At 38.5% G+C, this 72,089-nt stretch overlaps 1 protein-coding gene and 1 long non-coding RNA gene across 8 annotated transcripts; one reads left to right on the forward strand and one right to left on the reverse strand.

The window, feature by feature from the left end:
* Positions 1-9,430: 9,430 nt before the first annotated feature.
* Positions 9,431-38,807, reverse strand: LOC115692375 (uncharacterized). 7 transcript variants are annotated; one of them, XM_056307158.1, is made up of 26 exons: positions 38,432-38,807; positions 36,029-36,109; positions 33,520-33,657; positions 31,719-31,829; positions 31,583-31,633; positions 31,402-31,502; positions 28,414-28,507; positions 27,019-27,144; positions 26,673-26,922; positions 26,470-26,548; positions 25,360-25,426; positions 25,195-25,278; positions 25,007-25,081; positions 24,882-24,929; positions 22,227-22,322; positions 21,771-22,000; positions 17,880-21,370; positions 17,585-17,664; positions 16,937-17,017; positions 14,473-14,544; positions 14,277-14,382; positions 14,152-14,206; positions 13,326-13,454; positions 13,103-13,220; positions 10,504-10,586; positions 9,431-9,965 (listed from the first exon to the last, which is right to left on the reverse strand). In XM_056307158.1, the coding sequence occupies exons 1-26, from the start codon at positions 38,594-38,596 to the stop codon at positions 9,545-9,547; spliced, it is 6,432 nt and encodes a 2,143-aa protein (XP_056163133.1). In that variant the 5' UTR covers positions 38,597-38,807; the 3' UTR covers positions 9,431-9,544. The 7 variants fall into 7 exon arrangements, with proteins under 7 accessions (XP_056163133.1, XP_056163132.1, XP_056163135.1 ...); XM_056307157.1 differs by having other exon boundaries at positions 25,360-25,448; positions 26,662-26,922; positions 38,432-38,806; XM_056307160.1 differs by lacking the exons at positions 36,029-36,109; positions 38,432-38,807 and adding an exon at positions 32,937-33,043 and having other exon boundaries at positions 25,360-25,448; positions 26,662-26,922; positions 31,583-31,610; positions 33,520-33,659.
* Positions 38,808-70,455: 31,648 nt separating this feature from the next.
* LOC115692363 (uncharacterized) lies at positions 70,456-71,551 on the forward strand. Its single transcript, XR_004007108.2, has 2 exons — positions 70,456-70,647; positions 71,394-71,551. It is a non-coding gene; the product is annotated as an uncharacterized LOC115692363 (long non-coding RNA).
* Positions 71,552-72,089: the final 538 nt, after the last annotated feature.

Here is a 72,089-nt window from a genome sequence, read left to right on the forward strand (position 1 = left end):
TCCTATGTGAGACAGGGAAAATACCTCATTTACTTGTTTTACAAACAAACACCAATATTTTCTACATGACAACTCAGCCTTGGCAGCCCAAGGAAATCATAATGGTGGTCGAGGTCGTAGTGGTGGCCATGGTTTTGGTAGAGGCCAATCACCCTCATCTAGTAACAATTCTAGTGACACAGGGAGTAATACCAAATTTGTCTGGACTTGTCATTACTACGGTTTACTTGGACACATTCAGAGGTTCTGTTATAAGCTTCATGGAAGGCCCCCTCAATAGACTGCACCTAATGTAGCCATTGCAGTAGAGTCTGGTACCTCTTCGCAGTCATATGAAGGAGGAAAGGTGATAATTTGCTAGGTAAGATCATTTCTAGATTTCATAGCTGGTTTCACAATCCTCCTCCACAACGGCTTTTGCCATGATAGGTAATGCAACGTGTCTTTCTTTTACATCTCGCCCCTAGGTCATTGATTCAGGTGCTACTGACCATATGACTAGAGTTTCAGGTTTCTTTTTTGACTTTCACGAGTCTATTTCCAGTGTCACATTATTTGACGATTCTCTATCCATAGTAAAGAGGATAGGCACAGTTCTCCTTACATCTTTCATATCTTTATCTTCAGTCATATATCTCCCAAGCTTTCAGTTTAACCTTATGTCTGTCAATCATCTTACCAAAACATATAATTGTTCTGTAACTTTCTATCCTGATTTGTGTGTTTTTCAGGCTTGAAGACGACAAAGATGATTGGTAAAGGACAAGTGTTAGGGGGGCTATACTTGTTTGATGAGACTACTAGTGTTGCTTGTTTTGCGGCTTCCCCAAATCAGATCCATTGTCGTTTGGGCCACCCCTCCTTGGAAAGTTTAAAGAAGTTAATCCCCGGTTTCATTCTTTATCTAGTTTTGAGTGTGAGTCGAGTGAAATTGCACTGTATTATTTATCATCCAAGAGTCAATAAACAAGTTTCCGAACCGTTTGTGTTAGTTCATTTTGATGTATGGGGTCCGTGTCCTACTTTTTCTAAGTTGGGTTTCAAGTAGTTCATTACTTTTATAGATGATTATTCAAGCGCCACTTGGCTATATCTAATGAAAAGTTGTTCCGAGTTATTTTTTGTGTTTTGTGCATTTGTTAACGAAGTACATACTCAATTTTCAATTCCCATTCGTATTCTTCGAAGTGATAATGCCAAAGAATATCTTTCTAATCCTTTTACTGAATTTATGGTCCAATAGGTCATCAATCTTCCTATTCGGATATACCACAACAAGATGGTGTTATTGAAAGGAAGAACCGCCACTTGTTAGAAGTTGCTCGATTATTAATGTTTGAAAATAAAGGTAGACAAATCCTTTTGGGCTAATGCTATTATGACTGCATGTTAACTTATCAACCGCATGCCGTCCTCTGTTCTTAAGGGTGCAACTCCACACTCTTTTCTTTTTCCTTCTGAATCCTTGTTTCATTTACCACCTCATATATTTGGTTGTGTCTGCTAAATTTGTGACCATTGTCTAGGGATTTTCAAACTAGACCCTCGGTCTCTTAAATGCATTTTTGTGGGGTATCTCGTACTTAGAAGGGTTACAATTGTTACCATCCTTCTTTGCATAAGTATTTTACCACTATAGATGTTTCCTTCTTTGAGTCTACTGTTTATTATGATGAACCAATGGAGCCTCCTATGGTAGATGATGATTCCTTTACATATGTTATTGTAAAATCCACTTTGGATTCTCCACCAGTTCCTTTACCATTCCATCATGTATATAGTAGACGTCCTTCTCAGCACGTGGAGCCCCCTGCACATGTACCTCCGCCTACTTCATCTTCTTCATCCTCTGAGTCTGAGGTAAGCCTGTTACATACGGACCTTGATATCCCTATTGCATATCGCAAAGGAGTTCATAATTGTACCCAGATCCTATTGCACAGTTTGTCTCCTATTTTGGTATATTTGCCTCTTTCCGGGCTAGTCTGGTCAGCATTTATACACATCTAATTCCTAAAAATGTTGCTGAAGCAATTATCTAGTCTAGGTTGGAGGACAGCTATGGAGGAGGAACTGTTGGCACTAGATCAAAACTAGATTTGGGATCTTGTTCCTCTACCTGTATGGTGCTTACTGTCAAGGTTAATCCTGATGGTTCTCTTGCTCGCCTCAAGGTCAGATTGGTTGCTAAAGGTTCTGCACAGGTGTCGCGACCTCCCCGAACAGTGCACCACCTAGGGATTGGCTAATGGATTACTAAGTTTACCCAAGCTTGGGCTCTCCCAATCCCATAGCAATTTGCAACTTAAGTTCAAATTTTTAACATGTAAATCATTTCTTTTTTGGAGTAACCACAAATTTATTTTTTGGTGGGTTAATTAGAAACCCAAGAAAAGTATCGGGAGAATTACTTTACTTCTACAAACCAGAGATTGTGGATTTGGGGACTTGGTTACGCTAGATTACTCTAATACCCTTTCGGTACCTTTTCTCTTTTATTTCAAAAAAATGTTTGACAGGCAGCTTGGATTGATTTCAACTTATCTACTAACATATGGGGTGATCATGCGGGTGCACAACCATTAATGTAACTCCTAATAATCCAAAGCGGTAACAAGGAAAATGGGAAATTACTTACCTCAAAGCAATGTAAGCATCGCGACGTTTACTAGAAAAACATATATTCGGCCTAATTGCACGCAATTCCAATCAAATCTTTTTAGGGTTTTCTCTTATTTAAATAAGGACTAATCTATATGCAATCCATGTAAATGCACTTACTTTAATGCAATGATGTACAAAGCATGCGTATTCTAACATGACACGCAGTTTTTATTTAAATGACCTAACATGCAATTTTTAAGGACAGGCAAAAATTGACATACAACTATTCTAAGATGACATGCAATTCTAGATTAAATTACCCTATACATATAGTCCCTAAATAACACGCGAGCAATGACGTGACAGGCATGATGACGTGACATGATGACATGCGCATGATATTTTTGGTATTTTTCATGAAATTTGAGATAAGTTATTAATGAAAATTAACTACCCAACTTGAAAAGTTATCCTATACAAACTAGGAGATAATTTGGATTAAATCCTATTTTAATCCGAAAACTTATCTTAATTAAATTGATATTAGCCTAACATGCAGTCTAATCTAGAAGATAAGTCTAACTATATAAATTCTAAACATGCAATTCTAATATAGTTAGGAAACTATCCTATCTATCATGCAATTTGATCTTTTTTGTATTTTCAAAACATAACACTTATTTAAATTAAAAATAAAGACTTACCAGATCCACGCACAATCCACAAAGATTTCAAATTAAAGATTACGATAATCTAAAAAATAACCTACCGTCTAGTGGATTAAATTACAGATTATCGCAATCTTTAGTCACAACAATTATCCAATATTAAATTGAAATAATTTAAAAAAATAATCCGATATCTTTATTGATCAAATTAACAATTAAATCAACCACTATCTTTAACACCCTAATTGGATAATGCCTAAATCTCAATCAGACCAATTAGATAATATAATCTATCCATAAATAACAATTGAATGATTCAAATCAATCAGATAGAATTATTACCTAATTTGAATACGTGTAATCTTATCGGAATCGAACTGGATCATGCCTTGCGGATGAGGCTTGGCGGATGGCAGCGTTGAACGGTGGACTCGGCTGGGCTCTTTGCAGACGTGGCCAACGGTGGTGCTCAACTGAGAACTCTCGGCTCGGCTGGCTCGGGGGACTCACGGCTAAAGCAGCGACGGTGGGGTCGCTCACGGTCGTGGTTGGCGTGGTGGAAGGCTCGATTGTTTCGCCAAAAGAAACCTGTGAAGAGGCCAAAGTGGACACAATGACTCGTTGACTTCGTTAGTTCCACTGAGCAAAGAAACGGGGACTCATGTTGCCACAGTGGAGACGTTGAAGGCAAAGAGCTCGACTTGACACGTCAAGGCCACGGATAAATTGAAGATGCTGCGATGTTGGTATTGCAATGGGATTGATCTGGTCTTTGAAGGGAAAGTGCCATCACCAGGAAATCTTAATGCCCGCCGGAGTGTCTCACTGAAGACGGCTGGATCGATGGGAATACTGGGAAGCCAACAAGGAACTCGGCAAGGACTATTCTGGCATGGCGATGTTGCTAGAGACAACGAGACAGCCGCCGGAAATGACTGAGATCACCCGAAGAACTGTGATGTGCGCCAGAAGCTCGCTAGTCCGAGCGGGAGCGGATGTGAATCTCGATCGAGAACGTCTGGACTTCGTTGGACGAAACGCTTCGCTGGGCAGGAGCAATCGCACGCAGGGGGCAGCGTCGTCACGAGCTCTGGGACAACAGCACCACCGCTGATCGGTGCAGCAAGCAGCCAGCAGAGGGTCGTCATCATTGCGGAGGATCGGAACAGAAGCTCGACGCCGGAACAGGGACGGCGAAGCAGCAGTGGCGCTGGAAACGGCTTGCTGGACGTTCGCTTGGAGCTTGCAAGGAATGGTGCCGTTATTGGAGAGTTTACTGGGGACTAGTTCTCTCGCCAAGCACCAGAAAACCTACAATAAAATTCGAGTAAAGCGTCCAAAGAGAAGCTGAAGTTGCTGGAATTCACCACACTCCCTTGGGCTCGCTTGACGCCACAGGTGGTTCGATGCTGAACCTGCAAGTGAGCAAAGGTGAAGTACAGCGTTGAGAAGGCGCAAGGCTCACCGGAAATCGTCTGGGCGGCGAAGCTCCGGATCTGAGCAGCGGTGTCCGTAAGAAACTGCAGCGACGGATCAAGCGCCAGGAAAAGCTTGGCAGCAGCACAAGTAGTGGCCCAGGAAGCACATGCCCAAGGAAGAAGACGAAGCCTCCTGTTTTGTCTTTCCTTTCTCTTGCTTTTTCATGAAAACCGTTCAGTTGTGGCCGAAAGAGAGAGATTCTTCTCCTTTTGTCTCTAATCTGAATGTGTCAGAAAAACCGCCAGGCAGAAGGCAGAAAAACTCCCTTCTTAAATGTACGGTGGCCGAATTATGCTAATTCCGAAAATAAGCATCAGTTTTCTGATCCGATCTTTTCTTTTTCCCAATAAAAAATACAAAATTTTACTTTAATTTCAAATTCGGCCCCCATAATTTAAAATTTTCAAATTGTTTAAGCCAGATTTGGAATTTTAATCGAAAGTTGATAATTTTTTATGAGATAACAAAAGTTCGTGTCAAAATTGTCACTCAAAATAAAATTGGTATTTTTTTTAGGAATTAGGTCCCGAACTCTCACAATTTCTCTCTAATGGATGCACAACTCGTCTATTTTTCTCTCTCACATTGTGGCAGTGTATTTCTTGCTTGTGCGGCCTCCCCCTCAAAGAGAACTTCAACCCCTTATATAGTGAATGATCCCCTTGATTCTAGGGGTAAGATGGTCCGAGTTGGGCCGGTCCAGCACCTAACCAAAAGACTAACCCGCACAATGTTGATCCCCAATTTTTGGGACCGACGACCGACCCTGTTGAGCTTGGGGTCGAGGATCGAACCGGACTCATAGGGTCAGTCAGGTTCAAGGGTCAACTCGGGACCAACCAATTATTTTTTTGTTTCATTTTTTGTATTCTTTGAAAGGATAAACATGCTATTTCAAATTGCATATTCATCAACAATACAATATTGAGCAACTAAACTATGAACACTAGTATATATCAAATATAAATATAAGATAAGGTAATAACATAAATTTCACACTTGATAAACGCAACAAATCATGAAAATGAACACTTGAAAGACAATTAAACCATAAGTTCAAAATACATAATACAAACCATGAATTATACAACTTCATATCTTGTTCATTCTTAAATGATCGCATCAACTTCCGAACACTTGAAAACACAAACAACATACATATTAATACTTAACAAAGTATGTTTTTTTTTGGTCGAATTAGAGCTGAGTTCCTTTCTAGTTTCTAATTTACACGGCAAACTGAACTGCATAAGAAAAAAGAGAACAGAGGAGAAGGCGCTAGAGTTTAGAGTAGACAAAAGTATATAATAAATAATGCATTATATATAATTATATATAATAGGGTTGGTCCGGGTTGGACCAATCCTAAACTCCTAGGATCAAGGACCAACCCCTACAATGTAGGGTCTCGGGGTCCGAGGACCAAGGACCAACCCAATCTCACTGGGAACTGGACTAGGACCGGTAGGGTTGGGCCGGTACAGGGTCGGTCCAAGGTCAACCCTAGACCGATGCTCGCTCCTACTTGATTCTCTTCAATCTTCCAGTACACCAACTTTCCGTTTCTCAGTTTTCTTCCCAAGAATTTTTTATTTATTTTCAATAGGAGTCTTTTCCATTCAACCCTTTAGGCCGATTTCCTATTGAATATAGCACAGGATCTCCTCCTGCTTCTTTCGGCTTCTCTAACTTGCCAAGTGTGCACGTGTGAATGCCCAAATATTTGGCAAAATGAGTGTTCTTGGTGGATGCGAAATATTCTTTTTATATTATTGAATAATGGAAAATCACATGGATTTTCTTTCCTTCTCCACACATATGGACCGCCCTTGCATTTATCGAGCAAGTCATGAATAAAAAACAGGAGTAACCGAACTATATAGAGAAGCCGGGCTCGCATGGGCTCAGTCTTGAATTCAAAATATCAAAGCCATCCCTCTTTCAGTCCGTTAAGTGATAGTGCAATTTATGTGGGCCAAATTAAAACACTCATAATATCTATATGCAATTTAACTAATTTTTTGTTTAGGGATCGATTTCGATCCCTGATTTTCTATCTAATAGATAACTAAATAGATCGCCAAAATTGAGGTATCAACGGCAGGTTTATGGGGTCGATTATGGCGATACTTTCTCTACAGTGGCAAAGATGACCTCTATTCGCCTTTTACTTTCTTTAGCTGCTTTTGCTTGTTGGCCTCTTTTTCAGCTTGATGTTGAAAATGCCTTTCTTCATGGTGATTTACATGAAGAGATGTATATGGAGCAACCACCTGGGTTTGTTGCTCAAGGGGAGTCTGGTCATGTTTGTCATTTGAAGAAATCTATATATGATTTGAAAAAGTCTCTCAAAGCCTGGTTTAGGAGGTTTACTGAGGTGGTGCTCCATTTTGGACTATTTAGATATTGTGGAGATCATTCTATGCTTTACTGTGTTTTTGGAGCTGGTCGGATATTTCTTGTAGTTTATGTGGATGATATTGTCATAACTAGAGATTATTCTATAGGATTGATGAGTTGAAACTGTATTTGTGAGAGCAATTTCAAACAAAGGGTTTGGGACGACTTAGATATTTTTTGGGTATCAAAGTGGCACAGACAAACAAAGTTATTCATATCTCACAACGCAAGTATGTTTTGGATTTGCTTACAAAGACGGGTATGTAGGGTTAAACCATAGTAAATGGAGTTGGCCAAGATTGATGACAAGCGTTGAGGTAATGCTAGCGAGTTAAACCACTAGATACACCAATGATGCTTCAAATCGAGCATTTCATGAATATACCAAGCATATTGAAATTGATTGTCACTTTGTTTGTGAGAAGCTTCAGGCTGGAGTTATTTCTACTAGTCATGTTAGGATCAGTGAAAAGCTACTTGATATTTTCAACAAGTCTTTAGGGAGTAGTAGGATTGAGTATATTTGTAACAAGTTGGGCATGCTTGATATCTATGCTCCAGCTTGAGAGGGAGTTTTAAAGTGTGAGAAAGTTATTATGGTCATTAAGTGTTATTTAATTAATATAAAAGTGTGAGGAGTGGAAAACCCTTAAAGGTTTTTTTGCTCTCCTCTTTTGTTTTATATCAATTTCTACACATTGAAAGCTCGCAACAGACATTTCGAAAATGGGGTTTGATTTCAAAAATAGCATCAAGATCGCATATTTTAGAGAACCGGACTGAACATATGACAAATGTGATAAATTGTGGTGTTGTCCTTCTTAAAACTCTAATTGACACAGTTCTGATGGCGGCGGAAAGCTTGTGGCTAGATCTATGTGAATTCATCACTTGACATAAAATATTCACAATCTTCCTGACACCCTTAAGATTGAGCGATCACAATTAAAAATTGCATTTGCTGTGATTCGGCCATCCGATTTGGGCAAATTGAGTGTTGTTGGATAGCTCTTGTAGAGAGAGCCCAATTGTACTCTTCGCTCTTAATTTAAACAAAGTTTATTTTTGATCAAAATTTGTTCAAACCTTAGTAAAGAATTAGGTGTCCACAAATGCTGCTTGCTTGTAAAGTAATGGATGTAGGAACAATTCAAATCAAGATGCATGATGGTATAGTAAGGACAATGAGCGAGGTGAGACATGCGCAAAAACTGACATTAAACCTTATAGCTATGACTAGTCTTGATGGAATTGGGTATCAATTCTCTAAGGTGTAAGTAATGAAAGAAGGGATGCTCGTATGGTGATGAGACGGAAGAAAGACAGTGGTTTGTACTTCGTCCTGGAATCGGTAGTGATAGGCTAAGATGCAATGTACTGGAACAACACTTGCGGCACCTTCTCCAATTCCATTATCCAAGAGTGACGCGGCGTATACCACCTTTTCATGATGGGTTTTTTCGGAGGATCTAGGTCTATTTCATGATACACAGAGCGAGTTACTTGATCAGCTCAAATTACGACAATCAATGATCCGAAATTAGATAAGTAGGAAGGTTAATTGCACTTTTCAGTTAGATCCAACTTAGTTTCGACTCTAGTTAGATGACTTCCACTATTATTCCATATTGAAAATCTCAAATGGAAATCTCTCCTATTCTTACTGTTTTTGGCAAATAACTTGGCGTATGTTCATAGATGTCAGATCACAATTTGCCATATCTCGAACGTTACAATTTGTCGGCCTTCACTCTACTATATTGATCCATGGGGACCTTTCTCCTTATTCTAAGGACGAAATTACATTGCTTTTCATATCGAGGACAACTGGTGAAGGGAGCAACTTCCTTCACCAGTCAAGCGACGATAATTTACTTGCAAAAGTTGGAAGCATTATAGTAGAATGCAACAGTACGCAATGGGAGCCTCAAGCAAGTCTGAACTACAAAGGAGATGCATTGTCGACTCACTAGCTAAACATAAATGTAAACCCCGTTTTGCTTTTAAGATTACCAACCAAGAGAGTTTTCAAATGGATCGATCATAATAAATAAGAGAATGAATCAAGTCAAGACCACAAATTTACCTCTCAGGAGGCCTAAAGATCAACCCCGGTCCGGAGAGGTTACAAATGGGAACTGACTTAACCTTTCACTGCTCTAGAAAAAGCCTTCGATAAAGATGTTTCTTCTTGCAAACCTGGTCTGTCCACCGACCCCGACCCGCGCCCCCTCCCCCCCTCCCCCCACCCCCTCACCCCCCAACCCACACACACACACACACACACACACAGAGTGAACATATTTCCCCACAGGGAACATATTTTATCTATGACACATAACCCAAAGCTTTCACTATGCTACCCTAATAAAGAAAAACCAGAATAGAAATAATCAATGTTTTCTTTCCCATTTTCCTTCGCGTTTGCCATCGCGTTCTCTTCTTTCCACCGTCTGCCTCGATTTACTCCCCCTGGAGCCATGCCTTTGGGCAGATCCATATAAACCAGGTTGCCCGTCAAATGCCGACACCAACTCCCCATCCCCAATGCTACCCGTGTCACCCGAGTCCTTGCTTCCATCGAAATTTTCTTCATAACTACTGCCAGTGTCATCTGCTCGGTCACGTGACTGCAAAATTGTGGGTGGCTGCCCAGCAAATGGACGAGATCCGGACAACACAACCGTCTGCATTGTTCCCATGGATGAGCTACTGCCAGCATTTTCAGGCTGCAAACTCCCACCACCCGCTCTAGTGCTTCCTTCATTAACCGGCCTTCCATTATCCCTCTCACGATATCTATCCCGCGAGCGACTGCAGATTTCATCAAGGGGAATACTTAAATCACAAAACTATCAAAAGGCAGATATCATTTCAAGAACAGCAATTTAGGGGATGAAAGAATTGAAAGGCATCTTAGGAAAGGGATCAAGAAAGAGAAAACGGAGTTACCAAACATGACCAGTAAATGCTTAAATAAACACTTGGCCCGAAAGAAGGGCTATGATAAACACAAAATGACAACTCTAACTATGCTCTCATTTTGCCAAACATACTGCAAAGCTCGCAAAACGGATAGTGCTCGGTGGCCTAAGAGGATCCATTGAACTGACTCCACTTAAGTGAGATAAGGACTGGTGGTTGTTGTTTGTTGTTATAAATCTGAGTAATTAAAATAAATATCCATAGTCCCATCTGATTGAATGAATATGTGTACAAGCAGCAAGCGAAAAAACTTGCAATATTATACTACCTTTAAATTTGATCAAGGACTGGTATTTAGAATCTTCAACAGCTGGATAGAAAATGAGAATCCTCTTTAAGGTTCACATGTGAAGCACCAAAGTGATACCTGGACTGAGCGGAGGATGGAAATTCGCGCCTTGAAGATCGTACTCCTGATTCAATCTGCTCCAATTCTTGTTGAAGTTCTCTCTACAAGCAGTGCCATAATTATTACTGAAGAAGACTCATAAAACCAAGAAAAAATATGATCTTTTGTTTTTATTTGACATGGCAGCACTAAAGCAAATCATATCAGTTTAGAAATACAATAAGCTAACATAATTGAGAAAATGGTATGATCTTTTGGTGTGAGACTCACCACTACGTTAGTATAATTTGATGATAACATCTCACTAAGAAGAAAAAATGACTTCCTAGTTTAGTGTTTCGCAAGCAGCACTAACTCACGGTCTTCCTCTGCCCCCACAAAATATGAATAAGTAGAAGGTACATGCCCTAGTGGCACTAAAAAGAAATCTGACAAACTTAACATTAAAGAGACAAACCATCTAGCACCTCCAAACAAGGATGATGCCAGAAGACTACAAACTTTGCCAGGACGTTACTCAAGGTTGGGAAAGAAAAGTAACAGGTTTCTCATGTCTTATAAAATTATGAAGACTAGTCTCTACTACAGCATAATTTGAAAGAATACAAAATTTACCACTTACTATTTGTCTAACTTTTAATTTCAGTTATTGTTGTTACCTACAAAAGCCTGCACACCGTTAATTTCAGTTTCTTCTTTTTTTTATTCTTTTTTTCAAGGTAAAGAAATCTCCATGTACTTTTTTAAAAAGAACTAGAAAGGTTTCCAAGTATGAGGAGTCAATTAACAAGCATCTCAAAGATATAAAATACAGTCTTACATGATAACTAAATTACGTGGAGTCAGTTGATGGATCGGAACCTAATTATTGATGGAAGGAGTCAATTTACATTACAAATAACCCAAACTATAAGGGGTCTCTAGACAGTTCTTGCATAATTTTTTCAGCACATTGTCGAGAGCTTGTCATCACTCCTAATGATTCTCTCTAAGCAATTTTTTTGTTAGATGAACAATCTTCCATAGATATATTTCTCTGTATATACAAAAAGAAAAGGGAAGACAAAAAGCTTCAGAATTCAAAAACTGAACGATAATTTTCTAGTCATTCATGACTATAGCGTGTCCAACTGCACACCCCCAATAGGAATCGATAAAGAAACTATCTGCCCAAGGATTGCCCTTATTCAATCAAACAACATAGTTAGTCGTCAAATCAGGAGAGAATTGAAAATAATTTGAGACTTTGCAGAACCGCAGCTGCCGTAAGATTTATGAAGTACCTAAACTTTTTTAGGTAGACAAACAAGTGAGAATTGAAAGTTGTCAAAACTATTTTTTATGCAACTAAGAAATCTCATAATTAATGATTAAGGGCACTAGACACTAACAAAAGCTGACAGGCTTCTCAATGAAAGATACCACTACATGTTTTCTCTCCATATATAACATATTTATGTGTTATTATCTGCACAATACATATCAATTTTCCAGAATTTCTCATACAATGCCCTTCATTTGTGAATTGAGAATCAACAATAGAAAACAGTAGAAGAATTAGTCAGTACCGTAATAAAACCACTGGAGTTTGATTGGTTTATTGCGAATCAGCAGAAAAATCAGCCAGTACCATACTAAAACTACTAGAGTTTGGTTGACTTAGTGGTTAAGGACCAAACTTGTGTGTAAATTAAGCAGAAAAGAATTATTGCCACCAAGTGCAAATAATTCCGCGTTTGGGCCATCCACCCGAGCTTTAAACTGCATCTTACCTGGTTCATGATGTTAGTGGGGTATTTCACAGAGCATATTAACCATTTGACTACAAAACAATCATAAGTTTGCTATTCAAATGGATTTTCATCTTTCACTAATGGAAAATCTTGGATATGAAGCGGATGATTCACATTAGCTAAGTGAATGCACTGGTAGGTTTGCATGCCATTTAGGTTGAGTTTGCAGTTTCAAAAGTACTTTACAATTGGCATGTGTAAGGAGCTTGAATTTATTCAACTTGAGATAATTTCCACCCACGCACGCCTCTCCCCTCTTGGGTATGTTACATTGTCTATCTCGTAATTATTCCATTCATCCATATAATAAGATGTCGATGAAATTCAACAAAAGACTTTGAACGATGAACAAATAAACTTAATGTGCAATTCAAAGTTTTTCGCAGCTTAAAATTCTCTCAACACGAGGGAAAATTAACATATTTAAGGTGTCATTCACCAGCCTCCCTTAATACAGGTCACTCTTGAGACTTGAGACCCCAAAAGTTTTTAAAGAGAACTCAGAACTTTGTAGTACCAGGAAAAATAATTAAAATTAAGAGAAATGCTAGTTGTACAGATTAGTAGAAGGATTTGTTTATTGAAGGATGTGACGAGCGTACATTGGATGTTTTCTATACATTGAACAAACTTTCCTGAAAATCCCTGGTTGGGGAACAGGAACTCTTTCTCTAAACAACAGTTTATGCATAGACTTGTCATTTACCACACCATACCAAATTTGCATGGGCTCTCTAAATTAATTGATCTTCATTACTGCTTAATTGCCTAGAACTATAGAAAGACATACGGTATGCTTGAGCTGCAGTGAAAGATTTTCTTGCCTGTGCCTGCTTCTCCTTTTCCAGATCAAGGTTGTAACGCAACTCCCTGGTTCTTGCACGCTCAATTTCAAGCAGCCGTTGTCTCTCGATCTCTTTTTCTACCTCAGTCGTCTTTTCCCTAAGAGAGGCCATCAGTTATTTACACAAACATGATATCATTCATAATTTAGAATTGAGCATAGTTGAAATCACTAAATGCATCAATACAAGGGGGAAAGAGAACCTATCAAGCTCCTGCAGTAACTCTGCTTCTCGTACAGCAGCCTCTTCCAGGAACTTCTTGCGAGTGTGTCTCATAAGGAGTTTCTTTTGCCGGCGAGCTATTATTTCTTCTTGCAGCCTTGACTTCTCACTGCCAATTGAATTAAAGCTGGTGATTAATCAAGAATTGCTACCAAGCTTGCCTCAAGAGAGCATGTTGTATACATGCTTAAGGAGCCTTCCTTCCAATTTATCGGTCCAATTGCAATAGTTGGGTTCATTGATATATCTTGTATAAAAAATGGCTGTCACATAGAAAATCAATTTCGATTCTTTCTTTTTCAAATGATTCATTTCCGATCAATATATATGGATCGACGGAGTTATGTGTCATATAAATCCTCTGTTCATAGATTAATGAAAATGGGCAAAATCTCCATTTGCATGTGCCATTCTACGAGTCTTTTCCATTTTGCATATGGCTTTATCACTCCCTTTGACACATCCACTAGTTCGGAACTTAACTTGAAAGCCATATTCTGAATCAGCTGTTTTCAGGATGCTCCCAAGAACTAACGAATGGCAAGTGCTGTTGCTTCTGGGGCATTATATTGACACAATTAAACTATGAATATCTAAGAATCAGTTACATAATTGATGAAGAGTAGCTTCAAACCTCATTACATTTTTCTGAATGGTTGACTATCATTAACCAGTTACTAAGAGATAATTCTCCGTTGACTTCACATCATTTTCCTCCAGCTATTCTAAAATCGTGACTGACCATGTGCATCCTCAATGTGACGTAGGAGTTGAATTGATTGGCTAAGCATGAAAGTGAAACTTACATTGAATGAATAGAGTTCTTGATTTGCTGAAGACGATTCTCATCCTTTATCAAATCTGAAAAAGGAAGCATAAATACTGGAAAAACAAATTCCACGAGATAAAGATGACAAGGTCATAAGATCACCAGCTGAAGAATTAAATCGAGTGGTCTCTTTGGTATCTCTAAATTGATCTTCTGCACGATTCTCATTTTGAAGAACTTCCAACTCCATTTCAGCTTCTTCTTGCTCCTGCAATACATTTTATTTCAAAAAGGGAAAAGAGAGAGAACAACAAAGTCCTAAATGTGAGCCATGGATCACATTGAATCCTAGACTCACCACAACTTCTTCAAGTAGTTTTCGAGAGAATGCTTCTACATATGACTGAGCAGAAGTCAGCTTTGTGAGTACCTGAAATAAGTCGGTGCATAAAGAGTTTCTCAAGGGAGAAGCATGATGAAGCAATAATATTAAATGTTAAGATTCAACATGTAACACTTCTTCCTATGTTTAAACGAAAGAAAAAAAAAATTGCAAAATGAAGGCCAAACAAAAATACAAATGCATCAGGGTGAACAACAGAAGAATAGGGAAATATGAACATTCAAGGCTTGGTTTGTTTTGTGGAAAATGAATGTTTTGAAAAGCATTTTCCTAAAATTAATAGTTTATATTGCTTACAAATTGAATGAATGAAAAATATTTTCATCGTCCATGAAAATCTTTAGACATATTGTTGTCAATAATTAAAACATTCTTCATTGGCTAATTAATTGAAGTGATACAAGTGTTCATTTTTAGGAATATTTTCCAAATCATTCATTCTCTGCAAAACAAACGGAGCCTTCTGCTTACCCTTTCATGATCACTCACGAACTTTCTTTTAGCAAAAGAACTAGAGCTACTTTGTAATTGGGGGTCATTTTTAGTGGAAAACTAACTCAAACATCATATGCAGAAAGTGCTAGATTCAACTGGCATATCCTTTTGACTCACAATCCTGTCTGTCGAGATGGTAAGAATATAACCTCTTTATCAGTTTCAAATTCCTATCAATTACATGTCATCATTATGAAGATAATTGTTCACAATCAGCAAAGTCATAAAAATTCACCTAATTTTATGAGCTAAAAGTTAATAGACATGCTCAGTATCTTCCTTGAATGCATAAGAATTTCTTGGTTGAAATACAAATAAAACCTAAAACCCACTGGCACTAAGCTAATCTGTAAAGTTACGCAAACAACTAAGGATGGTTCAAAAGATTAAAGTAAATGCCCAGATATAGATAAATCCTGTTATCATAACAAATTATCCACGAACTGACAATTTAAACCAAATAAAAAACAAACTGGACATAAATTCTACTGTCTCACTGGAGACCAAAGTAGCAATAGTGTGCTACATGATTGCTAATGGCAACATACAAAGAAGCATCATCAGCTTACAGCATCATATGTTTTCAAGACTGTTCCTATCTCCTCTATCCATCCACAACATCGCTTTTCCAGAAATCCTTTACTCACAAAATGCGTACAAGTTAATAACTCGAATTTCAACAAAAGTTGAGAAAACACAGGTTCTAGCAACAATTACCATACATGAGATCTATGTTAGCTGACGCTACAATCCAAGAAAAACTAAAGGTCCCAACTTGAGTTCAAAACTTGATGATCTGACAAATACTATAAAATACAATGTCCACAGCTATTTATCCAGACTTAGTCACAGATGTCCAGTTGCAAAAATTGGCCTTCAAAGCAGGTTAAATCTCCAAAACAAAAACACGACACTGGCGTTTGGAGGTGCACTAGAGAGGACTGGAGTGATTTTTCTCTTCAAGCCGCACTAAAGTGGCAATGGGAATTGGATACACTTTTTGGCTCGACACTGTGTAGCAAAATGACTGTTGAAGAATTATCCCACATCGATTGACAACGGGTTCTAAATGCTCTTTATATTCATGTGGTCTCTCTCCACCTAATAGCTTAAGCTTTTGGGTTGGACTTTCTAACATGGTATCATAGCCAATGCTATCCTTTTCACGAATGTGCGTGGTAAAATTCCATGTGAATGTGCGATGTCAAAATTTCACGTGCTCCTCGTAATCCGACTTGCACGTGAGTGGGGGTGTTGAAGAATTATCTCACATCGATTGACAACGGGTTCTAAATGCTCTTTATATTCATGTGGTCTCTCTCCACCTAATAGCTTAAGCTTTTGGGTTGGACTTTCTAACAATGACTATAAGATCGGTTTCCAAACCTTGTCAATGTTGCCGGGAACAAGTAGGCCTTTGTGGTGGACTAGTATAGTTTCAATATGGAACGATAACTTGGGAGGTAGATTTCTCAAGGCAACCCATCAAAGCTTTAGCTAAAAGTATAACTTGGGAGATTGATTTCCTCCTGTCCAGCCATCTTAAAGTTTTACAAGAAATATTTGAAGGACAGGAGTCTTCAGTTTTGCAATTATTGAAAATCGGCTCAAAGTTTTACACTTTTGTTAGAGTGGGGCATGCATGTGATTGAAAATGCATTGACAACACTGTAAATGCTTTGTCTCGCCATTAGGCTCCTTTTAGGTTTCTTGAGCTTTTTTTGCACTTGAGTTTGCACCCCATTGGTGCTCTATATGAATTGATTTACCTATAAATTCAGTTCACTACCTGCTGCAAACTTCAGATTGGCTGCTGTAATGCCTTAGACATAACCACAAGAGGAAGATGTACAACTGTAAAGTTTATCAGTTATGTTTATGTAATATGACATTAATAAGTAGTGGCCATAGAAATAATTACTACCTGAAGAATTTCTTCACGTGTGCTGCTGAAATCAGGATCAAGTTGCTTGAACCCACTGGCAGAAAGAGCTTCTCTCAAGACCTTTTACAGTGAAGCATGGTTCAGTAAACACTTAATATAAGCTATTAACCATCGGCCTACATAAAAGCAGTCAGACAAAATTCTTTTGATCCATCCTGCATCTAATACAGCCTCTTATTAGGTGATGAGCTCCATAGAAAATGATAAATACTACTCAATTCAAAAGTTTATAAAAGATATCGGTAGTAGATAGCTCAATAAATAGCACCAAGGAGGTACCTCCTCTATACAATAGATATGTCAGAAGACATATCTAAGAACCGCAAGAAAGATCAAGTAGAAAAGGAACCATATCATCAAACCAAAAGAAGAGAGTGGTAGCCTATCCTTGATTGCACCTATTTGACTTCATTTTTGAGACCTCCTATGATGCAGAAAATGAAAGCTGGGATGAAAACCAGAATTCTTTTTACTTATTTTCACAAAACATCAAGGCTGACAAAGCTAATAGTTCTTCCCTAACTGACTGTACCATGATCTGATTCATAGGAGCCACAACGCTGCATTCGAACATTATTTAAACTCAAATTACGAGAAAAAAAGATAAAATGTCCATCTTCCACTTACCTCTTTCTCCTCAACCCCTTTATCTCTCAACCTACATAAGGCTAGGCAAATTTGCTTCTCAAGATATCCAATCCTTCCTTCTGCAACATATAGAGTTCCCAGGTCATTTCAAAACAAAAAGAAAACACACACACACACACACAAGGTTCATTCTAGCTTTCTTTTTGCTTCTTTTCATAAATAATCATCTGTCTTTTCTTTTCTTTTTCTTTTCTTTCTAGGGAAAGGTGGCAGGAGCTGGAATGACTCTTCAAGAGGCTAAAATCAACAGCAACAAAGAAAACTTCGTTCATACCAGTCTTTGAAGATCCCAGATTCTCAATCTCAATCCATAGATTATCAGGAATCAAAGATATATCTTCCTCTGAAGAGTACAGGCAAGCGCCTGCAACAAGTGCTAAAGAGAGTTGTAAGAAAGGGCTCTCAAGCATTGGATATGAAAGTTTCCCTAGGCCATTTAGAACAGCATCAGCAGATGCAAGAAAACATTGCAACTGCTGACGACCAGCAAAGGGAATATAATCTACTAGTAGTGCCATTGCACGCGTCCTCAGAAGCAAAGATGTATCTGATGATCCCATAAGAGCAACATGATCCCATGTACTTGAAACCAGAAGAGGGAGAACCGACTCAGCAGCATCAGTAATTGAAATAGGAGAAATGAACTTATCCTGATATCGTGAATAATCCATGACTGAGATTCCGTCAATGTCTTGACAAACAATTTTTCCCAAGTGCTTAAGTGCTATCAGCCTTTGCTCGGGTTCATTATGGCCAAGCAACCTACAAAATAGCTCCACCACTGGAACCTCCTTTCCACTAAAGTTATGGAATCTTCTACCAAACAACGTCGTCAACCATTTATCAGATTGTAAACGCCAAGAAAGTTTAGGAGCACAGCAAGAAAACCTTGTGATTGCTATACATAGGGTTCCCACAATATCATGAATGGGCAAAAGAAGTGGTACTGCAAGTAGGCAGTCAACCATCACAGATGCAACTGTCCAGCAATGTCTTTCTAGGAGAACCAAAATAAATTCACCAAGGCCCTCTAGACCAACCCTCCAATGCATTGGAAGCTCGTTCAATGATGCAACCGAGGTAGGAGAGTCGCCCCTTTTGCCATCATCACATAAATGAATGTTTTGCAGAATTGCAGATAAGCACCTCAAGTATATAAAGCTTTCTGCTGATGAAACAACCAACTTCTTGGTAAGTCGATGATGAAGCATCCAACATTGCTCCAGTGTTGGACTAAGTTTGTTAATCAGGCGGTCCATGTCCTCCACAAACTCTTTGATTTCCTCCACAGACAACGACTTAAGTTTACCGCTAATGCTACCAGTATCCGGAACCTCAGATGTAAGTGACTCATGCAAAATGTCATTGAGAAACCAGCCAACTGATTTTCTGTCGGCATCGTAGAGTGCATTAACACCATCTGAAGATAACTTGAGTGGCATAACGCCATAGAACAGTAATGCTTGACGCAACAGTAGCTTGCAGTTGTCCATAACACATTGGAAAGCACATATGTAGTCATGGTAGGAAGATGTGGGCTCAAAAGAAGTAAAATTAACCCACAAGAGTAAAGACTGCAATATGTCTCTCCTATACTGGAAAGAGAGATCAGAAAAGACAGATGCCAGTATGAAAATTGTCAAAGCTCTTCCATGTGATTTAACAGAAGAATCAATTTCACTGTCGCTTCTCTCCCCAATGGTCTTGAAAAGCTCATCAAAACACAGTGATTCAAAACTGAGACACGAATTATCAACTAACGCAAACTCATCAGAGACTTTCTTTAGAGAATATGAAATAATTGGCTTCAAAAGAGACATTACTGAATCTAACAAAAGCACATCACAGTACGAGGCTCTGCAAAGAGAAACCAACATATGCACCAGTCTAGGTGTCTCAGCTACCATAGCTTCCATATGCTCACCTACTAGGGCTTCAAGTATGTAAAGGATAATTGCTTTTGCATTTGTTGCAGCAAAACCTTTTATTTCAGTTGGACTAAGCTGAGAAGCGTTTGATTCCTGGGAAAATGGCTTTGAACAAAGATCAGAGAACCAGCACAAAACATCAGGGAGTACAGTGGAAGGAAGAGACCTGAGTTGCAAGCCGACAGCCTCCAAAATGATTTCTCCAAAAGATTCAAATTGCCTTTTCATATTAGGAAGAAGTCTACAGAGATCAGGGTAAATGACGTAAAAAGACCGATTTCCATTTTGTTGAACATATTGTTCAAACCCTTTACCTAATGCATTCTCTGGTTTCGCTCCTAATTGCTCAATACCTATCTCATCATCTTCTCTCTTAAAAACTTTATCTCCCATGGACAGATCATCGAAGAAAATGGATAATAAATATGTCAGCTCAGTTAAATCTGAGACAAGGAAAAGATGGTCCTTCACATATTGCTTTGCATTGCGTGATACTGCCATCCAACCAAGGAATCGGACAAGAGGAGAAGCAGAAATTGAAAATGTCGATATTTTTTGCATCCACGCAGAAGGTGGGAGCAAATTTCCACAGTTGGTATTATTGATGCTAATTTTGAGCTCTGAACCTTCAGTACCAGCACTTGTGGCAACTACCAATTTCTTAAGCAATATCCAGCGCCTTTGAAGCTCGTACACTCTTTCAGCATCCAAATGTAGATTACCTTCCTTTAACTGAAAATAGAAGGAGGTCAGCATACTATTGAAGTACTCAGCAGAACCTAAGATGATATTAATCACAAGACCGGGGTCACAACAGAGCTTGGTGGATGAGTGTAACAAGAACAGAAGACCTTCCATTAAAATCTCTTGCATTGAATGTTGCTCTCTTTGCAGTCGCTGGATCAGAAAATTACACAGCAAACCCTGGTTTTGTCTAGCCAAGGTGATGGCATCAGCAGATTCTACATCTTCAGGAGATAACTCGACAACTGGTTCATCAGATAATTCTGTTTGGTATGCATGTCCATCATCTGAAACTTCCCGCTGATAGTTCCTGTCCAATTCAGCAGCTTTAAGTAGTAACTGCAGCACTATCTTGTCTCTTTTCTTTTCAAGGTGAGCTATACTTTCAAAAGTATTGATATCACCAGAGTGCTTCCTCATGTCTGGAACTGTAGAACATGCAGGAACCTTGATGTTACTGCTGGTTATTTCACTGACAACCTTCAAGCTGTATCTGGAAGACATGAAAAAGGGATTGATATAACACTCAGCCGCCAAAAGCAAAGCATCAATAGCAGCGTCATGACCCTCTGCAGTAACCTCATGCTGTGAGTGCAAATCCAAAGCCAAACGTTGAAATTCAGAAGCTCTGAGCTCACAATCCCTATAATTGGCAAGTTGAAAATAATCTGCTTGCAAGTTGAAATACTCCAAATTAAAATCTGCATCAAAAACAAACCCACTCTTGGACTGGTCAGTTAAGCTTTTGTCAATTATATGCTTTTGTTCTGAGCTGGTATCTTCTAGCTTAGCATCTGAGGTATTCTGATCATGAGTGACGGACACATTTAGTAGTGCTATGTTCCGCAGTTCATCAGGGACAAAAAGCATGGCTGCATCTTCAATCCCATCCACCTTAGCAATTGCATCAGATACCTCTACCTTCCCATCATGGTCGTCCAGGCTACTTGCCTTTGAGGAAGCTCCACCACGTCGGACAGCAGAGGCTAAAGAAGAGGAAGTTGCTTCCACTTCATTAACAGAAGCAGGAGACTTGCAAAGGTCAATGTCGGCTGGCAACTGCATATGAGGTTCCAATATTGAAAGAAGCACACTGCACATACATACGAACTGTTATTCCTTGCTCTGGGTTCACTATTTAATTCAACAAGCCCAGGAAAAAGCCATCACAGTGCACAAAAGCTCCATCATTTCTTGTTTATAATTTGACAAAAACATTCTGCTTTTACCATACAACAAAGAAAAGAGCTCCGATTACCATTTGAAACTCCATTATGAAGGAAAAAGGAATCTTCTTTTTTTTTTTCACTTCGCCCTGAGTATAAAAAATATAGAGTATATGTTCATGCTTACAGCAAGACTATTTATCATGCTTCGAACCATGATATCATAAAACAAATGCAGAACAGGAGTGGAGGTCTCAAGATTATCCTGGCTAATCATCCTGCAGATAACTTAATTTCAACTGATGTGATAGTGGGAGAAAAAATTACCTAGGAGCAACCGATCCAGATCTCCATTCAGATTCCAAAGAAGGAAGTATGGCTGGCTTCCATACAGCTGTGCGGATGATGTTGAGGGCAGTCTCACAATTGCTTTCCTGCTTTTCAACAAAATTCGGAAACACATCTCCAAAAGCTATTGTGCTCTTGAATGTGCTTATGGCGGGATCAAGGAAAGGCTCTAGCATCTCTATAAGGAAGAGAATTCTATGCTTGACTTCCTGAAAGAAGCCAAAAGAAAATCTCACTTCTACACAGTATCTAATCAACTGGAGAACTTTGAGAAGTGAATAAGCAGAGAAAGCTAGGGTAACTAATGTCTGATCCGATAAAAGAAGCCGAGCATGATAGAGTTTTTGAGCAGGTAATTGTCAATCTTGATTCTCGTCATTTGGAACACCAGGTAGCAAATCCAACATATAAACGGTCATATAAACAGTAACGCACCTTGTATTTTCCCAATATATCATCCAGGTGCCCAGACAAACCAAGAAGAAAGTATTTGAGGGAAGTTCGTGCAGAGGCAAGAGAATGACGAGAAGTCTGATCATGCAATAATGAAAAAGCCTTAAGATACAACTCTCAAAGAAAGCCACAGTTAAAACAAGAAGAAGGAGGCTGTAAACATTCAAAGCCTGACAGACAGAACAACCAAATTTAACAACCCTCAAAAGGCCATCATTCATGGATGTTTTTGCAATTTCTGTCAGTCAACAGAACACACACAAAACTAGAATAAAGGGGAATTTGTAATGTCTAACAGATATCGAGCAAGTATGAAACTTTGCTGAGGTGCTAAAGCTATTCATGAATTTCAAAGCAATCATATTAGCAAAAGTTAAGAGACCATTGCCTACCGATCTAGAAATATAAGGTGATAAATAAAGGTTTATTTCATTAACTCTCCCCCCTCAAACGTGATTTGGGAATTGGCCAAGACTTAAAGCATGGAAATAGACTGTAGTAGGAGGTAGATGAGGGACCTTTGAGGGATTTGAGCACCAAATTCCTACTTGATACAAGGTAGAAGTTGTGACTCTATCGTCAGCTTATCTAAAAGCTTAAGCAGGTTCAAATCCCGCTGCCAGCAGTCCCCTTTGGTAGGCGATCTATAAATCCACTTTAAGACCTTATAGGCTTGTGGTATGCCTTGGCCTTGGCATGGCGTAACCTCCCCTCTTCCTAAACTTTCTCATACCAAAAAGAAAAAAAGGGATGGAACAGTAGTTAAGGGCTATAAATCTACAAAGCAAAGAGAAAAGCATTTGGTCATTCATATAAAGCCATTATCATTTGAAAACATATAAGACGCTTCACATGTCACTCTACACTTTTTCGTAACTCATTGAAAGGGATAATTTAAATGTTGCTTCACTGCTCCTTTTTTAATCTGTTTATAAGAACTCTTAGTTTGGTCCAAAAGGATGCCTCTCTAAGCTGCTAAAACTGGGTGGGAAGTTGTACAAGAGCAAGTGCCTTTAATGTGCACAAGCCAACAGCATTTCCAGCAAAGATCACCTACTTGTTCCAAGTCCTGCTGATAATATTGGGATCATCTTCTGAGCCTAAGCAATTATGGCTGACAAATCCACTCTAGACTTCTCTCTCATATATAATCTCAAGTCCACTTTTTTCCTTTCCTTTACTCCTTTGAAGCTCCCGGTGAACATTCCATCTAAGTGGTTCAACATATGCATTCGTGCGAGATTGTTGATAAATCCATACTTGAATAAAAATGCAGACATATGTACTAAATAAATAGTGATAGACTTACAAGTATGTACATATCTCAAAATTGGAAAAACAAGTTACCCTTGGACTGATAAACGGAGAAATTCACAGTTAGCACTACCAAGAAGTTGCAGTTGCACTTCTAGTGCACCTTGGATGGTTCAATTAAATGAATCATGAAAGTGGTTCCCGTCATTCAATCAACGGGACAATTACCAAAAACCATTCTCTACCTTTTTTTAACTCACACTTTGCACCCTTTTTTTAAAACGCTGTCCATTGCACCCTATGGTTTTAAAGAACCTACAATTCACGCCTGGGCTCCAACACCACTAGAAAATTATAGAAAGAAGAAAGTGCAAAGTACAGGATTTAAAACAAGAGGATACAAAGTGTGATCAGAGAGACACAAGAGGATGGTTTCATAAAATTTCTTTTAACTCAATGACAATGAAAGTTAAGAAGCCTGAATGAGAATATTTGGATACACAGCTGATGAGAATGTGAATGGAAGTGAAGTCAGGTATAATGTAAGTTATTGCTCACGTGTCATTAGTTGACAAAGGGATGGGGTAAGTTAAGGCTTGTATGGTGTAGGTTAACCATTAGGTACTTAAGTCAATGCGCACACATATGTAGAAGCACATTATGGTACTTGTACAGATTCATATTGAGATAAAGAGACTGAAGAAACTCACGTTAGGGTTAAGCCTATGGTTTTCAAATGAATCCTCCCTCTCTTATTTCCTTTCTTACTCTCTCCATCTTGAAAAGTAAGTTGTTGATAATAATGAGGAAAGAAGACAAGAAAAGAACTGAATTTTGGAATCGAGTCGTTGAATTTCCAGAACACGGGAGAAAGAAGACTTTGGCCATTTTGAAAATACTATGCACGTTGTCACCATCCAAATTTAAATAGTCAGTTTATCTAGGCGATACACAAATCTGAGGGGTGTATACCTTTTGTCGATTGAAAAGCTAAATAAGAATCTGAAAAGGGCGTATGAAGGAATTTCTCTAAATGTCACCATAAGGTATATGAACTTTTCCTAAAACAGAAGAAAGGAGTTATCAGTTATTCCTAACCAATCAATCATTTCAATCAATATTGAAAAGAATCTTGACTAGTGCAGTGATCATAAGAGGCTTTGTCATAATTGGGCTTTTGAGTTTGCTCTCTGAGAATTAGTAAATTTATATGGCCTTTGGGCCTTATAAATCAACTCTCGCTTCTCCAGAAACAAAAATGAGTGAGAAAAGGAAGTCCCGACATCAAGACAAGGGTAAGAAAAATAAAAGTTAACCCACAAATAAAAGGAAAAATAGAATGAATAGTCATAGCACTGAAGAAAGAACAACAAGATGTCAAACCTGTATTATGCCTAAGAGGTCCTCTAGAAGTTCCATGCAAAGATCAACCTGCGTTAATGAGAGTAAAAATGGTAGTGAGAGTGAGCAAAATAATTAGCACCAAAGGAAGTTTACTTGCAACCGACCTTTGCAATTACTTGGGGCATCCATGGAGCTAAAACGCTTGAACAGAGATCAATCAAAACACAAGCAGCCTTAACCTATCCAAGAGTCAGTAACAATGGTTGAAACAGAAGTGAGTTGAGCAACCCTTATCACCAAAAAGTACGATTTTCATATACAACAGTACAAGACATGTACGACAAGCACAAACATGTGACTGCGAAAATGACGAAAGATATCCAGCAGTGGCATGGAGTAATGGGCGGTACAGTGATGAAGATGTCGTCATGACAATCTGCATATGCAATTAGTGGGGTCAGCAGATGTAACAGAAAACAAATTTTCAAAAAATAAAGAAACCTTTGCCAGATGCAACCTGAGACAAGGCTCGCTGGACATGCGGTTGTCTCCACTGGGAAAAACTCTCAGTATAATGATCAGAACTGCTCAAGGAGGGACGAAGGGCTGTATTACATATAAAGCTAATTAATCAAACATATCCAGTGATATTTTAAAAAGAAGTTGACAAATAATGTATGAAGGTTCATGGGAAAGCATAAACGAGAAGACATGTGGGTTAATTGCAACTACATCCCACCTGAGGGAATGGGAATGCCACACTTAACATCCCAATTTTAGTGACAAGCCACCCAATCTTTCAACTTGTCCAAGGTTCTTCCAAACATCGTTTTTTGTCAAAAAAATAGGGCATTCTGATCATATGAAAGGGCTTTAAAAGTACAGAAGTTTCTGTCAACCCTCGCTTGCACGGCTGCAAGCTGGAGCTAATTTACTCTTATTGTCATGTTGATCAATTAAATTCCTTCCATAGTTACCCCTTGCAGTATTTCACAGCGGCATCCTCTAAGACAGCAAACGTAAATTCAGAAAGCTTGATTCGGTTGACATATGAGTTTTTTTATTTATTTTTCGTTTTGGCTTGAAAGTTGGTATAGCAATCTCAATAAAGTAGATTCCGATTATGTTAGAAAATATTAAAAGGCCCTGCTACTTGTTCAAGTAGAAACCCATGTTTTCTTTCTGTGCTTCTGAAATATTTCAAAAAAAAATTGCTAACACAAAAAGTTTACACATTAATTAGTAACATTGAACCAAGGTAACAGCACACATTAACTTTGAAAGAAAAACTAGCATTTAGGACAAATTTGCCACAAAAGAAAGAATGAGAAAATAATCTAATAATCAAAAGGATAGAAGAAACATTGTCACTGATTTCTAGGTGAAAGAAACATGCAACCAACCCTACTGTAAATATTTTGGTATTTAAAGAATTCAACATAATGTTTTGAAAATTGGATAAGTTCAATAAGAATAACTAAATTGTACCATGTCTATTCACACACAGCATTCCGCAATAACTGCAAATCTACGGTTCCAGATGTTTTCAAGACTACAAACATTGTTTCTGTAAAATAAATTCAGAAGTAATATCCTCCTAAAGGAATTATGATTCACGGTGCTTGACCTGGCAACAGTGCTTGCATAAGCGGTAAAGCTGACCACATCTCCACAGAGTTCTCCGCTAGTTTTCTGCAAAGCTGGGGCTGTGAAGTATATAAAGTACATAAAAAATGATGACTAGATCCATGGACCAAAAGCACAATAAATAAGGGATGTCATGAAAAGAGGAGCACTGTATGCCTAAAACTCAATTGACCTGTGACGCACAGGCATAAAGCACATGCATAATTCCTTCTTCCACTGCCCATATATCCAAAATGCTCAGGTAGCTAGAATCTGATCGATCATCAGGCATCTGGAATTCCTCTCCAAATAAGCTACAGAAATCAGTTAAGGAAAAAGGATTGCCAAATGCAGGCATTGCGTTATCCTCCAAACCCGGTGCTTCATCACATGAAGGGTTAAATGTCTCTTGCCCTACAGCAGGCTCGATGAACTTTTGCAGAATCACAGAAGCCTGCAAAATTTGAACAAGAAAATCAAACAAATTAGAATAGGTTTAGATTGTGACCAAATCTTCAAAATAAGTAGGAGCAGAGGATGATGTTATTACTGCTTTGCAGACAGTTCCCAAGTCAGAATCTTTATAGGCCTTTCTAAGAAGCACAAAAACTGCATCTGACCGGAAAACAGTAGAGCTGGATATAAATAATGGTGATGCACTCCGAAATCGCCGAGGCTACACATGTGAAGAAAAAGAGAAATTATGTTGCCCGCAATCAGTACTATAAGATGATGAAAGTTTTTTCCGTATAAAGAATGCAAAAGGAAAAGTGTATCCTACCTTTGAACTTGGAAGATGACCAAAACTATGGGGATCTTAGCTCACAAAGCAGTAGAGAAATGAATATCTAAAGTATTCAGCTAGAACAAATAATTTAACATACCACAATTATATATTGTTGTGACAGGTGGAAGTTACATATCAATAAAGGTGTCAATTTGCATCCATGGATTGTGTCTGTCAACTTAAAGGGGTATTATTAAATAGGTCAACCCAAACACAACTTATATCTAATTAATCTTCTTGAAAACTCCTCCTGAACATGATCCACTTATTAAATAGGTAAATCAAAGATGACTCACATAACCTGTTTAATTAATCAGTCCAACCCCACCAAGACCCAAACAACCCTTATAGCTTCTTGACACAGCTCAGTTTTTGTTGCCTTTATTTATGAAATTGACAAGTTTAATATGATTATCTATCAAAAACCAACTAATTTCAGAAAAAATCAACAAAACTATGAACTAGTTCCTTATTTGGTTTAATTTTTTAAAAGAATTCGGAAGTAATCCTACTTTACCAAGAAAAACTTTCCAACTAGAGTAACTTATTGAAATGTAACAATCATTAGCATCAATATTCACTGTTAACATATCCATTAGTATTAAGAGAATACAAAAAGATTAACCTTATTGAAAATATATAGGTTATCGTAGGTCATTAAACCGTGTATCAAGTTGGCACAATACATTTCACTGAAGAGGTCGGACTAGGTCACTTCGGGTTATGCAAGTTCAACCCACATATGACCAGTATATTTATTTTTGTCAAACAGGTTCACACGATAATGACATGAACAAAATGACACCGCTACATATCACTGATTTGTCACCATTATCCTCACTTTCAGTTCCAGACTTATGTAATGTAATGACTATGGTTGACAATCGATCCATATGTATCACTAAGTAAATCATTATTCTCCTCACTAAAGGAACACAAAACCTCGCCAATGACAAAAAAAACATGAAACAGGGTGCAAAGAGACAGTCTTTCAGAAAAGAGATGACTCCCATCCATGTTTCACTAACAAATAAAGGAGTAGACAGCAATTGGACCTGGGCGGGGGAAACAGGGTGCTAAGAGATAGTCTTTCAGGAAAGTAATTAGTGAGGTTATGAGGCTGCAAATCAGAAATAGTCAAGGAGAAGATAAAAGTACCTCAAAATTTGAGGAGACGGTTATCACTGACGATGGTTGATTATTTTTAGGAACTTCAGAATCCGTGACATTTGACGAAGACTTCGTCGTTTCACTGCATCACAATATCACCCTCCACAGCTCAGCTCATAATTCATCTATAGCAGATAAAATTACACATGCAACCTTAGCATAACCTAGTTAAATCACAGATCCATACCATACAGATAATTTTAAAACAGCAAAATACAATATGTCGGCTTCTCAGGACAGGATTTTTGTTTTTTTTTTTTTTATAGACCAGTTTTCATATAATAAAATTTTAGTGGATGATTATATCAACTGTATGGCATTCTCATGCATCAGTCCCTGGTTTAAGAAAACCGTAGCATTATGCAACATTCTTTACCAATTCAACTTATAGGATCTATTTTATTTATATCCATTTGGTGGGTATGTTTAGTTCGCCACATCAACGAGCTATTAGTACTTTTTTGAATGTTAAAGACAATTTTCATTGAAAGGGTACCAAGTGGGTAACACCCTTGTACAAAGCTAGATACAAGAGACACGGTCTATCAAATCCAGCGAAGAAAAGGTGTCATTTTAGTGATTTTTGTGTGGACCAGAAACTAATAACTTTTTACCCATCTATTTTACACAACCAATACTAGAACCTTCGTTTTCAAAGCCTTGAGATTTCACCCCCTCCAAATTATCAAAAAAAAAAAAAAAAACTAGCTGGAGGCATGGTCGAAAGCATTACGCCCTTCCCCTTAACCTGGCGAAAAAGAAGACGTTTCCACACCCACATTTCCTCTTTAATACCAGCATATTCAAACCGAGTTATACAACCCATTGCCAAGGTGGAATGCCAAAATCACCTCATCCAATTGCAGTGGAGAAAAGGTGACAAACAGACTCACTAGGGTTTTCCATAAAAACACCTATTCACCAAGTTGAAGTTTCTCCATTGCATACTGTCAATGGTCAAGATATACCACCACGTAGCCTCTCAAAAAGAAAAGGCAACTCTAGAGGGTGCTTTCCATATTAAATCAGTTGGGAAAGCTCCATCCTACTTGCAGATGTTGAGTAAATGCATGGTAGAAGGGTTTAGTAGTAAATCTCTGTCCTTCAATAATCTCCAACAAACCATGTCATCTCACCGCCCCAGTTTAGCAAACTGAAAAATCTCAAGAAAAACTCTGAAGTCTGTTGATATCTCCATCATTAGCCCATATTCTAAGAAGCATTGCAGATTACAATCCATCAGAAAGGAAACAGAACAAACTACTAGCATTTTCCTGCAGGAAGCTATTCTGAACAAATCCGAAAAAGCTGTCTTCAAGGAAGGTTCGTGCACCAACCTGTCATACCAGAAGGAGATGGAGGAGCCATTTCCCACTTTGAACTCAATAAAATGCATAAAATTAGGCCATTTTTTCCTTATCCATCTCCAAACTCCAATGCCATAAGTTTCACTGTTCAGTGGAGTCACCCATCCAAAGTTGATGACTCATATAATAGTCAGCAATTCTCACCCTAGTTGGCCAGTTAACATTAAGTACTCCATAGCCATTTTCCAAGGAGATCCTTGGAAGAGACTTTTCTTGCAGCCCTCATTGAACAAAAGTTCGTTTGACCAATCTTCAAGGAAGGTATGTGCACCAACCTGTCATACCAGAAGGAGATCGAGAAGCCATTTCCCACTTTGAACTTAATAAAATGCATAAATTTAGGCCATTTTTTCCTTATTTTATCTCCAAACTCCAGTGCCATAAGTGTCATTGTTCAGGAGTCACCCATCCGAAGTTGATGACTCATGAAATAGTAAGCAATTCTCATCCCAGTTGGCCTGTTAACATTATCTATCTCCACAGCCATTTTCCAAGGAGATCCTTTAAAAAGACTTTTCTTGCAGCCCTCATTGAACAAAAGGTCATTTGACCTTTGCCCAATTTACTAGGTGAAACTTTCTTGCCTTTCCAAACTTCCCAAAAGAATCGTTTTGCAACATCTCCATTCTTTTTAATTCTTTTGGCCACTGAAGAAGGAAGGGAATAAAGACAAAAGTTGTGCCAGTATCTGCCGCTCTTTGACATCCGCTACCATGCCGGGCATACCGTTATTAGGCCGCTTTTGATAAGTCAAACTTCAAACCTGATACGGCTACAAAGCAGAGCAAATTTCTAAGATTCAAAAGATCCTCCTCACTTGAGCCAGAGAAATCCATAGTATCATCAGCGAATAAGAGGTGAGAGATATTAATATGACCATCTCTAGTCCGAACATCTTAACAAACCTGAATCGACTCCTCTAGCAAGCATTTAATTCAAGACCACCATTCCAATATTGAAATGAAATGGGGAAGTTGATCCCCTTGCCTTAGAACATAAGACTTCAAAAATAAAATAATTAATTAGCTTCCATTCATCAACACCATGAAAGAAGCAGCAGAAATGCATTCTTGAATCCAAATTGATATTGCCATCACTGGCCAGATACCATTTTCTCCTAGACATGCAGCAAAATACTACAAGACATGTGATCATTGGCACTTTAAATGTCTCATTTGCACACCATGCCTTCTTTATATACAAACAGAAACCAAAAAATTAGAAAACAAAAGGTGCTATCATGAATGGTCATGGTCAGTTTTCTAGATAGAAAGGCTTCCACTTAATTCATACATCTTTCTTGGAAATTAGTTGTTAATAGTAAGCACAACCCATGCCAATTATTGAGAATTCTTTTATTAACCAACAATAACAGCAGCTGCAGCTGCAGCAACATCAACAACATCAAGAATGCCATTTCAAGTTAAGCAGTGTCATACTCAATCCTTTTGCACCACTTCCTAGTGTATTTGTCCATATCTTCAGAGGCCTCTTCTTAATATCTTTTAATTGTTTAAAAGAAAATTCCTTATCACTAATTTGATTAATTGTTGATCCTCATAGAAGTATAAATCAAACTGGAAAGACAGGTAACTTCAAGTGAACTAACCGTTCATTGACAATGTGAAGTATAGGGTAAAATGGACCCGCAACCATAGCAAGAAAACGAAGGCTAGGTTCAGGAGCATCAGAAAAGCTGCTCAGGTCTCCCTGGAATTAAAACTCCATGTTACCCAAGATCATAATAAAAAGAAGATGATCTATAATAAAAAATGAGATCAATAAATCACCTCAAGTTGGGGAAGGAAAGGAAGCAATCTGCATGTCATGTATTGAAGCAGCTACAGATCAACAAGCATCAGATAAAAAATGAAACAATTTAAAACAAGACCAAATAAAGATTAGGTGGCAGCATATGTCATCCACCTGAAGGTGCACATCCTGAGCATCTTGCTTGTGGGCTATGATGTGTGGCAACAAGTGACTGACAACTGGTTGGAACTCTGGTTCAAGACCAGGCACAGGAACTCCAATTAACTGCAAAATATGGATAATTAAATAATCACTGAACAGTCATGAAATAGATGCTATGTTCATAAGACTTTCAAGCATATTTAAGGATAACAAACAATAAGGAGAGACCACAACAATAAAAATACACCATATAAGAAGTAGCAGTTCAAAATCTGGAAAAACAATTTCTCTTAAATAGATAATTGTCTGATTCAGAATTTTAAATATCCAATCGTAGTTAAATCAAGTGAATTTCAAAAGGGCAAGTGCCAGGTGGATCACCATGACTAGACCTTGAAGATTCACTTATTAGGCTTTTCATTCTGAACTGTTTTAACATTTTCTTCAGAGTAAGAAACAATGCTGAATTTTACCGGGCATGTTACTATGGTAGGGAGACGATTTTCCTTTTCACTTCATCAGTAAGCACTGCACTAAGCTTTTTCTGGATTTAGGCGGATAAGACCATATACCATTGTGTATAAAGCACATAATACCACATACGCGGGGAACCGTGGAATCATCTGTTTTTTTTTTTTTCAGACTTTGTGGATATGACGGACTTTAAGTAGCTCCATTGAACTTCACCATGTACTAACTGGTTCATCTTTATGTTGTTTTTGGTCTTGACTCTTGTGCTTCTGTTTGGAAAGGGAATTATGGGTGGAAAGAATAAAAAGAGGAAGATAAGGGGAGAAGAAAAGTACAATCCCTTGTTTGGAACGACAAAAGAAAATGGAAAAGTGATAAAAAAATTTCCCTTGGCTCCACCAATCCTACCCATTTTGGAGAGAAAGTGGGACAAATGTAATTGAAACCCCGAAATTATCCTTGTAACGAAACCAAAATGACCCATTAGAAAGGCAAAAAGGTAATATATTGTTATTAACTAATTCCCAAGCAACTTTCTTTCCAATTTTCTTTCCTTTCTTCCAAACAACAATATACCTTGTGATTCTCACTCCTTCCAACTTTCATCTCCGCCGCTATCTCCTTTTATTTTCTTTGCCTTCTAACTTTTTTCCCCAAACATAGTGTTATGGTGGTCAGTGGGACGACATCTCTTTGAGAAATCTATCCTAGAAACCCATGGCACTAATCGTCGAAGGAAATAGTGTTAAATGAACTTGCCTTCCTTTTGGTCTGGTGTTGCTAATATCTGGTATATTACATGCCAAGCTCAATCAAAAAACCCTCGCAAATAAGGAATTCAGAGTACAGAGAACTCCCAGATCTCACTGCATTAGCCCAATTTCACAGGACCTTAGCCCTTTGGTTGACAGTAAAGTAATAATAAATAATGATCGATAAAGTAACCCCCTAAGCACTTAAGATTAAGGGTGTTACAGCTACAAGCATTTAAAATTTCTTCCATACTTATGCAATTCCATGACATGAACATGGCTAAACGATTTGTTGAATGCTAAACCATTTAATTCCATAAGGTCTCAAGGGGAATCCACCCTTACACAAAATTTCAGACGAAGAGAATTTATAAACTACAACAAACAACCAAATTGAAAAGTGGTTTTTCGCTAACCCAGGAACTCAAAATCTGTAACCATCTACCCTTAACATAAAGAAATTATACACTAGACTCTCCAATAGAAATCGCAATGGACTATGTTTCAGTCAAATAGAAAACAAAAAATCTACTTACTCAGTTGGCTAAAATTTTACCACCAAATAACACTAAATATATCATGTCATTTACCTGAATAAAAAATATGGCAATTGGATTTCCTCTCAAACATGATATCCGAACATAGCGGCATGGTGTATAATTAGTAGGGTACGTCATTTCCCTACGTGGTGCTTCACAACGAGGACGCACTTTTGCAAATGTCTCCGGCTGGTACAAAATCATAACAGATCAGACTACCATTCAAAATTCATCTTCCACAAACACCTGACAAGAATTCCCAGTCCAGACAAGATAACTTTGCTGAAAAGAAAATTATTGCCCACAAATATATCATTTCACACTGGAAATACAAATATGTTCGTCAGAAACCAGCAATTTTTCTATTTTCATATTTTAATCAATTGAGAACCATAAAAACCTGTTACACTTTCTCTATTTGCATTTAATGATTTTGCATAATTATTGTCTAAATTATCATGAGTTCTTCAATGAAGGGCACTCTCTCATCAAAATTTATTAATCTATCAAAACAACTGCAATCTTCTCAATATGCAGAGGACCAATGTGAATATATCAATCAGGCTCATTCTAGTCTACATCAAACATCACAAACCTTTACAAATGCCAAAAGCCCCATAGAACGCACACGCAACTATTTCTTTCGTGCAACTAATACATGGTTGTTTCTATCCAACCTCCAAAGGACATTTATTACGCACTGACTTTGGTTCTTCTTTTGCACGTATCTGTTTGATTTGGAATTGATTTTATAAGCCTCTACCCACGCTCACTAAACAGAACTAGACTTCTAATTGATAATTACTTCACCAAGCATAAACTAGAACTCCAATTCAGATGCCTTAACAGACGACTTTGATTAGCAAAAATTGAAGCTTATGTAATAGTCCCAGAATATTCAATATGTACGACATTTGAGTATACTCATATGATTCATAATGACCAAGGAAAAGAAGAATAACATTTTTATCCCATCAGAATTCCAAGAAAACACATACATTGCTTCCTTTCAAAAGGAGCAAGCTTGGCCTTGATTAAAAAGCGCACTTTCTAATCTCTTGTTTCATTTAGTAACCATCTTTCTAATAGTTTGGGCATTAGCTAAAATATTGGGAGCTATTCATAGTAAACTTTTGAGGGGTTACAATGCAAAACTCCTAGATCTCATTTGGTAAATCGAAAAGCAGCTAAGCCACCAGTAATCGAGTCTCTGTTCCTCCTCAATGAGCTTTAATAGGTAAACCATCTATCATGGAAGTTCAAGAAGGATCAGCTTGTGGTGGCTGCACAGTATCAATTGGAAATATGTTGTCGCATTTTAAAACAACCAGAACAACATAACACAGCAGTTTGGAGGTGAAGAGGAGTGGTAAAACCTTCGTGACCAACTTCAACACTAGAGTATGAAACAGTAACTGAACTTAACTCCGGCTAGACACGTTTCCATCAAACTTTAAAATTTGCAATATGAATGTTTTTTAGTATTCCTAGAAATGTGAAAACACCTGCAGCAGACTGCTAACAAACCAATAATCACAGAGTCTCATGGGATATCCATCTCTCTCAACAAGCTCAAGAATGAGAGCTGAAAGCATTTTCAAATAGGAATGCTTCACAACTCCAAATCAAAAGATGTACTTATTTCAAACAGCAAAAGCTGAGAATTATTCTTCGAAATTGTTTTCAATAATCATCAAGAAGCTACACCTCTGAGTAAGATGTTCCCAATGAAAGTCATTACGGAAAAGGAAGTCCCAACAAAAAGGCAATCTAGGAATGGTCACAAGTAAAATGTTCCAGTCAATATATTTCCACGTTATGAGCTAGTCATTGATGTTTAGGACTCAGGAGTATTCTTTTCTATAATTAAATGTAATTATTCAGTATGATGTCCCCCCCCCCCTCCCAAATTTGGCACATCCATTGTGCCATACTTTCTACGTTATAAATGTATGTGTGGCCTTCCTTACTTAAATGGCTATCAATAATACATCGTATCTTTGAGCTATTAAATAGCTAGAAACCACCAAAAAGTCATATATAAACAGTATAATCAAATGCCAAGTTATCTTGGATAACCGTAAACCATACATGAGCAATGTCTTGAAAAATGTACATATACTCTGACCAATAGATCCACCTTAATAGACACAATTACTAGATTAGAGGATACTAGGGACTGAAAAATGCACAGATATAGGAATATCACCTAAATTCCCTTATACTTCAATAAATTAGTTTTTCAAATTTTAATCAGAAAAAAGGTAGAAATTAGATGTGAATAAGTGTTCTATAGAAATTGAATATACAACCATCCAACTTAGAGAGCCTACTATCATAACTAAATTATATTAGAATATGTCTAACAATATATCATGTGCATTGTGCAGATCAGATGACTCATTATACATAAGTTGAAATCAAACAAAGGAATAATAAAGGAACCACATAAATACCAAAATAATGAAAAGACACATCAATAGTCAGTTAATTAGTTTTTCAGGAACATTATCAATGACTTAAAAGAAGTTCAAAACTAATGTAAGTCAAAGCATGTAACCTTGTATCTTAAGCCAGCTGCAATCTCCCATTCAAGAACAGACTTATTATAGATCCTTACATGTGACAAAAGACAAGGTTCCTGAAAATGAACATGAAATATCAAAATTAGTATAACTGGAAAAAGAGAGAGAGAGAGAGCACTCCTTGCAAAATTCTGATAATTATCTATGACATATACATTTCCTTATTAAAAAAAGAAAGTCAAGCTTTTATATTGATGCAATGTCTAAGGTTCCATGATTTATTCAACTTATGGGAACCTTTTTCTTTTCTCATTTCTTGCTGGACTGTCACATGATACCAACATGTGAAAAACAAAAAATGAAGTCAGTTGTACTGTAAGAACTAGTTGGAGGGAAGAAGAATTAGGAAGGAAGAGATTAATTGGTCTCTTGAAGGAGGCATTGGAAGCCTGTCTTTTATTTGCAAGGTGTAGGAACTAAAATAGAAAGCCCCATTCTTGTTTTTCTTCTTCTAATAAATGAGTAAAGATTTGGCAAGGGCAGGGGGCAGGGGCCAACCTGTTTACATACAAATAACAACGAAAAAGATCCAACTACTCTAGAAAAAGTGTATCAAATGACTTGCCAATACAAGACCAACATAAAGTGTGGAGAACCGTCCATCCTTCACAACACTTTGGGGACTTTTTCATTCTCAAATCCCTTCTACCCCAAATGATCCAAATATGGACGAAGGAATTGAAACCAAAGTATTTCGTCCTTCTTTGCAAACCAGTAAGACAGAAGAAGCTTGAAGTATTTTGCTAACATGGAACCAGCCACCACCCAATCCAATCATATGAGTGCTAGGGATGAGTGTTCCATAGCATGCAGATGCCCAAGAAGAAGATGATCACAGTCTCAGCATCCCCTCTGCAGAGACAAGACCTCCTAGCAGGCATTGAACCCCCCCCCCCCCCCCCCCTTTTGTTAAATTAAAGTAGTTAGAATCTCCTTCCAAGCACAATCCCACCTTAAAAAAGCCACTCTAGCAAGCACCTTAGATTTCAGTAGATTTTCCAAGAGAATCAAATACAGGACGTGTCAGTGCTAATAGCACGAGACCTCCTATAAGCAGATTTCACTGAAATCATACCATTTGTGTTGTGTCGCCACACTGCCCTATCGCTAAGCTCAGAGCACAACTGAGAACTATGAACTTAATCAAAGGAGTCAAATAAGTGTTCTAATGCCCAATCTTTTGAAGATTTTAAGAACTATAGATACTATATATCCTTCCAAAAGTAGATTGATTCCCCATGTTGTCAGACACAAAATAGTCCAAGTTCCTGCCTATCCACTTACAAAGGCTAGTTCCAGTGCTACAGCTTAGAAGATGTAATCATTATGGGAAGTACCACACTTGGCAGCTGTTATAGTCCATAAGAAACTGCCCTTCTCTACCATGAGGTGCCACTGCCATCTGCAAAAGAGAGCTCTCCGGAAATTGTAACAGTCTTCCCTTATGGCACATCTGTCAGGCACTTTGCCACATTATATCTGAACTCTCCATCTGTATGACCCCTTAAAATCTTGACGGAATGCTTTCCAATCTTCTTGATCCAAAGCAAGGAATAACAGATAGTGACGTACAATCAATAAAAGATTAGAAAAAGTACTCCTAATGAGTGCCATCCTACCAGCCTTTGTTAATTACCGGTGTTTCTAAAGAGCTAGCTTTGAGAACTCTCCAGCTCCGCTATCTGTTCCTATACCTCATGTCAAAAATAGCCAGGAAACTAAATAGAGAAGGACCCAAAATAACAGCTCGAAAGATCAGCAATGGTCTAAATGCCCATGCCTTCTCCCAAAGGGATGTGAACTTTTAGCAAGGTTAACTTCAGGATCCAAAATAACCTAAAACAAAGAATGGTGCATCCCAAGGCTCGATACTTGCACGGCGTCTCTTTCCCAAAAATTAATTATTTCCTCAACAAAAAAACACAGAAGAGGTACTTGGCATATACTTAAAACCATTCAGTAAACAGCAATCCGCCGGTACACATCACACATATGCCGAACTCTTTGTCGAACTAAAATCACGAGACGAAATCATATTACGCATGACCGGCGTTTGCAAACAGAGACACCGGCAGGGGGGCAAGCGATAGCTGACAGCTGCTCGGGCATCATTTAACTACCATTAGCTATATTCAGTGAAATATTTCATGCAAAATTCGCATGTCTCGCCCCCAAAGTCGAGATTTTTTCGGCCAAAGGTCGTAGCTTTTCCCCTCCCAAGTTCAAATTCTCTCGGTCCACCACTGGCAACGAGACGAGCACGGCGCGCGATCTCGGCAGAAGAAGCACGAAGGCGCAAAATGCATATCTAGTCTAATGGGTCTGTGTGGGTGGGTGCGAGAGAGAGCGAGCGAGAGAAAGAGAGAGAGAGAGAGTACATCGAGCTCGAGTAAGATCCACTCCTTGGTGTTGGTACCGGTGGACCAGTGAGTGCGGAGGTCAGGGTCGAGTATGTGGGCTGCTTTCTGCGACGGCGATTCCCTCGACGTTGCCTTCACCTTGTACCCCAGCGGCTTCACTCTCCCCTCCAATTCCACCTCCATCCCTCCCTCCCTCTCCCTCTCCCTCCCTCTCTCGTACCTGCGACCAACCTGAGATTTGAGGAATTGGGTCTGCAAACGAGGACGAGGATTGGGGAAATTTTGGGGACGAAGTTGGACTGTCTTCTTCTTCACTGCAACTCTTCCACGATGATGATGATTAGCTCGCTCTTTCAGTTCCTTCCACAGTTCGACGACGCGGCCTGGTCAAGCAACAAAGCGGCTTCAGCCCGTATTCCTAGTGTTTTTTGCCCTTTTCTCAATTTTTACACACGACGTACTTGAGATGAAGGCTCTATCGAGAATTTCCTCACTAAATTAGACGTGCGTGGTGTGGTCCATTATTCTTCGGCTGCATTTTGAGTTGGGCATTTGTAAATGGGCTTTTTAAGGACCTCCAAAGGCCCTTTGTGCCCAAAGGGAGAGTAGGTGCTTGGCAAGAAATTCGAAGGTTTTTGATCCAAAGTCAGCATTTCCAACGATCTTTGACCCGATGCAAGTCCTACTCGATTTTGGTTTTTGAGCATTTTCGGGATATTAAAAGATTATTTTCCCTTATAACTTTGCCCTCAAATAAATTATCTAGATTTCAGTTTTGCCCCGTACCATTTTCACCGTGCAAGCTCGTGTGACGTCGCCGGCGAACCTAGATATGATGTTGACGAGTCTAGATCTGCCGTTTGCTAGCAAAACTGGTGCCTGGGAGCCTCGCTTTATGTCATGCAACCTCCGGACAGCCCAATGCTTGAGGTGGGTGGCCTTTTTCATTTTAACAATTATATTTTAGATTGGATGCAGTAGTGTTCACCCAAATGCTATTTGAATTTGGCCTAAAATCTTTGTATTTACAAAATGGCATTCCCCAAAACTCTTCCAAACGTAGCTAGTCACTTCTCATTTTTAATACTAAGTTCTCATTTAAAGTTTGACTATCTGAGTATCTAATATTTTTCTCGTCATGCTATTGCTTGGTAACTTTTAGAATAGAAGAATGCTAGAGTTTACGTGGTTGATGACTTTTCAACTTTTTGTAATTCTCATGCATAATTAGCAATCTTTTGACGTACATAATCAGCTTTAGAGTATCTCAATGTTAGCAACTTCACGATCGAAGTAAAGAGTATTAGGACACACGTAAGTACCCAGATACAATTAATCAGGGTTGAAAATCGATATTGTTTTAAAGTTTGTCGAGCCATTTATACCGATTAGAAGTTTTGGGAATGCGATGGGATGACGTAGGGTCCATACTTTCGTTCAAAATTCAAAATTGACTCTCTACTTTTTTTTAGTTCAAAATGACCCATTTACTTTTTGAAAGTGTCAACCTAGTGCTTGAGTGGTGGGTGAGTTGAACGTTGGATTACATGTGTCATGTTCTGATTTGCTCAAATTTCTTATTAGGTTAATATCACCAAAAATTCCAAACTAGTACATCTGTGATAATTTTATCCCAAACTAATTTTTTTACCACAAAAAACCTTAAATTGATACTTCTATGATAACTTTACCCCAAACTAATATTTTGACCACTAAAAACCTTAAATTGGTACATTTGTGATAAATTTATCCTCCGTTAATTTTCGTTAAATTGGATTAATACCAAAAAAAATCATAAACTAGTACACTTATAACAAACGGAGGGTAAAACATAAAATTGGCACATTATTCAACTGTCGTGTGTCATTTAACAAAGCAATTTAACTACAAAATTTAACGGAAATAAACAGAGGGTAAATTTGTCAAAGGTATACCAGTTTGGGATTTTTGTTGATCAAAAATTAATTTGGGGTAAATTGTTACAGGTGTACCAGTTTTGACTTTTTTGTGGTATTCACCCTTTCCTATTTGGTGCCTCAACAACCAAAATAAAAAGTAAAAAAAAAAAAAGCAATTGAGAGAATTTCGTTTTCCAGAATCAAGAATTCGAGGGGAGAGAGGAGATGGCGGTCACCATGTGGTGGCTCATGTTTGTGCGAGTCTCACAAGGCAACGCCAACCACTCCGTCACTTGAGCTTTGGTGTCGCCACCATCGCCGAATAGAGTGCGGGTGTCCATTCATGGCAAATTTTTAACACCAGGTATGCATGAGCAAAATTCGGCGCTAAATTCTTCGAAGGACCAGCAATGGGCAATTTGAGGAAGTTCATAGACCATTTTGAAGGAGTAGAGGGCCAATTCTGAATTTATATTCTAGTGACATTATCTCAAATACATTACGATGCGTAAAGATCCTCTATTCGCACGATCCTCCTTTCCGTGCCTCGACAAATATCAACGGTTGATAATAACCTTGTTTCATAAATCAACAATTGAGATTAGCTGAGATATCGAGGGAAGTCTTGTGTGGGGTACCTGATCTACTCCGTTTGTTGGAAATTATATACAAATGGGCTGACATTAACTGCATAATCTTTAGTTTGCTCTATGAGTATTTGGTTGCTAAAGTGGCTCAATCACAATGACACTTTGACTTCTTTCATAAACGAAGAGATAATAATAAGCTGTAAAATGCATTCATTTAGAGAACTTATCTAATCAAAGGGGACAGGATTTGAAAGATTAGGGTTAATTTATTTCAGCCTTAAGGAAAGATTCCTTTTCTTTGTACATTCTCTGATAAAAGTGGAGTATGTAATGACGCAATAGGATTCACTTGTTAAAGAATGTAGTCGTACGGTTTTTATACTATCTTAATTATTGGATAAATATCCAAAAAATCTAAAACATTTTTATGGCAACCAATTCAATCATAAACTCTTTAATTTTGCCAATTTAATCATAAATCTTTTGACAATTTACTAATTTTGAATGGAAATCGCTGACATGGTAGTCCGGTTAGTATCGGTTGACCTACGTAACACAGCCGACACTAACATGAATAATTTTTGCAATTTTTTAATCTTTTGATTTTTTCTGATTTTTTCCTTTTTCTGATTTTTTTTTGTTTTTGGTCAGCGGGAGCACTAGGGCCTCGATGACGGCCACGAGCGAGGGCACGTGGCCCTCGCCGGCCAACAGGCGAGGGCCGCAACCCCCTCGTAGGCCATAGGTGAGGATCGTCGGGCTTGACGACCCCACTAGCCAAGGAGGAAAAAAAAGATCAATTCAGAAATTTTTTTAAAAAATTGTCTACATCAGTGCTGTACATCAATGATTCATTGGCAAATCGTCTAAGATTTAGAACTAAATTGAAAATTTTAGTATTGAATCGACCGTCGTAGAATATATTTAAGACTTTCTGGATAATTTCTCCTCTCAATTATTGTTGCTTACTTAGTCTTCCGGTTGTATTCTTCTCTATTGATCGGAACAATTGAAATGGAGCAAGATATTTAATTTATCCTTGGATCTGGACTGTGTTTTATCTGATTTGGCCCAATATTGCTCTATGAGCTGGTTAGGAAACTATACATTTTGTTGAAAGTATAGCAAGCCATAAAGTGACTCATCCGGGGTGACCCACGAAATTGTCACGAACTTTTTGAGCAATCTTGTCTGGGATTACACTTGAATCAATGTGTGCTCGAGCACCAAAATGCTTCATGTCTTGAGATTAGTGGAATTACTCATGTTATAATTGACGAACCTCTTAGTCCCAATTTGAGAATACAAGAACAGCATGTTATGAGTGTTTGACCAACATAGGCGTTCACTTCTCGAAACTTACGGATAAGAAAAACAGGAGTGTCATAACTTTTTTTTTTTTGCTAACTTAAATGCCACCTCGGAGTCAAATCTATCATTCGTGTGTTATTTCTGGCAAATCGGCCTATGTAGATTTCTTGCATAATTTTCCATTCCCACATGGATTTTTTTAATTTTTAATTGTTTTCCTTTTCTTGTTTTTTTTTTTTGCGCTAGCAAGGGTCAGCAAGACGTTGGTTTTCCAAGGGAGGTCAACTATTTGTAGGAAAAAGTAAATAACCACTTTGTGGGCCTTGTGGTTTGTTGGTCGGGTTTGGCCAACATAGGCAGCCCACCCATTATGCTTTTCATCTCCCACTCACTCATAATGGGCTAAACATAATTACTTTTTTTGCAAAGTTCATATTTACAAATAATTTGTACGATCAACATATTTTGAGAGCTCGTTACTATACAACTGTTAGAAATATATAATAGCTTAAATTAGGCATATTTATCCAGAGTAGAATCGGTGTGCAGTTTCCTACGGTTTCATCATTACCATCGAACAATTCACTGTCCAAGCGTAAGAGATCGTACTCGGTTTCGTCAAGTGCTATTCTTTTCATTGGTGCATTCATCAACCAAAGCCTCTTGGTGCGTGGCCGATGGGTTGATGCTACTAGATATCCACCACTCTTTTCAACAAGATACAGAAAAAATACACATTAGAATAAATATCATAGCACCTTAACATCTCAATATCAATTCCTTGCATTAATGAAGCCAATTGGTAGAAAAGCGAATTTTTGAGTTGTCATTATTCTTTCAAATGTTGCCAGTGTTTTATACTAGCACGTACTAATTTTATTAAATGCCATGATATTATAGATGTATGGAGGATTTAGTCAGCACCGCACGCTCATACTTAGGGCAAGAGTTATGAATAAATTTGAAGTGACTAGGATAAGGAAAGAAAAGGCGAGGCTTGGCGGCCCTCATCGGCCAAAGCGAGAGAGTCACGGTCCTCGCCTAGGCCCTCAACGATATTTCTAATAATGTAACCACACAACAACAGAGGAATTTCAACATTTCAAACGCTTAACTCAATTACTTCTCGACTTTGCACACAAAGCTTTAGAGCAGGGGAATTACTTCAAAACTTCACAAAATGAAGTTAAAAGAAAAAGAAAAAGGAACTAGTAAAGTTAGCCTTATCGTTTTATAACTGTAATCATAAACTCGACAACTTCGAATCCAAACAACGCTAGAGAGCTCAAACCTTAACCATCGCCAAATATTCGTAAACTCCACACCCAACGCCGAATATTGGCATATTGAAGAAGCTCACTGCATCAAAATTAAGCTTTTCTCCAGTTGAGCACAGCCCCAGATGGAGACGACGCCAATCGGCCCCACAGACTCCGAATCCATATGGAACTTTCCCTAGTTCCCCTTCTTGTCGTGATAGACGAAGTGTTGGGAAAATTCAATCCTCAATCAATATATTCGAAACGCATTCGAACTACGCGGAAAACATACGCAATAATCGTCAACTTGTATCATCGATCATACAGGCAAATTACATAATAAATATACAGAGTATTGCCACAAATTAAACACCACTTTGCGCTTAAGGGTGATCTTCGATTGTCTTTCGTACCCACTTGCGCTTCGATGAAAAATTATAAAAGACGTTCTTTCGAAGAGGTGTACTATTATGCATATGAAAAATCACATTGGTTTTCCCAGGGAGGTCAACTATTTGTAAGAAAAAGCAAATAACCACCTTATGGGCATTGTGGTTCATTGGCCGAGTTTGTCCAACTTAGGCAGCCCACCCATTATGCTTTTTATCTCTCACTCGCCCATAATGGGCTAAAACACAACTCTCTATTTTGCAAAGTTCTTATTTACAAATAATCTGTACGACCAGCATATTTCGAGAGCTCGTTGCTATACAATGGTTAGAAATATATAATAGTTTAAATTGAGAATATTTATCCGGAGTAGAATCGATATGCACTTCCCTACCATTTGATCATTACCATCGAACAATTCAATGTCCAAACGTAAGAGATCATACTCGATTCCGTCAAGTGCTATTCTCTTCATCGGTGCATTCATCAACCAAAGCCCCTCAATGCGTGGTCGGTGGGTTGATGCTACTGGGCATCCACCACTCTTTTCAACAGGATACAGAAAAAAAAAATAACAGAATAAATATCATAGCACCTTAACATCACAATATCAACTCATTGCATTAATGAAGCCATTTGATACAAAAGTGAAGTTTTGAGTTGTTATCGTTTTTTCAAATTTTGCCGATATTTTATACTAGCACGTACTAATTTTATTGCATGCCATGATATTATACATGTACGGAGGATTTAGTCAGTACCACACACTCATACTTGGGACAAGAGTTATAAATAAATTTGAAGTCACTAGGATAAGGGAAGCAAAGGCGAAGACTTGGCGGCCCTCATCGGCTAAGGCGAGGGAGTCACGGTCCGCGCCTAGGCCATTAACGATATTTCTGATAGTGTAACCACACAAGAACAGGGGAATTCCAACATTTCAAACGCCTAACTCAATTACTTTTCGACTTTGCACACCAAGCGCTTAAGCAGAGGAATTACTTCAAAACTCCATAAAATGAAGTTGAAAAAAAGAGAAAAAGAAACTGGTAAAGTCAGCCTTATCGCTCTATAACTGTAATCAGAAACTCGACAGCTTCGAATCCAAACAACGCTAGTGAGCTCAAACCTTAACCATCGCTCTTTCTAAAAGATGTGCTATTATGCATATGAAAAATGCCAAGAGGGGTCAACTATTTGTAGGAAAAAGCAAATAACTACCTTGTGGACCTTGTGGTTCGTTGGCCGGATTTGGCCAACTTAGACAGCCCACCCATTATGCCTTTCAACTCTCACTCACCCATAATGGGTTAAACACAACTCTCTTTTTTGCAATGTTCATATTTATAAATAATCTGTACGATCAGCATATTTCGAGAGCTCGTTGCTATACAACTATTAAATATATATAATAGCTTAAATTGAGCATATTTATCCAAAGTAGAATCAGTATGGAGTTCCCTACCGTTTGATCATTACTATCGAACAATTTAATGTCTAAACGTAAGAGATCGTACTCAGTTCCGTCAAGTGTTATTCTCTTCATAGGTGCAATCATCAACCAAAGCCCCTCGATACGTGGCCAGTGGGTTGATGCTACTGGCTATCCACCACTCTTTTCAATAGGATACAAAAAAAAAAATAGACATCAAAAGAAATATCATAGCACCTTAACATCACAATATCAACTCCTTACATTAATGAAGCCATTTGATACAAAAGAGAATTTTTGAGTTGTCATTATTCTTTCAAATGTTGCCAGTGTTTTACACTAGCATGTACTAATTTTATTAAATGGCATGATATTATAGATGTACGGAAGATTTTATCAGCACTATATGCTCATACTTGGGGCAAGAGTTATGAATAATTTGAAGTGATAAGGATAAGGGAAGAAAAGGCGAAGGCTTGGCGGCCCTAATCGGCCAAAGCGAGGGAGTCACGGTCCTCGCTTAGGCGCTCAACGATATTTCTGATAGTGTAACCACATAAGAACAGGGGAATTCCAACATTTCAAATGCCTAACTCAATTACTTCTCGACTTTGCACACCAAGCGCTAGAGAAGGGAAATTACTTCAAAACTCCACAAAATAAAGTTAAAAAAGAAAAGAAAAAGGAATTGGTAAAGTTAGCCTTATCGCTTTATAACTGTAATCAGAAACTCGACAACTTCGAATCCAAACAACGCTAAAGAGCTCAAACCTTAGCCATTGCCAAATATTCCTAAACTCCACATCCAACGCCAAACATTGACGCATTGAAAAAGTTCACCCGCATCAAAATTAAGCTCTTCTCTAGTCGAGTATAGCCCCAGACGGAGACGATGCCAATCGATCTCACGGACTCCGGATCCAAATGGAACTTCCCCTAGGTCCCTTTCTTGTCGCGATAGACGAAGTGTTAGGAAAATTCAATCATCGATCAATATATTCGAAACGCATTCGAACTACGCGGAAAACGTACGCAATAAAAGTCAACTTGTATCACTCATCATACATGCAAATTACATAACGAATATACCGGGTACTACCACAAATTAAACGCCACTTTGTGCTTAAGGGTGATCTTCGATTGTCTTTCGTAACCACTTGCGTTTCGATGAAAAATTATAAAAGACGTTCTTTCCAAGAGGTGTGTTATTATGCAGATGAAAAATTCCAAGGGGGGTGAACTATTTATAGGAAAAAGCAAATAACCACCTCTTGGGCCTTGTGGTTCGTTGGCCGGGTATGGCCAATTTAGGCTGCCCACTCATTATGCTTTTCATCTTCTACTCGCCCATAATGTGCTAAATACAACTCTTTTTTTTGCAAAGTTCATATTTACAAATAATCTGTACAATGAACATATTTCGAGAGCTCGTTGCTATATAACTGTTAGAAATATATAATAGCTTAAATTGGGCATATTTATCCAGAGTAGAATCGGTATGCAGTTCCCTATCGTTCGATTATTGCCATCGAACAATTCAATGTCCAAACGTAAGAGATCGTACTCGGTTCCATCAAGTGCTATTCTCTTCATCGGTGCATTCATCAACCAAAGTCCCTCGATGTGTGGCCGGTGGGTTGATGCTACTATCCATCCATTACTCTTTTCAACAGGATACAGAAAAAAATAGACATCAGAATAAATATCATAGCACCTTAACATCACTATATCAACTCATTGCATTAATGAAGCCATTTGATACAAAAGTGAATTTTTGAGTTGTCATTGTTCTTTCAAATGTTGCCATTGTTTTAAACTAGCAAATACTAATTTTATTGAATGTTATGATATTATAGATGTACGGAAGATTTTGTCAGCACTACACGCTCATACTTGGGGCAAGAGTTATGAATAAATTTGAAGTGATAAGGATAAAAGAAGCAAAGGTGAAGGTTTGGCGGCACTCGTCGGCCAAAACGAGGGAGTCACGGTCCTCGCCTAGGCCCTCAACGATATTTTCTGATAGTGTAATCACATAAGAACAGGGGAATTCCAACATTTCAAATGCCTAACTCAATTACTTCTCGACTTTGCACACCAAGCACTAGAGCAAGGAAATTACTTCAAAACTCCACAAAATAAAGTTAAAAAAGAAAAGAAAAAGGAATTGGTAAAGTCAGCCTTATCGCTTTATAACTGTAATCAGAAACTCAACAACTTCGAATCCAAACAACACTAGAGAGCTCAAACCTTAGCCAATGCCAAATATTCGTAAACTCCACATCCAACGCCAAACATTGACGCATTGAAGAAGCTCACCCGCATCAAAATTAAGCTCTTCTCTAGTCGAGCATAGCCCCAGACAGAGACGATGCCAATCGATCCCACGGACTCCGAATCCAAATGGAACTTCCCCTAGTTTCCCTTCTTGTTGCGATAGACGAAGTGTTGGGAAAATTCAATCATCAATCAACATATTCGAGATGCATTCGAACTACGCGGAAAACATACGCAATAAAAGTCAACTTGTATTACTGATTGTATAGGCAAATTACATAATGAATATATCGGGTACTACCATAAATTAAACGTCACTTTGTGCTTGAGGGTGATCTTCGATTGGCTTTCGTATCCACTTGCGTTTCGATGAAAAATTATAAAAGACGATCTTTCTAAGAGGTGTGCTATTATGCAAATGAAAAATCCCAAGAGGGGTAAACTATTTATAGGAAAAAGCAAATAACCACCTCTTGGGTCTTATGGTTCGTTGGCCGAGTATGGCCAATTTAGGCAGCCCACTCATTATGCTTTTCATCTTCCCCTCGCCCATAATGAGCTAAACACAACTCTCTTTTTTGCAAAGTTCATATTTACAAATAATTTATACGACGAGCATATTTCGAGAGCTCGTTGCTATACAACTGTTGGAAATATATAATAGCTTAAATTGAGCATATTTATCCAGAATAGAATCGGTATGCAATTCCCTACCGTTTGATCATTGCTATCGAACAATTCAATGTCCAAACGTAAGAGATCGTACTCGGTATTCTCTTTATCGGTGCATTCATCAACCAATATCCCTCGATGTGTGGCCAGTGGGTTGATGCTACTGGCTATCAATTACTCTTTTCAATAGGATACAGAAAAAAAATAGACATCAGAATAAATATCATAGCACCTTAACATCACAATATCAACTCATTGCATTAATAAAGCCATTTGATACAAAAGCGAATTTTTGAGTTGTCATTGTTCTTTCAAATGTTGTCGTTGTTTTAAACTAGTAAATACTAATTTTATTGAATGATATGATATTATAGATATACGGAAGATTTTGTCAGCACTACACGCTCATACTTGGGGCAAGAGTTATGAATAAATTTGAAGTGACAAGGATAAAAGAAGCAAAGGCGAAGGTTTGGCGGCACTCGTCGGCCAAAGCGAGGGAGTCACGGTCCTCGCCTAGGCCCTCAACGATATTTCTGATAGTGTAACCACACAAAATAGGGGAATTCCAACATTTCAAACACTTAACTCAATTACTTCTCGACTTTGCACACTAAGCACTAGAGTAGGAAATTACTTCAAAACTCCATAAAATGAAGTTAAAAAAGAAAAAGAAAAAGGAACAAATAAAGTCAGCCTTATCGCTATATAACTATAATCAGAAACTCGACAACTTCAAATCCAAACAATATTAGAGAGCTCAAACCTCAGCCATCTCCAAATATTCGTAAACTTCACAACGAACGCCAAACATTGGTGCATTGAAAAAGCTCACCCGCATCAAAATTAAGTTCTTCTCCAGTCGAGCATAGCCCCATACGGAGACGATGCCAATCGGCCCCACGGACTCCGGATCCAAATGGAACTTCGCCTAATTCCCTTTCTTGTCGCAATAGATGAAGTATTGGGAAAATTCAATACTCGATCAACATATTCGAAATGCATTCGAACTATGCGGAAAACGTACGCAATAAACGTCAACCTGTATCACCGATCATACACGCAAATTACATAATGAATATACCGGGTATTGCCACAAATTAAACGCTACTTTGCGCTTGAGGGTAATCTTCGATTGTCTTTCGTAACCACTTGCATTTCGTTGGAAAATTATAAAAGATGTTCTTTCGAAGATGTGTGCTATTATGCATATGAAAAATTTCAAGGGGGGTCAACTATTTGTAGGAAAAAGCAAATAACCACCTTATGGGCCTTGTGGTTCGTTGGCCGGGTTTGGCCAAACCTAGGCAGCCCACCCATTATGCTTTTCATCTCTCACTCGCCCATAATAGGCTAAACACAACTCTCTTTTTTGCAAAATTCATATTTATAAATAATATGTACGACCAGCATATTTCGAGAGCTCGTTGCTAAACATATGTTAGAAATATATAATAGCTTAAATTGGGCATATTTACCAGAGTAGAATCGGTATGCAGTTCCCTACCGTTTGATCATTCTCATCGAACAATTTAATGTCCAAACGTAAGATATAGTACTCTATTCCATCAAGTGCTATTCTCTTCATCAATGCATTTATTAACCAAAGCCTCTCGATGTGTAGTCGGTGTGTTGATGTTACTGGGTATCCACCACTCTTTTTAATAAGATACAAAAAAAAAATAGACATAAAAATAAATATCATAGCACCTTAACATCACAATATCAAATCCATGCATTAATGAAGCCATTTGTTACAAAAGCGAATTTTTAAGTTGTCATTGTTCTTTCAAATGTTGTTGGTGTTTTATAGTAGCATGTACTCATTTTATTTAAAGCCATGATATTATAGATGTACGGAGGATTTAGTCAGCACCACACGCTCATACTTGGGACAAGAGTTATGAATAAATTTGAAGTCATTAGGATAAGGGAAGCAAAGCCAAAGGCTTGGCAGCCCTTGTCGGCCAAAGCGTGGGAGTCACGATCCTCGCTTAGGCCCTCAACGATATTTCTGATAGTGTAACCACACAATGACAGGGGAATTCCAATATTTCAAACGCCTAACTCAATTACTTCTCGAATTTGCACACCGAGCCTCAGAGCAGGGGAATTACTTCAAAACTCCACAAAAAGAAATTAAAAAAAAACAGAAAAAGGAACTGATAAATTCAGCCTTATCGCTCTATAACTGTAATCAGAAACTCAACAACTTCGAATCCAAACAATGGTAAAGAGCTCAAACCTTAGCCATCACCAAATATTCGTAAACTCCATAACCAATGCCAAACATTGGCGCAATGAAGAAGCTCACTCGCATCAAAATTAAGCTCTTCACCTGTCGAGCACAACCCCAGACATAGACGATGCCAATCGGCCCCACGGACTTTGGATCCATATGGAACTTCCCCTAGTTCCCCTTTTGTCGCGATAGATGAAGTGTTGGGACAATACAATCCTCGATCAACATATTCGAAACGCATTCGAACTACGCGGAAAACGTACGCAATAAACGTCAACTTGTATCACTGATCGTACATGCAAATTTCATAGTGAATATACTGGGTATTGTTAGAAATAAAATGCCACTTTGCACTTGAGGGTGATCTTCGATTGTCTTTCTTAACCACTTACGTATCGATGGAAAATTATACAAGACGTTCTTTCGAAGAGATGTGCTATTATGCATATGAAAATTCCCAAGGGGGGTCAACTATTTGTAGGAAAAAGCAAACAACCACTTTGTGATTCGTTGGCTGGGTTTGGCCAACTTAGGCAGCCCACCTATTATGCTTTTCATCTCCCACTCGCCCATAATGGGCTAAACACAGCTCTTTTTTTTGCAAAGTTCATATTTACAAATGATTTATACGACCAGCATATTTCAAGAGCTCATTGCTATACAACTGTTTTAAATATATAACAGCTTGAATTGGGCATATTTATCTAGAGTAGAATCGGTATGCAGTTCCCTACTGTTTGATCATTACCATCGAACAATTCAATGTCCAACCGTAAGAGATCGAACTCGGCTCCATCAAGTGCTATTCTCTTCATCGGTGCATTCATCAACCAAAGCCCCTCGATACGGGGCCAATGGGTTAATTCTACTGGGTATCTATCACTCTTTTCAATAAAATACAGAAAAAAATAGACATCAGAAGAAATATCATAGCACCTTAACATCACAATATCAATTCCTTGCATTAATAAAGCCATTTGATTCAAAAGTGAATTTTTGAGTTGTCATTGTTCTTTCAAATGTTGCCGGTATTTTATACTAGCATGTACTAATTTTATTGAATGGCATGATATTATAGATGTATGGAAGATTTAGTCAGCACCACACGCTCATACTTATCACAAGAGTTATGAATAAATTTGAAGTGGCTAGGATAAGGGAAGTAAAGGTGAAGGCTTGACGGCCCTGGTCGGCCAAAACGAGAGAGTCATGGTCCTCACCTAGGCCCTCAACAATATTTTTGGTAGTGTAAACACACAAAAATAGGGGAATTCCAACATTTCAAGCGCCTAACTCAATTACTTCTCGACTTTGCATATCAACCGCTAGAGCAAGGGAATTACTTCAAAACTCCACAAAATGAAGTTAAAAAAAAGTAAAAAAATGAAATGGTAAAGTCAGCCTTCTCGCTCTATAACCGTAATCAGAAACTCGACAACTTCGAATCCAAACAACGCTAGAGAGCTCAAACCTTAGCTATCGCCAAATATTCGTAAACTCCACAACCAACGCCAAATATTGGCGCATTGAAGAAGCTCACCCGCATCGAAATTAAGCTCTTCTCCAGTCGAGCATAGCCCTATATAGAGACGATGCCTATTAGCCCCACGGACTCCGGATCCATACGGAACTTCCCCTAGTTCCCTTTCTTGTCGCGATAGCCGAAGTATTGGGAAAATTCAATCCTTGATCAACATATTCGAAACGCATTTGAACTACGAGGAAAACGTACGCAATAAACGTCACTTTGTATCACTGATCGTACATGCAAAGTACATGATGAATATACTGGGTATTGACACAAATTTAACGCCACTTTACGCTTGAGAGTGATCTTCGATTGTCTTTCGTAACCACTTGCGTTTCGATGGAAAATTTTAAAAGACGTTCTTTCGAAGAGGTGTGCTATTATACATATGAAAAATCTCAAGGGGGGCCAACTATTTGTAGGCAAAAGCAAATAACCACCTTGTGGGCCTTGTGGTTCGTTGGTCGGGTTTGGCCAACTTAGGCAGCCCACCCATTATGCTTTTCATCTCCCACTCGCCCATAAATGGGCTAAACACAACTCTTTTTTTTGCAAAGTTCATATTTACAAATAATCTGTATGACCAACATATTTCGAGAGCTCGTTGCTAAACAACTGTTAGAAATATATAATAGCTTAAATTGGGCATATTTATTCAGAGTAGAATCGATATGCAGTTCCCTCCCGTTTGATCATTACCATCGAACAATTCAATGTCCAAACGTAAGAAATCGTATTCGGTTCCATCAAGTGCTATTCTCTTTATCGGTGCATTAATCAACCAAAGCCCCTCGATGCCTGGCCGGTGTGTTGATGCTACTGGGTATCTACCACTCTTTTCAATAGGATACAGAAAAAAATAGACGTCAGAATAAATATTATAGCACCTTAACATCACCATATCAACTAGTGTTTTATACTAGCACGTACTAATTTTATTGAATGGCATGATATTATAGATATACGGAAGATTCAGTCAGCACCACACGCTCATACTTAGGGCAAGAGTTCTAAATTAATTTGAAGTGACTAGGATAAGGGAAGTAAGGGCGACGGCTTGGGGGCCCTCGTCGGCCAAAGTAAGAGAGTCACGGTCCTCGTTTAGGCCCTCAACGATATTTCTGATAGTGTAACCACACAAGAACAGGAGAATTCCAACCTTTCAAATGCCTAACTTAATTACTTCTCGACTTTGCACACCAACCGCTAGAGCAGGGGAATTACTTCAAAACTACATAAAACGAAATTAAAAAAAAGAAAAAAGAACTGGTAAAGTCTACCTTATCGCTCTATAACTGTAATGAGAAACTCGACTACTTCGAATCCAAGCAATGCTAGAGAGCTCATAATTAGCCATCGCTAATTATTCGTAAACTCCACAACCAACGCCAAACATTAGCGCATTGAAGAAACTCACCCGCATCAAAATTAAGCTCTTCTCCAGTCGAGAACAGCCCCAGAAGGAGACGATGCCAATCGGCCCCGCAGACTCCAGATCAATATGGAACTTCCCCTAGTTCCCATTCTTGTCGCGATAGATGAAATGTTGGGAAAATTCAATCCTCGATCAACATATCCGAAACGCAATCGAACTACACGGAAAACGTAAACAGTAAACGTTAACTTGTATCATTGATCGTACAGGCAAATTACATAACGAATAAACCGGGTATTGCCATAAGTTAAACGCCACTTTGCGCATGAGGATGATCGTCGATTATCTTTTGTAACCACTTGCGTTTCGATGGAAAATTATAATAGACGTTCTTTCGAAGAGGTGTGCTATTATGCAAATGAAAAATCCCAAGGGGGGTCAACTATTTGTAGGGAAAAGCAAATAACCACCTTGTGGGTCTTGTGGTTCGTTAGCTATGTTTGGCCAACTTAGGTAGCCCATCCATTATACTTTTCATCTCCTACTCGCCCATAATGGGCTAAACACAACTCTCTTTTTTGCAAAGTTTATATTTACAAATAATCTGTATGAGAGCTCGTTACTAAACAACTGTTAGAAATATATAATAGCTTAAATTGGGCATATTTATTCAGAGTAGAATTTATATGCAGTTCCCTACCATCTGATCATTACCATCGAACAGTTCATTGTCCAAACGTAAGAGATCGTATTTGGTTTCATCAAGTGTTATTCTCTTCATCGGTGCATTCATTAACTAAAGCCCCTTGATGCGTGGCTAATGGGTTGATGCTACTGGGTATCCACCGCTCTTTTTAATAGGATACAGGAAAAAAATAGACATCAGAATAAATATCATAGTACCTTAACATCACAATATCAACTCCTTGCATTAATGTAGCCATTTGATACAAAAGCGAATTTTTGAGTTGTCCTTGTTCTTTCAAATTTTGCCGGTATTTTATACTAGCATGTACTAATTTTATTTAATGGCATGATATTATAGATGTACGAAAGATTTAGTCTGCACCACACGCTCATACTTGGGGCAAGAGTTATGAATAAATTTAAAGTGACTAGGATAAGGGAAGTAAAGGCGAAGGCTTGGCGGCTCTCGTCAGCCAAAGCGAGGGAGTCACGGTCCTCGCTTAGGCCCTCAACAATATTTCTGATAATGTAACCACACAAGAATAGGGGAATTCCAACATTTCAAACACCTAACTGAATTATTTCTCGACTTTGCACACCAAGCGCTAGAGCGGGGGAATTACTTCAAAACTCCACAAAATGAAGTTAAAAAAAGAAAAAGAAAAAGGAACTGGTAAAGTCAGCCTTATCGCTCTATGACTGTAATCAGAAACACGACATTTTCGAATCCAAGCAACGCTAGAGAGCTCAAATCTTAGCCATCGCCAAATATTCGTAAATTCCACAATCAACGCCAAACATTAGCGCATTGAAGAAGCTCACCCGCATCAAAATTAAGCTATTCTCTAGTCGAGCGTAGCCCTAGTTGGAGACGATGCCAATTGGTTCCACGGACTCCGAATCCATATAGAACTTCCCTTAGTTCCCCTTCTTGTCGCGATAGACGAAGTGTTGGGAAAATTTAATCCTCGATCAACATATTCGAAATGCATTCGAATTACACAGAAAACGTACGCACTAAACGTCAACTTGTATCACTGATCGTACCTCCAAATTACATAACGAATATACCGGGTACTACCTCAAATTAAACGCCACTTTGTGCCGAAGGGTGATCTTCGATTGTCTTTTGTAACCACTTGCGTTTCGATGGAAAATTATAAAAGACGTTCTTTCTAAGAGGTGTGCTATTATGCGGATGAAAAATCCCAAAAGGGGCCAACTATTTGTAGAAAAAAGTAGATAACCACCTTGTGGGCCTTGTGGTTTGTTGGCCGGGTATGGCCAATTTAGGCAACCCACCCATTATGCTTTTCATCTTCCACTCTCCCATAATGAGCTAAACAGAACTCATTTTTTTTTCAAAGTTCATATTTATAAATAATCTGTATAACCAACATATTTCAAGAGCTCGTTGCTAAACAATTGTTAGAAATATATAATAGCTTAAATTGGGCATATTTATCCAGAATAGAATCGGTATGCAGTTCCCTTCCATTTGATCATTACCATTGAACAATTCAATGTCCAAACGTAAGAGATGTATTCGGTTCTATCAAGTGTTATTCTCTTAATCGGTGTATTCATCAACCAAAGCCCCTCGATGCGTGGCCGGTGTGTTGATGCTACTTGGTATCCACCACTCTTTTCAATAGGATACAAAAAAAAATAGAATTAAGAATAAATATCATAGCACCTTAACATTACCATATCGACTCCTTGCATTAATGAAGCCATTTGATAAAAAAGCGAATTTTTGAGTTGTCATTGTTCTTTCAAATTTTGCCGGTGTTTTATACTAGCATGTACTAATTTTATTGAATGGCATGATATTATAGATATACGGAAGATTTAGTCAGCACCACACGCTCATACTTGGGGCAAGAGTTATGAATAAATTTGAAGTGATTAGGATAAAGGAAGTAAAGGCGAAGGCTTAGGGGCCTTCGTCGGCCAAAGCGAGGGAGTCACGGTCCTCGCCTAGGCCCTCAACGATATTTCTGATAGTATAACTACACAAAAACAGGGAAATTCCAACCTTTCAAACGCCTAACTCAATTACTTCTCGACTTTGCATACCAACCGCTAGAGCAGCGGAATTACTCTATAAAACTAAGTTAAAAAAAAAAGAAAAATGAAATGATAAAGTCAGCCTTCTCACTCTATAACTGTAATCAGAAACTCAACAACTTCGAATCCAAACAACGCTAGAGAGCTCAAACCTTAGCCATTGCCAAATATTCGTAAACTCCACAACCAACGCCAAATATTGGTGCATTGAAGAAGCTTAATCGCATCGAAATTAAGTTCTTCTCCAGTTCAGCACAGCCCCAGACGGAGACAATGTCTATCAACCCCACGGACTCCGAATCCATATGGAACTTCCCTTAGTTTCCTTTCTTGTCACGATAGACAAAGTATTGGGAAAATTCAATCCTCGATCAACATATTCGAAACGCATTCAAACTACGCGGAAAACGTATGCAATAAACGTCACTTTGTATCATTGATCGTATATGCAAAGTACATAACGAATATACCGAGTATTGCCACAAATTAAACGGCACTTTGCGCTTGAGGGTGATCTTCGATTGTCTTTCGTAACCACTTCCATTTCGATGGAAAATTATAAAAGACGTTCTTTCTAAGAGGTGTGCTATTATGCAGATGAAAAATCCCAAGAGGAGCCAACTATTTGTAGGAAAAAGCAAATAACCACCTTGTGGGCCATGTGGTTCGTTGGCCGGGTATGGCCAACTTAGGCAGCCCATCCATTATGCTTTTCATCTCCCACTCGCCCATAATGGGCTAAACACAACTCTTTTTTTTGCAAAGTTCATATTTACAAATAATCTGTATGACCAACATATTTCGAGAGCTCGTTGCTAAACAACTGTTAGAAATATATAATAGCTTAAATTGGGCATATTTATCAAGAATAGAATCGATATGCAGTTCCCCCCATTTGATCATTACCATCGAACAATTCAATGTCCAAAAGTAAGAGATCGTATTCGGTTCCATCAAGTGATATTCTCTTCATCGGTGCATTCATCAACCAAAGCCTCTCGATGCGTGGTCGGTGTGTTGATGCTACTGGATATCCACCACTCTTTTCAATAGGATATAGAAAAAAATAGACATTAGAATAAATATCATAGCACCTTAACATCACCATATCAACTCCTTGCATTAATGAAGCCATTTGACAAAAAAACGAATTTTTGAGTTGTCGTTGTTCTTTCAAATTTTGCCGGTGCTTTATACTAGCATGTACTAATTTTATTGAATGGCATGATATTATAGATGTACGGAAGATTTAGTCAGCACCATACGCTCATACTTGGGGCAAGAGTTATGAATAAATTTGAAGTGATTAGGATAAGAGAAGTAAAGGCGAAGGCTTGGGAGCCCTCGTCGGCCAAAGTGACGGTGTCACAGTCCTTGCCTAAGCCCTCAACGATATTTCTGATAGTGTAACCACACAAGAACCGGGGAATTCCAACCTTTTAAACGCCTAACTCAATTACTTCTCGACTTTGCACACCAACCGCTAGAGCAGGGGAATTACTTCAAAACTATATAAAACGAAATTAAAAAAAAAAAGAACGAACTGGTAAAGTCTGCCTTATCGCTCTATAACTGCAATGAGAAACTCGACCACTTCAAATCCAAGCAATGCTAGAGAGCTCAAACATTAGCCATCGCCAATTATTCGTTAACTTCACAACCAACGCCAAACATTAGCGCATTGAAGAAGCTCACCCGCATCAAAATTAAGCTCTTCTACAGTCGAGAACAGCCCCAGACGGAGACGATGCCAATCGGCCCCACGGACTCCGGATCAATATGGAACTTCCCCTAGGTCCCATTCTTGTCGCGATAGACGAAGTGTTGGGAAAATTCAATTCTCGATCAACATATTCGAAACGCATTCGAACTACATGGAAAACGTACGCAATAAACGTGAACTTGTATCACTGATCGTATAGGCAAATTACATAACGAATATATCGGGTATTGCCACAAGTTAAACGCTACTTTGTGCATGAGGTTGATCTTCGATTATCTTTCGTAACCACTTGCGTTTTGATGGAAAATTATAAAAGATGTTATTTCGAAGAGGTGTGCTATTATGCATATGAAAATCCCAAGGGCGGTCAACTATTTGTAGGGAAAAACAAGTAACCAACTTGTGGGTCTTGTGGTTCGTTGGCCGAGTTTGGCCAACTTAGGTAGCCCACCTATTAGGCTTTTCATCTCTTACTCGCCCATAATGGGCTAAACACAAATCACTTTTTTGCAAAGTTCATATTTACAAATAGTCCGTACGACCAACATATTTCAAGAGCTCATTACTAAACTGTTAGAAATATATAATAGCTTAAATTGGGCATATTTATCCAGAGTAGAATCTGTATGCAGTCCCTACCGTTTGATCATTACCATCAAACAATTCAATGTTCAAACGTAAGAGATCGTATTCGGTTTCATCAAGTGCTATTCTCTTCATCGGTGCATTCATCAACCAAAGCCCCTTAATGCGTGGCCGGTGGGTTGATGCTACTGGGTATCCACCACTCTTTTCAATAGGATACAGAACAAAATAGACATCAGAATTAATATCATAGCACACTAACATCATAATATCAACTCCTTGCATTAATGAAGCCATTTGATACAAAAGCGAATTTTTGAGTTGTCATTGTTCTTTCAAATTTTGCCGGTGTTTTGTACTAGCATGTTCTAATTTTATTTAATGGCATGATATTATGGATGTACGAAAGATTTAGTTTGCAACACACGCTCATACTTGGGGCAAGAGTTATGAATAAATTTAAAGTGACTATGATAAGGGAAGTAAAGGTGAAGGTTTAGCGGCCCTCATTGGCCAAAGCGAGGGAGTCACGGTCCTTGCCTAGGCCCTCAATGATATTTTAAATAGCGTAACCGCACAAGAACTAGGGAATTCCAACATTTCAAATGCCTAACTCAATTACTTCTCGACTTTGCACACCAAGCGCTAGAGTAGGGGAATTACTTCAAAACTCCACAAAATGAAGTTAAAAAAAGAAAGAAAAAGGAACCAGTAAAGTTAGCCTTATCGCTCTATAAATGTAATCAGAAACACGGCAATTTCAAATCCAAGCAACGCTTGAGAGCTTAAACCTTAGTTATCGCCAAATATTCGTAAACTCCACAACCAACGCCAAACATTGGCGCATTGAAGAAGCTCACCCGCATTAAAATTAAGCCATTCTCTAGTCGAGCACAGCCCCATATGGAGACGATGCCAATCGGCCCCACGGACTCCGAATCCATATGGAACTTCCCCTAGTTCCCCTTCTTGTTGCTATAGACGAAGTGTTGGGAAAATTTAATCCTCGATCAACATATTCGAAATGTATTCGAACTACACAGAAAACGTACGTACAAAATGTCAACTTGTATCACTGATCGTACCTGCAAATTACATAACGAATATACCAGGTATTGCCATAAATTAAACGCCACTTTGCACTTGAGGTTGATCTTCGATGGTCTTTCGTAACCACTTGTGTTTCGATGAAAGATTATAAAAGACGTTCTTTCGAAGAGGTGTGCTAATATGCATATGAAAAATCCCGAGGAGGGTCAACTAGTTGTAGGAAAAAGCAAATAACCACCTTGTAGGCCTTGTGGTTCGTTGGCCGGGTTTGGCCAACTTAGGCAGTCCACCCATTATGCTTTTTATCTCACACTCGCCCATAATGGACTAAACACAACTCTCTTTTTTGCAAAGTTCATATTTACAAATAATCTATACAACCAGCATATTTCGAGAGCTCGTTGCTATACAACTGTTAGAAATATATAATAGCTTAAATTGGGCATATTTATCCAGAGTAGAATAGATATGCAGTTCCCTACCGTTTGATCATTGCCATCGCACAATTCAATGTCCAAACGTAAGAAATCGTACTTGGTTCCGTCAAGTGCTATTCTCTTCATCGGTGCATTCATCAACCAAAGCCCCTCGATGCGTGGCCGGTGGGTTGATGCTATTGGATATCCACCACTCTTTTCAACAGGATACAGAAAAAAAAATAGACATCAGAATATATATCATAGCACCTTAACATTACAATATCAACTCCTTAAATTAATGAAGCCATGTGATACAAAAGCGAATTTTTGAGTTGTCATAGTTCTTTCAAATTTTGCTGGTGTTTTATACTAGCATGTACTAATTTTGTTGAACGGCGTGATATTATAGATGTACAGAAGATTTGGTCAGCATCACACTCTCATACTTAGGGCAAGAGTTATGAATAAATTTGAAGTGAGTTGGATAAGGGAAGTAAAGGCGAAGGCTTGGCGGCCCTAGTCGGCCAAAGCGAGGGATTCACGGTCCTCGCCTAGGCCCTCAACGATTTTTCTTTTAGTATAACCACACAAGAACAGAGGAATTCCAACATTTCAAATGCCTAACTCAATTATTTCTCGACTTTGCACACTAAGCACAAGAGCAGGGGAATCACTTCAAAACTCCACAAAACGAAGTTAAAAAAAAAAAAGAAAAAGAAACTAGTAAAGTCAGCCTTATCGCTCTATAACTGTATAAAAAACTCGACCACTTTGAATCCAAGCAATGCTAGAGAGCTCAAATTTTGGCCATTGCCAAATATTTGTAAACTCCACAACCAATGCCAAACATTAGCGCATTGAAGAAGCTCACCGGCATCAAAATTAAGCTCTTCTCTAGTCGAGCACAGCCCCAGACGGAGGCAATGCCAATCGGCCCCATGGACTCCGGATCCATATGAAACTTCCCCTAGTTCCCCTTCTTGTCACGATAGACAAAGTGTTGGGAAAATTCAATCCTTAATCAATATATTCGACACGCATTCAAACTACGCAGAAAATGTACGCAATAAACGTCAACTTATATCACTGATCGTACATGCAAACTACATAGCGAATATGCCGGGTATTGCCACAAATTAAATGGCACTTTGCGCTTGAGGGTGATCTTCGATTGTCTTTCGTAACCACTTACATTTCGATGGAAATTTATAAAGGTCGTTCTTTCGAAAAGGTGAGCTATTATTCATATGAAAAATCCCAAGGGGGCCAACTATTTGTAGAAAAAGGCATATAACCACATTCGGCCACACGCTGATACTTGGGGCAAGAGTTATAATAAATTTAAAGAGACTAGGATAAGGAAAGCAAAGGCGAGGGCTTGGCGGCCCTCTTCGGCCAAAGCAAGGCAGTCACGATCCTCACCTTGGCCCTCAACAGTATTTCTGATAGTATAACCACACAAGAATAGAGGAATTCCAACATTTCAAATGACTAACTCATTTACTTCCCAACTTTGCACACCAAGCGCTAGAGCAGGGGAATTACTTCAAAACTCCAAAGAATGAAATTAAAAAAAAAAGAGGTACCGGTAAAGTCAGCTGCATCGCTCTCTAACTACAATCAGAAACTCGACAACTTCGAATCCTAACAACGCTAGAGAGGTCAAACCTTAGCCATCGCCAAATATTTGTAAAGTCCACAACCAACGCCAAACATTAGCGCATTGAAGAAGCTCACCCGCATCAAAATTAAGCTCTTCTCCAGTCGAGCACAGCCCCATACGGAGACAATACCAATCGGCCCCACGGACTCCGGATCCAAAGGGAACTTCCCCTAGTTCCCCTTCTTATCGCGATAGACAAAGTGTTGGGAAAATTCAATCCTCGATCAATATATTCGAAACGCATTCGAACTACGCGGAAAACGTACGCAATAAACGTCAACTTGTATCATTGATCGTACATGCAAATTACATAACGAATATGCCGGGTATTGCCGCAAATTAAACGGCACTTTGTGCTTGAGGGTGATCTTCGATTGTCTTTCGTAATCACTTGCATTTCGATGGAAATTTACAAAGGTCGTTCTTTCGAAAAGGTGAGCTATTATTTATATGAAAAATCCCAAGGGGGCCAACTATTTGTAGAAAAAGGCAAATAACCACATTCGGCCACACGCTGATACTTGGGGCAAGAGTTATAATAAATTTAAAGAGACTAGGAAAATGGAAGCAAAGGCGAGGGCTTGGCGGCCCTCTTTGGCCAAAGCAAGGCAGTCACGATCCTCGCCTTGGCCCTCAACAATATTTCTGATAGTGTAACCACACAAGAACATGGGAATTCCAACATTTCAAACGACTAACTCAATTACTTCCCAACTTTGCACACCAAGTGCTAGAGCAAGGGAATTACTTCAAAACTCCAAAGAATGAAGTTAAAAAAAAAAACAAAGAAGTACAAGTAAAGTCAGCTGCATCGCTCTCTAACTACAATCAGAAACTCGACAACTTCGAATCCTAACAACACTAGAGAGCTCAAACCTTAGCCATCGCCAAATATTTGTAAAGTCCACAACCAACGCCAAACATTGGCGCATTGAAGAAGCTCACCCACATCAAAATTAAGCTCTTCTCCAATCGAGCAAAGCCCAAGACGGAGACGACGCCAATCGGCCCTGTCAACCGCCGCAACACCGCCATGGACTCTTGATCCATCTGGAACTTCCTCTTCTTGTCGCGGTAGATGAAATATTGGAAAAATTCAATCATCGATCAACATATTCGAAATGCATTCGAACTACGTGGAAAACGCACGCAATAATTTTCAACTTACATCACCGATCGCACAGGCAAATCACATAATGAACATACCCGGTATTGCCACAGATTAAATGCCACTTTGCTCTTGAGAGTGATCTTCGGTTGTCTGTCATACCGTCTGCGTTTCAAAGGAAAATAAAAAAAGATGTTCTTTCGAAGAGGTGTGTTATTATGCATATGAAAAATTATGTTGGTTTTCCAAGGGGGTCAACTATTTATTGTAAAAAGCAAATAACCACCTTATGGGCCTTGTAGTTCGTTGGCCGGGTTTGGTCCATCCTGGGCGGGCCACCCATTATGCTTTGCATCTCTTACTCGCCCACGATGGGCTAATCACAACTCTGTTTTTTGCAAAGTTCATAATGACAAATAATCTGTGCGATCAGCATATTTCGATGGTTCATTGCTATACATATGTTAGGAATATATAATAGCTAAAATTAGGAATATTTATCCAGAGTAGAATCAGTATGCAGTTTTCTAGATTAATTAGTCATGTTTGTATCTCTCTTCATCTCTTTTAGTATCATGTATATTGTATTCACAATTATGATTTACTCAAAATCATAATTGATCGACCTATGAATACAAAAATAGAATGTGACATTATAAATAAATTGATCTTCCTCTTTCCTTAAATCTCTCCATTTCAGTCCAGCTCACTTTTCTAGAAATACCTCGTTAGACTAAATTATCATATTCATCGGCAACATCCTGAGATAGCAAACATTGAATAGAAATTTTGAGAATAAGTAAGAGTCGTGAAGGCACTTAATTGAGGAACTATTTTCCTCAAGAGTCTCACACGGCTTAAAAAGTTGAGATCATAATTTTTGCCAACTCTTATCAGTCGTCCCATGCATACGTAATATGAAATACGTATTACGGTATTCTCTCCTTTTCTATAGAGCGTATGTCTTTACTCTCAATACCGTACAGATGACAGTTCAGACATACCTAATTTCTACTTGAGTTCACAAATCTACTCTATTCATAAGCATCTATCCGAACTTGTTGACACTTAATTTTTAGCCGATACGTCATTAAAAGCAGAAAACTCGATATTAGGGTTTCCGATCGCAATGGAATCCATTTCTTGAACAAAAAGTGTCATTTTTTAATTATGATTGTTGGCTTAGCTTCTGTAGACAGTTTACCATTCATTTCATACAAAAACCCAAAAGTCAAACGGTTGACTTTCGAGTTGACTTTTTGGTCAACTCTTTGATCAAAAGTCAATCCCGGGTTAAATTGGGGCTTTTCACATAAAAAGATTCCTTTCAAGTTTAATCTCACTTTAGAAGTAGAAATTTTAGAAAAATTCAAAGATTTGATCATAAAATCAAATTCATAGTGAAAAGTCAATTAGAGTTTGACTTTTGGTCAAACCTTTGACCAAAAAATTGGAAAATACAAAAATCCCAAAATCATCTTATTTTACATTCAATTTGACTTTGGCATTTGAAATTTTGCAAAATTTGATTAAAAACCTATTTTTTTCCCAATTTGCGAAAATAGATTCGAAATCGGCCAAAAACAAAATTACTTTCATTTTGTTCATATTTTAGCTTAGTTCCTTGTACGACATTTGATCCAGAGGTCATCATAAGATCGCTCGTGCGATCAATTTTGTGAATCGGCACTTTGAAATGAAAACTCCCAATTTTAGCCCTAATTAGGGGTTTGAATCAATTCTTCACGATTTGCGAATGGCTGGCCTTCTTTTACTCGTTTTTGTGAGATAAACATGAATCCGGGGTCAATTTTGCGAAATTCACTTGAGAACTCTCCAATTTTACACATTTAGCTCACTTGAATTTGGGGATTAGGGGTTATTGATGCACAATTGATGAAATTCAAGTTGACCCATTCAGGACTAAGGTTTAATTTGATGAATTGAGGTTCAATTTCAACATTGGCCTTCAATTTAATTTTGACATGATGGTCACGCATCCATTTCAATGTCGATTTGAATGCAATAGGTCACTATAAGTATGGGCAATTGGTTCAATAAGCATTTCGTAAGTCTAATTGAACTCAATTTCGATTAATTTGCAAATTTTGGCGAGAAATTGCATGAAATTGTCCAATTTAGCTTAGGAAAAATCCAATTTGGTGCACCTATGGCATGGATCCAATATTTTTCATGACCAATTAGGTAATTAAACCCATAAAAGTTGTAGGTTTGGTTTAATTGGCCCAATTGGATCAAAATTAGACCGTTTCTCTTCAAATTGGATTATTTTTTCGTCAAAATTGACGAATCTTTTCTTTCAATTTACTTCTTCAAGGACTAAATTGCATAAATTTGGAACAATTGAGACTCAACCACCCAAGACGAAAACTGAACCAGTCAAACCAGTCAAAACCGGTCCAATCGATCATCGGCGTAGGAGGCCGATTCGGCCCTCCTCCGGCTGGTTCCTAGTTGTCGGCGATCGGCGACCCGTCCTTTGAGTAATTCCCCCGTGCCCTCCAATTTTTAGATTTTGCAAAAAGTCCCCAGATTTTGTGAAATTACAAAAATGCCCATAATTAGGTCCTTAATTACAAAATTAATCAAGATCGTTGATGAGATTAAATCATGGCCATTCAAATTAGCACATGTTAAATGACGTCTCTGCCTAACCTCCAACTAAAGGATAAACACAAATCTCGACCGTCGGATCAAACCGACGGCTGAGATTGAATCTTGATGAGAGTATATAACCCATTTTCCCTCCAAAACTCAAAGGGGAGGCCATTTTTACAACAAAATTTCTCTCTCCAATCTACATTTTCTCTGTCTTTACTCTCTTTTTCCCGCTCTCTCTTTCACGTTCTCTCTCCCCCCTCTAAAACCGCTCACATGGTTTTCTCAAGAACCGCCGATTCACCCTCATCGGCAACACCACTAGCGCCGCCACCCCCTCCGACGTCCGCCTCCATTCCCTCAAAGTCCTGCTGGTTGAAGCATCGCCGAAGCTGCCTTCGATTGCTCCATCTCTCCCTCTCTTCCCACGACGGTTTGAACTGGTCCGAATCAGACTGGTTCTATTCAGCAGGCTGATCGGCGCCTCGCTGATGCTGATCCGATCCCTTCAGGCGTCTCTTGAAGTCCTTGGAGCCTCCTCAACAACCCTTGAGAGGTTTTTGCTGTTGATTTGTTGAGATAATCACAGATCGAAGCTCGGTTTAACCGAAATCGCGCAAAAGGTAGGAATTTATGCTCGAATCCAATGAAGCGAGGCTACGATAGGTAGCCGAGGCTAGGATTCACCCAAGGGCTTTCTATGGACTCTGTATTGATGATTTATGGCTGCTGATTACATGTTTGATGATTTGATGATGATTTTCTTCGAGGGTCATATTAGTTATACTGAATTTTTTTTTTTCAATCGAATACTAGAAATTACTGTTTGAGAAGGCTGGGTGACTAGCCATTTTGGCTATGGCATCAGGTTAGGGTCGGATGGGCAGGGGAAGGGGAGGGGCCCAGTCCCAACATACCTAAAAATTCGAAAACATTGGTATCAAATTTTCTAAATATATCTATGTTTTGACATTATTTTGAGTTATGAATAAAATGCTATATAAATAATTTAGTTATACATTTTTTACTAATTATTTGACAATTTTAACTTACAAAATATCATCACTGGGCAAATGTAGGTTTTATATCCATAATATTATAAAAGAACAGCCGTGACTGGAGCACGATCGAATTGACAATCTATTTGAGCTCTATTTCCAAATAGAGAATGTTTAACACTTGTGCGACCTTTGAATAATGAAATTGATCTCCAGCGGCTCGATCAAATATCAATGGATAAATTGAGGCTTGAGTTTAGATCTCGGTTGGAGGCCTTTTTGGTTTTGAGAGAACAAGGCCCAAGCAAGTTGGGGCCACTGTCTAGACTGGCCTTGTTCTAGTAGGTATTACAAAGTCTTACTTGGAGGCCTTGAATAATGTGCCGTGCCTACAATGTCATCGTCATGGCAGAGTGTTGAGAAGCCTGAGTGTCATAGAGCTTATGATTCAACTACTGAATGTCTACTTTTGACCAATCTAAGCCACCGGAGGAAGCTAGTATGAGGGAGGCTCATGAGGAAGTAGTACAAAAATCATTTGCTGTATTTAACATGAGTGATGTTAGTGCTAGTTCAGCAGAAAAGAAACATGAGGAGCTTCTTCATTTAATTGATCAGGTCGAGTTTGAGAGTAGTTTCCTTCATGCTGAAATGTTGGGCTATTGAAGACCAGTCGGAGTTGCCTAATAAGCAACTAGAAGCCAATGAGAATTACAATTCTCATTGTATGCAATAAACAACATTAACAAGCTTTCTGATGATTATTCAAGCCGTACAACTAAAATTACAGAAGAGAGATCTTCTAGCTTGCTGAAAATATTAGAATCTACAAAGCAAGAATTTCTAGACTAGAAAAGAAAATGCAAGCAAGTTTGTCCAAACAGAAAGATGAGATGGCAAATCATAGGGCACTTAGACCCTTGAATCACCTTTCTCTACAATGTGTTTGGAGAGAGAAGCTTTCAAGAATACTTGTATTTTGCTTAATTCTTGGATTGCCCAAATGAGGAATGGGCACCCCTATTTATATTTGAGCCCCTCTCTTTAGAACCGTTGATTCCCTCTTACATGGTGTTATCTTATGTGCCTACAGAATGCATGAACCCAGATGCTCCGAAAACTTGACATATGTAGTAATCACACAAACAAAGCCTACGCCAACAAAAACATAGGCTTTGCATAACTGCAAGTATAGCAATTAAACAATCGTGCAATCTAAATTCAATGGTGTGCACTAAAACAATTAATCATGGGAAATTCTTTCAGTTTAGATTGCACGATCATTCTGCTCTTTCAATTAGATAATGCCAATCCTCAGTCGCCGTGTCTATCTTTCAATTTAATTCAATCACGTAGCAATCGGTTCAAAGTTCGATCTGAATATAAGTAGCCCTTTCAAGCTCACTGAACCTATATTAGGCAAGTCTCTGTATAGTAAGACCATCCAAGGCTGTATTGAAAGCTTCATTAGATTGATGGGGAAATTGACTGGGATTATCTGAACAAAAAACAAAAAAACTAACTGGGATTAGACTTTCAACAATTACGAAACTCATGAGATTGGAGGAAGGTCCTTTCAATTTCCTAAGTACAAAGCAAAACCAAAAAAGAAATAATGCAAAAGAGCCAGTACTACATGACTTTGATAGATCATTATTGACATTTGATTTTTAGCCGACAGATCATATAAAGGTAAAAAAAAAGTCATTTTAGTGTTTTTCAAGTTAATGTTAGTCTCATAGTGTGTTGCTTAAACCAAGACATTGATTTTATCAATAATCCAATGAAGTCTTTAGAGTTCACTTTTTGATCAACAACTAAAGTCAAATCGTGTCAATTTTTCAAAAAAATAAAAAGATTAAAAATCATCAAATCAACTCATTTTTACCTTAATTTGACTTTGAACTGATCAATTTTGCGAAAATTGATCAAAAGTTGACTTTTCCCCAAATTGGGAATTTCGAATTTCAATCGACAAAAAATCTAAATTCATTCATTTCTAGTCATTTTTTAGAAAATAAATTCCTTGACAATATTTAATCAAAAGGTTGTTCCGCATTCCATTGCCAAGCCAATTTTGAGATTCAATGCTAGCGGTGAATTTCCTCAATTTTGGCCCTAATTAGAGGTTCCAATTGATTCTTCATGAATTGTGCACTTTAGCCAAAATTGAGTCTAATTCATTAGAGGCAACTCAATTCCACTGCCAATTTTAACATAATCACAACAATTGGACTCAATTTGATCAATTAGTGATTGACAAGACGGGTTTATCCAATTGACATAATTCACTTTGACCCATGACAATATGAGGTTTAATTTGATTAATTGAGGTTCAATTTGATAATTAAACCTCAATTACATTCTATGGTCTAACTCATGTCATCATGTAAAAACCAATTAAGAGAATTGAGGTGCCACAAGTCTATTCAATTAAACCAATCCCATACGATTTGAGACAATTTGACTCAATCGAAATCAAAATTTTAGTAATTGAGCACAAAAGCCTTATCAATTGAACCAAATCTTAATTTGCATGAATTGAATCAATTGGGATGAAATTGGCATTACCCGTAGTGCAATCGAGGCGAAGTAATTCAATTGAGATATCAATAGTTAATTTGATTAAATTGAGCCAGTTCAATTTGAACCGTTGACAAATTTGATCTAATTCACTTAGCCAAAGCCTAATAAAATTTGCAATTTGATCCAATTAGTCATACAAGTCAAGCCATCAAATGAAAATGGACTAAATTGCTCAAAAATTGAAGCAAATTCGAACCGGTTCATTCCATTCAAACCCGAGTCAACCCGGTCCAATCGAGTCAACCCGATTTGACCAACATTGACCAACACATTTTTTCCAGCCAAGTTTGACCGGCCGACCCGCCGCCTCCCCAAGTTTCAAAAAATCACAAAAATGCCATTGCTTAATCATTAAGTAAGTTGTCATGAATCCAAGTGAAGGGCAAATCTTGGCCATCCATTACCCACTTGATCTTGACCATCCATCTTGACATGTCACCAATCCAAGTGACTTGAATTCGACCAATGAGAAGAAGCGTTAGTCATTAAGGAAGCATTTTGAGCCGCCAAAATTCAAAGTTGCTAGAGAATATACGGTTTGTCCCTCCAAAATCCAAAAGGGGGATTCATAGTTTCAGAAAAAATTTCTAATTTCTCTCTCTCTCTCTCTCTCTCTCTCTCTCTCAATCGAGGGTTGTTCTTCACATCGGCCCCGTATCTTGGCTAGTTTTTGGCCCCTCACCAGCGTTGCCTTCCCGGCCTCACCTTGCGATGCTACTCCCCGTATGCCCTTCCAAACATGTTCATCAAGTTCATCGCCGGCTTGATGTAGCTTGACCCCGACCACCAACAGCCTCGCCATCGTCGTTGCTGTTGCCAACAGCCATACAAACAAGCTCCTCGGTCCCTTCATCAATATCGCTAGGGACTGATGGCGAATGTTAGCATGCCCCTCAGCAACGGCGCCTGTGTCGCTGGCCTAGGTAGGGAAGCAGTCGGTGTGCTCAATCTAGGGCTCGGATCAACCTCCATCTGACGATGAAGGTGCTGGAGTTGCTGTCGAGGGGGGGGGGGCGGACGAGGTCGAAAGCATCAATGGCGAGGTCAGTGGTGAAAGAGAGGCCCTTCATAGGAGGAGATATGCAGAAAATGGAGGCCCGGAGAAGATAAAGAAAGAAAGAAAACAAAACAAAAAGAAAATTATAAAAAAGAAGAAAAAAAAAGAACATAAAAGAAAATTTGTCCCTAGTTTAGTTACCAAAACTGACTGGTGAAGATCTGGCTGGCCTGCAAGTTCGGACTCTTATTTAAGACTAAGTGGCCACTTTGGCCCTTTGGGCCTTTTTTTTTAATAGAAAATGAGCAAATTTCTGGTATGTATTTGAAATTTTCCCCTAAAGGTGTTTCCACGCAAAAGAAAGAAGAAAAAAAAGTAAAAGCAGCCCTACTGGACACGTGGCAATGAACTAATGGAGTGGACCATGGGGCCTTCGTTGCAGTCCAAACTACCTAATATTGTCTCCCCCCGCGCTCTCTCCGCCTCTCTCTCAAACCAACCCACAGTTCTTTATGTTTATATGCACCGGCAGCTGAGTCTTGCCGCCTTCATTTTCAGCAAGTCATAGTTTTTCAGGAGAAACAAAACGGACAGATGGAGAGAGAGAGAGCCAAGAAGAAGATGGGTTGCGAACAAGCTCTCTGCTTCCCGGCAACGATGGCAAATCCATGTCTTCGAGTGATCCCTCGGTCATGCCTCTCGTCGTTTTTAGCACGCTCGTTGCCGTTTGAGGGTCTTTTGTCTCTGGGTGCACTGTGAGAATCATTGCATCAACTTTTTCGTTAATTGCGTGCATGTAGTTTGATCACTAAGAAGCCATAGCTCTGTTTTCTGTTGAGCACTCTTGCTTCCTCTTTTTTCTGTTCTCTTTTGGCATTCCCGTCACAGGTTCTTCAAATTCGAGGGAATGTTTCGTTAGAAAAAGAAATAGGACGGAACCAATTGCTCGTCCAATGTTTGTCCTTAGCAACTTTCATTCTGATTCAAAAAATGGTTCTTTTTGGTTGTGGCATTCGTATGATGTTGCAACGAGCAAGAGCTATGTCTGCAATTCTTGTTGAATATCTGATTGTTTTCGGTTGTTGGGTGGGACGTGTGGGGAGCGAAAGGTAATAATGTTGCAGAAGCACCTTTGCGTGGCAAGTTGTGGATCACATGGTTTAATAGACTAAAGTTATTATGCTGCCCTGGATTTTTCAAGATTATGAATGTCATAATTCGGACAACATTAAATGACTCAAGATGCTTCTTTAGGATCAATTAAGTGTGTTATGGAAACTCAATTTGGCAACGAGACATGAAATTATTAGATTTCACTATTTGGGATTGCATTTTTCAGAACAGATACTTCTGAAAAACCAATTTCAGGGTACTTAACCTTTTTTTTTTCTCTGTAATCTGATATCCTAGACAGCTGCTCTATTTAGGCTATAGTTTCTTATAAGGTTACACTCTTCCGAGTAGAAGTTACCATAATTAGTGGCGTATTTCTATAATTTAGTTTGGTTATTCATCGCCTGCCGAGGCGGGCATAATGGAGGATCTGGGGCTCTCTACAACGACGGTTAGTCCTATCATGCATACATTGTTACATGTCCTCAATGCATTGCTAGAAAGTATAATAAATTGCTGTCAGTTTCAATCAATTCTTTATTTAGTGAGATTCTGTGTTGAACCTCTTTTAAGAATATGTCTCAAGTTTGAGCTTTTGGACGAAACCCAACCCGAATTGGAGGACGTAGAGCGTTAGTAGTAATATGAACAATTTCCGCAATGTGGCATTCGTTAGAAGAAGTCATCCAAGTGGGTCATAATTTCTTGGGTTGACCAACTCTGTTAACAAAGAAAAGGAAAATTCCCTCGTGAAGGCCACGCGAGATCCATGTCCATCCTTTGAATGATGTTTCACTATTGAGGGATTCCTCTGTCTCCTCCTCAGAACATGTCTGCCTCTTTATCCCAAAAAAGTAAGCTTTGCTCATCTCTTTTGTTTTCCTTGAAGCCACAAGTTGGACTTCTAGACTTGAGAAATAATTGCTTATTTGTCGTGTCTTGATGGAGCTCTCGTTTGCGCACAAAAGAAAGGTGATCAACTCTTCCTTCCCACTTGATGTGCATGTGATGTCGGCCACTTGACTAGTTGGCCAAATAAAGTAAACAAAAAGAAGAAAATCAATGATGGGCTTATTTCACCAAT

The sequence above is a fragment of the Syzygium oleosum genome, unplaced genomic scaffold (genome assembly GCF_021117445.2).
Source record: "Syzygium oleosum isolate NSW1041296 unplaced genomic scaffold, Sole_v2.1 Sole_v2.50, whole genome shotgun sequence".
In the NCBI taxonomy this organism is placed as follows: domain Eukaryota; kingdom Viridiplantae; phylum Streptophyta; class Magnoliopsida; order Myrtales; family Myrtaceae; genus Syzygium; species Syzygium oleosum.

What these genes read in the sequence shown, in the direction of transcription:
- LOC115692375 (XM_056307157.1), bottom strand. Translation starts at nt 38,596, where the DNA reads ATGGAGGTGGAATTGGAGGGGAGAGTGAAGCCGCTGGGGTACAAGGTG. An exon ending in CTTTCCTTCCCCAACTTGAG is followed by an intron (nt 31,503 to 31,582) that starts GTGATTTATTGA and finishes TTTTAATTCCAG; the next exon opens with GGAGACCTGAGCAGCTTTTC. An exon ending in TCCAGCGAGCCTTGTCTCAG is followed by an intron (nt 25,279 to 25,359) that starts GTTGCATCTGGC and finishes TTGCATATGCAG; the next exon opens with ATTGTCATGACGACATCTTC.